This window comes from Sorex fumeus, unplaced genomic scaffold (genome assembly GCF_029834395.1).
Source record: "Sorex fumeus unplaced genomic scaffold, SorFum_2.1 ptg000054l, whole genome shotgun sequence".
In the NCBI taxonomy this organism is placed as follows: domain Eukaryota; kingdom Metazoa; phylum Chordata; class Mammalia; order Eulipotyphla; family Soricidae; genus Sorex; species Sorex fumeus.
Genome location: NW_026606111.1, coordinates 26,272,012 through 26,341,463, shown reverse-complemented (window position 1 = coordinate 26,341,463; position 69,452 = coordinate 26,272,012). Strand labels below are relative to the sequence as shown.

At 45.5% G+C, this 69,452-nt stretch overlaps 1 protein-coding gene across 1 annotated transcript; it reads right to left on the bottom strand.

Annotated features, from left to right (window-relative positions):
- Positions 1-13,172: 13,172 nt before the first annotated feature.
- Positions 13,173-35,869, bottom strand: NR2E1 (nuclear receptor subfamily 2 group E member 1). Its single transcript, XM_056125114.1, has 9 exons — positions 35,069-35,869; positions 30,237-30,382; positions 26,526-26,613; positions 24,821-25,056; positions 23,005-23,151; positions 20,664-20,760; positions 20,127-20,276; positions 19,729-19,834; positions 13,173-14,362 (listed from the first exon to the last, which is right to left on the bottom strand). Exons 1-9 carry the CDS (start codon positions 35,091-35,093, stop codon positions 14,200-14,202), a joined length of 1,158 nt encoding a protein of 385 aa, XP_055981089.1. The 5' UTR covers positions 35,094-35,869; the 3' UTR covers positions 13,173-14,199.
- Positions 35,870-69,452: the final 33,583 nt, after the last annotated feature.

Genomic DNA, 69,452 nt, shown 5'->3' with positions numbered 1-69,452 from the left:
GGGAAAAGATGTGATCCACTGTATCTCGGGGCTGGAGAGAGGCAGTGGACAGGACCCTGCACACACGGACCCAGTTCTGATCCCTGCTACCCCGCCTGCTCCCGTCCCATTGTGTGGTCTCCCTCCCCTGCAGAGTCAGGAATAACCCAGGTGTGACCCCAAACCCAAAGTAAATCAACAGAAGGACTATTTCTGACATCTATTAATTACCAAACTACAGGAAAACTAAGCCAATAAAATGAGCAGATATATTACATTTTTTCAAATGTTGTAGCCATGTAACATAAGTAAGTAACATAGGTAAGTTAGTGCACTTATTATTTACTTATCTGCTTTGGGGATGTAAAATATTGTGAGTCACTGAGTTGTTTAGTTGTGAGAGAATTGGCCACTGCAAAATAAATCTGACAGCTTTGAAAGGTAAAAGTGCCTTGGGGCTGGAGCGATAGCACAGAGGGTAGTTCGTTTGCCTTGCACGCGGCCGACCCGGGGTTCAATTCCCAGCATCCCATATGGTCCCCTGAGCACCGCCAGAGGTAATTCCTGAGTGCAGAGCCAGGAGTAACCCCTGTGCATCGCCAGGTGTGACCCAAAAAGAAAAAAAGAAAAGAAAAAGAAAAAAAGAAAGGTAAAAGTGCCTCAAAAGACTGTTTCTTGAAGTGTGACTAAAGTACTAAAATATAATACTTCAAAATAGTATTATTAGGGGGCTGGAGAGATAACACAGTAGCTATGGTACTTGCCTTGCACATGGCTGACCTCGGTTTGATCCCCAGCACCCCACGTGGTCACCCAAGTTCTGCCAGAAGTGATTCGTAAGCACAGCTGGGGATGCCCCCCAAACAAAATTCAAAAAGTGGTTATTTATTTATTTATTTATTTATTTATTTATTTATTTATATTTGGGCTGGAGTGATAGCATAGCAGGTAGGGCATTTGCCTTGCATGCAGCTGACCCGGCCGACCTGGGTTCGATTCCTCTGCACCTCTTGGAGAGCCCGGCAAGCTACCGAGAATATCTCGCCCGCATGGCAGAGCCTGGGAAGCTATCTGTGACGTATTCGATATGCCAAACACAGTAACAACAAGTCTCACAGAAGATGTTACTGGGCTCGCTTGAGCAAATCGATGAACAACGGGAAGACAGTGCTAGAGACAGTGTTACAGTGCTACATTTATTTTCATTTATTTATTTGCTTTTTGGGTCACACCTGGCAATGCACAGGGGATACTCCTGGCTCTGCACTCAGGAATTACTCCTGGCGTAATTACTCCCAGGGACCATATGGGATGCTGAGAATCGAACCCAGGTCGGCCGCATGCAAGGTAAACGGCCTACCTGCTGTGCTATCACTCCAGCCCCAAAAGTGGTTTTTTAAAGCCACTTATAGTGTTGTTACAGTGTTTTATTTTATTTTAATTTTTTTTTATTATTATTATTATTACTTTTTTGGGTCACACCTGGCGATGCACAGGGGTTACTCCTGGCTTTGCACTCAGGAATTATTCCTGGTGGTGCTTGGGAATATAGAATGCTGGGAATCAAACCCGGGTCAGCCGCATGCAAGGCGAACTCCTTACCCACTGTACTATCGCTTTAGCCCTCAGTGTTTCATTTTATATTTTATAAAATACTGCTTGAGGTCAAAGAGATAGTATAGGCATTAAGAAGTCCCTGGAAGAGACCCCCCACCACCACCACCAACACACACACACACACACACACACACACACACAAAATCACCCTTTTACCTCTGTGTCTCTGTACACAGGATACCATGCTGAACCCCACTGTGCTAGACTGAACTTGACCCCCCATGTCTTCCTGCTGGGCCGGGCGGTGGGCGGAGGGAATTCGCTGTCACTGTCACTGTCCTCCCATTGTTCATTGATTTTCTTGAGCGGGCCCAGTAACGTCTCCATTTTGAGACTTGTTGTTACTGTGTTTGCCATATCAAATACGTCACGGGTAGCTTGCCAGGCTCTGCCGTGCGGGCGAGATACTCTCGGTAGCTGGCCAGGCTCTCTGAGAGGGGAGGAGGAATTGAACTCGGGTTGGCCATGTTGGCTGCGTGCAAGGCAAACTCCCTACCCGCTGTGCTCAGCGGAGAGAATTCAGCCCCAGACCACTCGGGTTATAGCTCCCCACAAGCAGGAAAAAACCTCTGGGATGGGAGAAACGAGGTACGGCTCAACTGCAGCTTGTGGAGCTCTGAGACATCAGAAAACCAAGAGGCCCTGGAAGGAGCTTGTGACGCTCTTAGGCTGAAAAACACATCATCTGCATCCACAACCCTCTCGAGCCAACTCAGGGTGCTGGTGTGTAAAAACTTCCTTGATCTGGCTGTTGGAAAGGGCTTAAAGGGTTGGAGCACATGCTTTGCCTGCAGAAGGCCTGCTTTGGATTCCTGAGCACACAGGGAGGGGCCCCATATCAAAAACCAAAAAAAAAAAAATTCACTGATCTGGATCTGGAAAATTGTTTTGTTTTATTTGGGGGCCACACCTCGCAATACTTAGAGCTTACTACTTACTCATTCCTGGTGGACTCAGAGGACAGTATGTGGTTACAGGGATTAAACCCAGATCCACTACATGCTAGGCAAGTGCCCTACAGGCTGTACTATCTCAAAGGACTGAAGGGCAGACCTGAAGGCACAGTGCCCTAGGCTGATCGCCAGCACTGCATGGCCTCCAAATAAATAATTCTCTGATTTTCCCTGGCCTGTGTTCTGCAGAGACCTTCCCACCACAGGGAGCAAGGGGTGGGCAAGGGGCAGCTGGAAGTGCTTCCTCCCATCCACCTTCCAGACAGAAGGTGGGGACTCACTCAGCTCTGGGGAACGCCAGCCACAAAGAGCTTGGTGAGTCAATCCCGGGGTGCCTGGCCTCTTCTGCACCGAAACCCACCCCTCCTCCAGCCTCCCCACCGCCCCTGGATGCTCTGCTCCGAATCACAGGCTGCTGCCAATTACAAAAGGACTCTTAACTCTGTTTCGCAGCCCCTTGATTGATAGCACTGGTGAGTGAAATTATAAGCCTTAATGATCACGTTAATTTCTGGGGAAAGGGAGGCGGTCAGAAGAGCTCTCAATCATAAGCGCCACAATCAGCTGGGTGAGTTCAATGACAGGCCAGGGCAGCAAAGAAGGGAAAGAATTAACTTTTTTAAAGGTCACCAGCGAGTAGGGACAGAGCAGCCAGTGCTGAAGGCGGAGGGGCACAGCACCCCCCGAGCCTGAGCTCATGCGTCCTCCATGGCTCTGGCCCTCTTGATTTGGAGGTGTTGGGGATCGAACTTCAGATCTCACACATACAAAATGTGTGCACGTTCTCTGGGCTTAAGCCCATTGCTTCCTCTCTTTTGATGTTTTAAATTTATTTTGTATTTTCTGTTTGGGGACCATAAACAAAGACTACTCTCAGCTCTCTGCTTAGGAGTTAGTTGCTTCCAACCATGCCAGGGGACCAGATGGTGCCTGGGGTGAAACCCAGGCATCCACATGAAAAGCATATGCTCAGACTATTGAGCAATCCAATCCTGGTGCTCTTCATTATTTTGGGGAGGTGATCATTCCTGGCTATGCTCAAGGGTCATAACTGACTCTTGGGGATAGGCCCTTGTGCTTGGGGACAACATCTGGTGATACTTAGGGGACTGTACATGGTGCAGGATCCAGACCAGGATCACAGCCACCCCAGCAGTATACAAAGCAAGTACCCTACCTACTGTCATATCACTCCGGCCCAGCTCCCTGTACTTTTTTTTTTTCTTTTTGGGTCACACCCAGCGATGCTCAGGGGTTACTCCTGGCTCTTCACTCAGGAATTACTCCTGGCGGTGCTCAGGGGACCATATAGGTTTCTGGGAATTGAACCCAGGTCGGCTGCATGCAAGGCAAGTACCCTACCCACTGTGCTATGGCTCCAGCCCCAGCTTCCTGTTCTTAACTGTACCCTAGAACCCTCCCACTGGTAGCAGCTAAGCTCCCCAGTGTATGTCCAACAGGCTGAGAGAAGTTTGTGCAAGGAGTGGGGGAGCAAACAGCCAAGATGGAGTCAAATTTGTTAAGACACTTATTCTGATCAGTCCTGGCCACCAAGGAGAATTTCTTCTGGGAGTTCCCTGGCTTCACACAGAGACAATGATGATGAGGGAAATGAGGTTCCCCCAAGCTCAGTGCTCTTTTGCATAAATAGAAACAGTGCACAGAGGTGATCTGCCTGACCTGAGGTCACATGGCCCTTAACTAGAACTGCAGCCTCTTCTCTGGCCAGTGCAACCTCCCCGGGTCATGACTGGCCCAGCGCACAGAAGATGGACAGGAACTCTGAGTGCCAGGGCCTCTGCTGCCTCTGGGTCCTGTTTCATAACAGACACATACTAGCTACACCAGCACCACTGACATAATACGGTTGCCTGACTTCCACGAGGATCAAACCTGTAACCTCCTCAATGCACGACCCATCTAAGTGATCTCCCAGGAGGACATTCCCACACTGGGGCACTTCAGGAGATGCCCAGGCTCTGTGACAACACTTTGGTTTCTTCATCAGGGAGGCAGTCCACAGTACATGGCTGCTGAGCAAGCCCCATTCAGTGGCAGGGTAAGCTCTGGTGACTCTATACCACTGAGAATCTGGTCAGCAATATACGGAGAACCACTGCCACATTCCACAGTGAGAAAATATCTAACAATTGAGCCAGTGATGTGGCTTTGTGGTCAAATGTGTATTTTGCGATCATGGGTTCAATCCCTGGTGACACAAATAAAAAAAATCTGGCAACATGAAAACCACACACACATGCACGCGCGCGCGCGCACACACACACACACACACACGCACACAAGTATTTGAGAGCAGGGCTGGCACAACAGTACAGCAGTTAGGAAATTTGCTTTGCACGCAGCCCAGCAAAAGTTCAATCCCCAGCATACCCTCTGATTCCCTAAACCCTACCAGGAGTGATTCCTGAGTGCAGAGGCAGGAATAAATCCGGAGTATCACTGGGTGTGACCCAAAACCGAAATAAAACTAAAATTTGTGGGATCAAATCTGTAGCCAGGGGATAAGAGGCTTAACGTCCATGTACTTGGCTGCAGTTTGATTCCCAGAAGCACCTCTGGTTTCCCAAGCACTGAAGGGATCACTCTGGAGCACAGAGGAGTGAGTAATCCTGCTCCAACACAGCTGAATGTGGCCCAAACCCACTTTCCCCAAAAGCAACAATATTGGGCCACAGGTAATACAAGGGTGAAGGTACTTGCCTCGCATGCTGCTAAAACCAGGATTTGTGTTTACTTGTTTTTGGTTTCAGAGTCATCTCCAGTAGTACTCAGGGTTAGGGATTGGTCCTGGATTGGTCATGTGTAAAACAAGCTCTATCTCTTCAGTTCCTGTGGATCCCACTTTGATTCCTGATATGTTCCCCTGAGCATTGCCAGGAGTGATTCCTGAGCACAGAGCCAGGAGTAAGCCCTGAAGCAGCAAGATGTGATCCAAATGCTCCCACACAAAAATAAATAAAGCAAAAGAAACAACATTGATCAGGGCTAGAGACTTAATACAGTGGGTAAGTCACTTATTTGCCTTGCATATAGCTGACCCAGGTTCAATCCCCAATATTCCATATGGTCCCCTGAGCCTGCCAGGAGTGATATGAGCATGGAGGCAGGACTCAGCCCTAAGTACCATCATATGTGACCAAAAATAAAAAATAAAATAAAACAACATTTTCAGAAAAACCTCTGGAGTTAGTTTTTCAGCTAAAAATTATTCAATTTCCTTAAATGGTTATAAAAATATTATTATAAAGTGAGTGGCTTGGGATTCTTAGAAATTTATTGGGGAGGAGGGGTGTCCACACCCAGTAGTGCTTAGGGCTTAGTTGTATTCAGAGCTCAGAGATCACTCAAAACTGATCTTGGTGGACCACATGGAGTGCCAGAGATCAAACCCTAATCGGCTGTGTGCAGTGTAAGCACCCTATCTACTTCCCCGTCCTACAGCATCTTTGGAACAGAAAGCATCTGTCCTATTTCTTCAACATTTTCATTTATCCACTTTCAAACTTCCTGGCGACATGGTACATTGCAAAAAGTAACCTTGTCTGAAAAAACCTGGGAGCTTGTCTCTAGAGATGGGGGACACCCACTTGTCCTGTAGACATGGTCATTGAGGCATTTTTATGATAGGAACAAGCATTCTCTGTATTTTCCAAAGAGCTTCTGAAGCTCATCAAACTTGTGTCTGATTAAGCACTTTTAAATTCTAAGCAAGGAAACGGGCCCTCTCAGGTCCTCTTGGCAAGAAAGCAAATTGATACAACCCTTTTTGAGAATCATTTAGCTCTATGTATCAAATTAAAATTGCATATAATATTTGACCAAGAAATGCCATTTCTTAGAATTTCTGCTAAAAAAATATACCCTGTAATTCTTCAGAAGATTATATAGAATGGTTCTTTATAGTTTTTTTTTTCCTAGACAAAAACTGCAAGTAACCCAAGTCTATTCATAAGGAATGAATTGGATAAACTGTAGTCCATCTATAAAACAAAATACTATACAGATGTTAAAAAGAAGAAAGGAAAGCCAGACGATCCACTAGGAGAGAGAGCCACACACTCTGGGGAAAAAAAAAAGGTGCTTGTAGAAAATTGGTACTTCCTTATTATTATTATTATTTGTTTGTTTTGTTTTGAGGGCACACCTACTGATGATTGAGGGTTACTCCTGACTCTGCACTCAGGAATCACTCCTGGTGGTGCTTGGGTGTCATATGAGATGCCAGAGATTGAGCTCTAGTTGGCTGTATGCAAGGCAAAGGCACTACTCACTATACTGTAGCTCTGGCCCTGAAGGTTTCCATTTTTTAAAAACAATAAGATGCCAACCACAGTGCAAATTCCTGGATACAGGTTTTTTGTTTAATTATTATTATAATGGGCTGGAGCGATAGCACAGCGGGTAGGGCATTTGCCTTGCACACGGTCAACCTGGGTTCAATTCCTCCGCCCCTCTCAAAGAGCCCGGCAAGCTACTGAGAGTATCTTGCCTGCACAGCAAAGCCTGGCAAGCTACCTGTGATGTTATTGATATGCCAAAAACAGTAACAACAAGTCTCACAATTTATTGTGAGATATTACTGGTGCCCTCTTGAGCAAATCGATGAACAATGGGAGGACAGTGCTACAGTGCTATTATAATGTAGGAGTACTGGATTCAGTTTTTGGCTTGCTAATTTGGATGTAAAAACCTCGAACTATAAATGAAATGATTCGGAGTCCAGTCAGCTGCTGAACCCACTCCCCTTTTTCCCCCCTGTAGTGTCGAAGAATAGCTGAAAGTTATTCAAACACAAGGCCGGGAGCAATTGTACAGTGAGTAAGGCACTTGCCTCATGCATAGCCTACCTGGGTTCGATCCAAGAGTAAGCCCTGAACACTGCTGGTGTGAGCCCCCAAATTAAAAAAAATAACAATTAAAAAAAACATAAAGCTTTGGTGTAGCATTACTATATATATGTAATATATCATTACACCCACTATCATTACACCTTCCCACCACCATTATTTAGATTTTCCCACCACCCCCAAAGCCTGCCCCCAAAGCAGGATCTAAATAATTTATTTTGTATTAATCCCTTGTATGAGAGATTACTAACATGTTGTTAAAGGTTAAGCCTTGTGAACATATACATATATGTGTGTGTGTGTGTGTGTGTGTGTGTGTATTATTGAGATTGGTTACCTTCTGCTTTACACCCCATCAAATGTGGTATACTACTCTTGGTATAACAGTGTGATGAGAGTATGAGATATTGAGCATGCTCCAGGAATTCTAAAATTTTGAATGGGGTGATACAGCTGGTATTTAATTTTTTAACTGGATGGTGACTTTGGGGTTCAGAGGCATCTTTGCAGCTTGTTGATTTCTTCCAAGATTTATCTGTGAGTCTCTGAAACATGGCCATTAATGAGCTTGTATGGCTCCAGAGGCATTTTGTGGATGTGACGGCTGTTTCCTGGAAAAACAGTGAGATGGGGGAGGTCGCCCATTCCCGAATCTGTGGGAGCCTGGAGATTTCAGACATAGAGGAAATTCTTAGATTAGAACTTTGGCCTCTGAATATAAGTTCTTCGGATAAAACTATAAAGTTTTTTTGTTGCATTTTTGGGGGCCATACCCTATGGTGCTCAGGGTTTACTCCTGACTCTGTGCTCAGGAGTCACTCCTGGTTCAGCTTGTGGGACCATATGAGGTGCTGGAACTCAAACCTGGGTGCATGCAAGGCAAATGCACTACCTGCAGTACTATGTCTCTAGCCACTGGAAGCTCTTAAGACTTTCTCATGAAAACCATAATCTTAATATTTTTGTGGTGCCTGGTATCAAATGTAGGCCTCATGTGACGTGTGTTTTGCATGTGTACTACCGTGTCACATCCCAGACCTTCTTAAGAAAATCTTAAACTATTTTTCACATTAGACTGATATTTTGAATTCTTTTGAATTCTGGAAGTTTCAAATCAAAGATTTTTTTCTTTCACTTTTCTTTGGTTTATAATGCTATAATGCTACAGATCTTCTGGGACCTGGCTTTATACCTCTGTGTGTGATTTGGACTTACCACACATTTTATGCAGGAGGCTCAGTTTGATCCCTGGAACTGCATGGTCCTGTGTCTTCCCACTCTCTCCCCCAGCCCCCAACACAGCCAGGAGTGAACCCTGAGCACAGAGCTGGAGTAACCTGGACACTGCTGGGTGTGATCCAAAACAAAGACCAACCAATCAAACAAATCCTTTATTAACCTGGAGCACGTTCGGTATGTGGGCTGGGTTCATCTATGCCATCACACTTCCCAAGTACCACAAGTAATGACTGTGGAAGTTAGAGCAAGAAGTAGCCCCAAAGTAGATAAATGAGAAATTTAAATCCTTGTTAAAATCAGGATTTTAAAAATTTTAAGTAAAAAAATTGTGAAAGTAAATTTTATACTTTGCTATTAATATCCCCACGGCAGAGCCTGGCAAGCTATCCGTGGCATACTCAATGTGCCAAAAAACAGTAACAATGACGATTCTCATTCCCCTGACCCTGAAAGAGCCCCCAATATGCCATCGGGCTATACTAGCACACAACAAGGACAAATGGAGACGTTACTGGCACCCGCTCGAGCAAATTGATGAACAATGGGATGACAGTGATACAGTGAATTTGAAGACAAATGAAAGACTTCTAATTATCATAGTGGCCGGTCTGGCCGAGCCGGGTTCGATTCCTCCACCCCTCTCGGAGAACCTGGCAAGCTACCAAGAGTATCTTGCCCGTACAGCAAAGCCTGGCAAGCTACCCATGACGTATTCAATATGCCAAGCACAGTAACAACAAGTCTCACAATGGAGATGTTACTAGGCCCACTCGAGCAAATCAATGAACAACAGGAGGACAGTGACAGTGACAGTGATTCTTTTGAAGACCCTTTCTAGATTTGGGCTGGAGCGATAGCACAACGGGTAGGGCGTTTGCCTTGCACGCAGCCAACATGGCCGACCCGAGTTCGATTCCTCCGCCCCTCTCGGAGAGCCCGGCAAGCTACCGAGAGTATTTGATATGCCAGACACAGTAACAACAAAGTCTCCAATGGAGACGTTACTGGGTCCGCTCGAGCAAATCGATGATCAACGGGAGGGCCTTTACTTTACTTTACCTTTCTAGATTTACAAAACAGTTTGTCAAAGAAGAAGCAACTAGAGACTTGGCTTTGACAGTAATAATCACATCACAGAATTCATCTTCTTGTTTGTACAATCAATTGTATATATTAAGATTATATACCTTAAATTTGTATATTCAAAGATGACTGTGATACCTTCCTCACAATGTTATCCTTTAAACACATACAAGTAATGAGCTTGTTAAAATACCCAGACTGCATTTCAGAGAGACTCTCCCCAAATCATAGAAGATACAACTACTGGCCTTTTAACTCTAAGCTTTTAAAAATATTGAGCATCAGGGGCTGGAGCAATAACACAGCGGGGAGGGCATTTGCCTTGCACGCGGCTGACCTGGCTTCGACTCCCAGCATCTCATATGGTCCCCTGAGCACCGCCAGGAGTGATTCCAGAGTGCAAAGCCAGGAGTAATCCCTGAGCATCGCCGGGTGTGACCCAAAAAGAAAAAAAATGTTGAGCATCAGGTCTGATTTATAATAGCAGAGATGTCATTCCAGCAAGATTCAGTGGCATGGGACTGAAGAGATAGAACAGAAAGTAGTGTGTTTTCCTTGCACAGGGTCAATCCAGATTTCATCCCTAGCATACCTTTTTCATCTCCAGAGCCCCAAGGAGTGATCCCTGAGCACAGACCCAGGAGTAAGCCCTGAACGCCACCAGGTATGGCCCCAAAATAAAAACAAAAGAAAAAAGAACCAGTAGCATATCACAGGAAACTTTTTTTATCTTTACTGAGACTATTTCATTTTATTATACTAAAGGTTTTATTGTATTATCTAATCAATTCTCACAACTATATCCCAAACTGAGAATATTTTAAATAGTTTAGATGATTATAATTGATTTTATTTTGTTTGGATTTGGAGACCATACCTAGTATACTTCTGGTTTTGTGCTCAGGGGTCTCTCCTAGCAGTGCTTGAGGGACCATATACAGTACCAGGGAGTAAACTGGGATTAGCCACATGCAAGGCAAGTGCCTTAACCCCTGTTCTATCTATCTGTGTCCAATATAACTGATTTTTTTTTACAGGTCAGCAGACATCCTCCCCTTCACCTTCCTCCATGAGAGGATTATGCTTCTCTAGTCCCTGGAGGTTGGGTTGAGCTTGTGTCTGATTTTTGCCAGCAGAAAGAGTGTATATGACAGTAGGGAGCTTTAAATGTGTTGCTCCATGTCTTGCTTTTATCACTGTCATATAAAGGTATTGGTTGGTGGAAGTGGCTACTCCAGAATAAGGAGTTTATAGAGCACCCTGTTTTTGTTTGGGTATTTTTGTTTGTTTGTTGTTTTTGTGGCACACCCAGCCATGCCCAGGGTTTACTTCTGGCTCTACACTGATGCTAGAGATGGTACATAGATTGATCAACCACAAGCAAGGCTACCTGCTGGACTATCACTCTGATCCCAGTAGAGCAAACTTTGAATGCAAACTGCAGCCTGGCAGTCATGTGAGCAGAAAAGACCTTCAGGGCTATTTACTATTCAGTTTTACAGAAGCAAAATTTTGCTAGTAACAAAGAACCTACCTGGAAATTGTTCTTTACATTGTCATTGTTCTTATATTAGTTTCTGATTCTTTTTTTTTTTTCTTTTTGGGTCATACCCAGTGATGCACAGGGGTTACCCCTGTCTCATGCACTCAGGAATTACTCCTGGCAGTGCTCAAGGGACCATATGTGATACTGGGAATCAAACCTGGGTTGGCCATGTGCAAGACAAAAGCCCTACCCGCTGTGCTATCACTCCAGCCCGTTTCTGATTCTTACATCAAATAAAATAAAAATTTCCAGAAATATCTAAAAGTCCTCTTGGCATCTTCACCAATAACACTACTCCCAAAGGTATCTACCACTGTCGTGCATCGTGGGTCTCTCAAACTCATTATGTATTTTATGTACTTATTTATTTATCTTGGGGTATTTGGACCACACCCACCAATCTCAGAGGCTATTTCTAGCTCTGTGCTCAGTAAAGCATATGCGGTTCTGGAAACCAAAGCGGGACTGGATTCATGCAAGACAAGTACCTTAACCCCAATACTTTCTCTCTGGTCCTTCATGTTAATTTTGAACATTTGCTGTATGTTTAGAGATTCACAGACACTAACTTGTATTGTTCTTTGTATTGTAAGGCTTTATATAAAAAACAAACTGTGTTTTGTTTTAAAACCTGAAGAATCATTTCCCATCTGCCACCACCACCATTTTGGGTCAGATTTATCCATAATCTGGCTCCAGTTTCTGCACTGTCATTACTGTGACACTGTGCAGACACCACAATGCATCCATTCTCTGTTGGTGGACATGGCAGTGATGAAATCCTAGCAGTATTGCAAAGAGCATTCTTGTTGCCTGTAACTTAAGACTAACCTTGCTGCAGAATCAATGGGTTTGGAGGGTATGAATGAATAAACTTCCACAATTTCAACACATGCAAACAGTAAGGTCAGTTCTGCCAAATTGTGCCTCTGTGCTAGACTATTTCACTCATTTATTTATATGTAATTTTCAGTAGTGCCCAGAAACAACTATAGTAATTCAAGTGCTTCCTGTGTGGGATGAACCAGGGTACACGTAGTGCACTCTGAGCCATCTCTCCAGCCACTGTGCCCGACTCTGGCTGGAGCTACTGCCCGGAGGAGCTCACTGTATTGTAGACTTGGGCATCTCTGATTTCCCCTGCTGTTTTCTAGTTATGGGTACCCAGAGATTTACTGGGAACATCAGAATGCACTTTCTGCTGCTCCTTCCATCTCTTACTCCCTATATGTAGTTTTTCCCACTTTATCTCTATGATCATTAAATCAAGTTCTCGGTCAGGACTGAAATGTTGGCAAGAGTTAGGAATATAGGAGTGAGTGAATGACTGTTCAGTTAATCGGCCTCTTTCTTCCTCACACAGCAATTTTTCTAACAGATGCAATTACATTGGAGAGCTGCAGAGAACAAAATCTTATGTTTTATTTCTTTATTCATCAGTTAACAAATGGAACTCACTGTACAATGGAAATTGCCTTTGTAGTTCAATTTTCCAGGCTACAGTGCTCTGAGCTTCAGGTTTTAAAGCAGCTGCTGCTACCACCTTGAATCTAGTGGGTGGGAATCAGCCAGGGAGGGAGATGAAGATATCAGGCAGAATTCATGTAAATTCAATATATTTTTATTCTTTGTAAATACAATGAGTACAACCTTTTAACTTCACAAATCAGTTAATTCACTTTGTACAAGAAAAGTTTTACTCATCCTATGATAGTTCAAGTGCTGAATATTTTTTCTCAGTGCTAGTACCTAATAAATCAAAACATGAAAAGTACAGCAGCTATTTTTAAATGCTTGTTTCTACATTTCCATAAGTATAGATTCATACCAAAGGAGCAGCTTATAGTATAGGATGGTGTGTGTATGTGTGTGTGCGTGTGTGTGTGCATGTGCGAATGTCCACACGCATTCATTCAAGGCTTTACTAGAAACCAGTTTTCTGAAAGGCATTGAAGAGTCTCAATGTTAGCAGTGGACCAAGAAACCTTTTAGCATCCATTCCCATGGAGTTCCTTCTGCTGTGAATGTGTTCACTCTCTGGTGAGACTCGCTGAAACATGCGTTTGGACCCCCCCATTGCCTTTGGTTTCAGCACTGTGCTAATGGGACAGCGATCTGCCTCACTCATTCATCTCCATTTTATTTGGTTTTGCTGTTTTGATTCATCCCCCCTCATTTTTGTTCTTTTTAGTAAAGCTCTTCTGTTTTTTGAGATGTTATCCAACCTGAAGTCTTGGTGATAATCTCATTTTCGTCCACCAATTCCTTTGATAAGGTTGCCTGGCCTATGGTATTCAACAAAAAGAAAGAGAAAAAGAAGGAGAAAGGAAAGGAAAATGATAGAGAAAAAGCAAACCTCACGGCGTCAGCTACCTTTCACTTAGAAAATCGGTTCTGAAGGCCACTTCATGATGCATCACAATAAAAGGGAAACTTTTGATAAAACTCTTGATTAAAAACCTAACATCATTTTAAAAAGAAACTCTGACATAGGATAGTTTTCAAGGCTGCTGCCTGATGTTATACATAGAGCTATATTTATTTACCCAACCTTATAGGCTAAAAAAAGAAAAGAAAAGAACAAAAGAAAATACTACTTGTGTTCCAGCTTCAGTAGTCAGCCTGATCTTCTAGGTAGGTGGTGGGAAGGCCGTTGGCATCCCCCAAGCTGGTTCCCTCCCAGGCCTTGAGTAGCAGTGAGTTGTCTCTGCAGAGAACCTGGGGTGCCCCTTTGCTTTGGGGGCTTCCCTCCCTTTGTAGAGGCTGCAGGTCAAAACTACTGGAAGTGTTTTGTGTCAATTGACATTTTTTTTTTCCTGAAGGCTACACATTCCCAGGTTAGTTGAGGTTTGCTCTCCATTGGGTAGAAGTTCATCTGATCTGTTCCGTCCTGGACAGTGGGGTCTTGGAGAGCTTAGATGTCACTGGATTTGTACATATCTGAAAGCAGTCTTGTGATTGGCACATTGCCAATGGTTTTTTTGAAAAACACTTCTTCTATGGTTGATGGGCTAATAGATCGTAAAGCTGGCAAAAGCAACAGGAGTTTTCCAAAGCGACAGGGTTGAGTGGGATATCTGGAATATGAGAAGCCATGAAAGCAAGGTCAGTCTGCTCTGAATAGGAATATCTCTACCTCAAACACACACTATTTCCAGTATAATTTCCTGATTGGGCCTCCTTAATAATACCGTATTCCTGTAACCAACTTGCAGGCTGCCACTATTGTCTTTGCTTCACAAGTAGGATAATCCAGGCATAGAGAACATAAATGATCACTTGGTAACTGTCTCTCCATACCAAAGAAGTAGCATTTTGAAAAAAATGGGGGTGGGGCATATTGGAGATGTTCAAATGCTACTCCCAGTTTTGTCCTCAGAAGAGCAAGAATGAAACTGGGGTTGGCCGCATGCAAGGGTGCATTATCTCTTTGGTCCCGGTGGGGCGGGGAATTTAGGAAGCATTTTACTAAATTTAGGCCAAATAATACATCTAAGGTTTCTAGTGTAGCAAGCAAACATGGAATTTACCATTAAGCTAGTGAACACACTCATGTTTTTTGATTCTCAAGGCTCTTTCACAAGACCATTTCCCTCACATGAAATGGATTTCTTTTTTAAGTAATTCTCCAAATTACTATTCAGGCTTATTCTTAGTCACTCTCAGGAATAATTTCATCCTTATTGCACTGCATATTAAAGACGTAATTCTGTTGGGTGGCAGTGCCCCCCAACTTTCATGTCAATGAAATTGGCATATAATTAAAGACCTGAGAAATTGCTTAACAATTTCTTCCCTTGATGTCCAACAGACATCTGTGCTCAAATGTGCAAAATTCACATTCAGCTACTTTCAGATGCCTTAAAGTCACCTTCTCCATGTATCTAAAGCTTTTATTGTCACTAGCTTGAACTCAGGTGTGAAGATACTCAAACACAGTGAGCTTCCCCTGGTAACTCATCCTGAAACAGTGAACTCTGGAAACCTATCTCTGCACCTAAGCAAGGCTCAACTCATGGCTGCAAGATGCTAAACATGGACAGATGTTAACTCCCTTCTGTGCATTTCGGTAGCCACATGCCATTAAGCTGCTTGATCACTTGATTTACACCTTCTGCAGAGTCAGGTAAGTAGCTTTCACACTTGTCCCTTAACTTTGGCACATGAGAATCTCCCTCTCTGGGGCTAGGGAGATAGTACATCATTTAGGGCATTTGCCTTGCATGCAGCCAACCTAGGTTTGATGCCCAGCACCCCATAAGTTCTTTCAAGCAGTACCAGCAGTGACCTCTGAACACAGAGTCAAGAGTAAACCCTGAAAACTTCTGGGTATAGTTCAAAATTAAAAAACAAACAAACAAGTGAGTCCTTTCTCTTTAGTCTGATACTAGGGTGATCAACTATTCATGCCAGGCTTCCAGCAGACCAGCTGGGTGGGTTCACAACCCAACTTCATATCCACATATGGACATATAGCCACATATGATTTTTTTAAAATTTTTGGTTTTGAGGCCACACTCAGCAATGCCCAGGGGTTATTCTTGGCTCTGCATTCAGGGATCACTCCTGGTGGGCTCAGGGCACCATACAGGTGACAGAGATCAGCAGCACACAAAGCAAATGCCCTATCTTCTGTACAATCTCTCCAGGCCCTGACCACAGTCCAGACACTTACTGATGAACCATGGAAATAGGGGAGCTGATCTACATTCTAGAACTAACTACCACCACTTGTTCTTCATGTGTATCTCCATCATTTCCTGAGAAACAACCCTAAGGCTCATCTCTCTCTCTTACTTTGGCCTCTTCAGTGATTCTACTTCCCTTCTCAGGATCAGAGGAGAAAAACCTCACAGCAGTGGGAGCCTGTAGCCACCAGGGCAGGTTGTGCCCTGTCTGCAGCGCCCCACTCAAGAAAGTACAGAGCTGAGGAACTATTCTCAGAAGGAACAGATCTGGGGAGACTCTGTTGACAATTAATTCTTGATTTCATATGAATTCATAATCCATTCCCTTACTCACCCATTTACTTAGAAAATGACTGGTTGGTCTGTCCATAAGAATTAATTATCTCTGTGTAGTATTTGTGTTACTCAGAAACAGTTTACAAGGTGGTTATGTATATTTGTGTGTGTAACAGACAGAGAGAGAAAGAGAGAGAGACATACACATGGGGGTGCAGAAAGATGGAGAGAGAGAGACTACCAGTGGAAAAATGATCTTTTAAATCTATGCCCCTGCAAACATTCACATAAATAACTGGGAGTTTTCTCTTGAGGTTTAAGCATAGTGTCATAGTATCATGTATTTGATCTTCAGGCATAACACACCCACATAGCTTGTGTGACATGCCAATTCCTTGCCTTCTCCTCATGTCCTCGTAAATAGCTTACAGAGCTCTAACAATCAGCTCTGCTTGCAATGTGAACAATTAATGTACAATTAGCTCAGTTTGCAATGTTAACTTCTCATTTCAATTTCAGATTTTATTTTTCCTGACAGGAAAGTACTAGAGGAGAATGTTCACTGATTTGAAGGAGCTGGGAAATAAGGCATATCAGTTTTGTCACATGTGTGACTCTAGATAGTAACATTAAATAAGAGCTGTAGCTGATATCATGAAATAAGAATTCCAAGTCAAAGCAGATGAGTTTCTTCCATGAATTAGTTCATTTTAATGGTGACAGAGAAGTATTATTATTGCTGTTTCTCTAAAACAGACTTTAATTTGGGGCTTAATTCTCAGAGGTCCCCGATAAGTGGTTCCAGGCATTTCTGATTCTCCTTCCCCACCTCTCTGGCACCTGGAGCAGCTCCTCCACCAGCACTTCAACTGGTTCACATTGCACCCTCTCTCCCTGTTGAAATCTGACCTTCAAAAAAAACAGCTCATGGGGCTGGAGTGATAGCACAGCGGGGAGGGTGTTTGCCTTGACCCGGGTTTGATTCCCAGCATCCCATATGGTCCCCTGAGCACCAACAGGAGTGATTCCTGAGCGCAGAGCCAGGAATACCCCTGAGCATCACCGGGTGTGACCCAAAAAGGAAAAAAAAACGTGAATATAATAATTCATTATAATATTAAATTTAATAAAGGCTTTATAAAATTATTTTTAAAAAAACAACTCATGGTTTTCAATCAGAGAGATAGTGAAGGGGTAAGGCACTTACTTTGCATATGTTTGACCCTAGTTTGATCCCAGATACCACTTCATATCACCTGAGAACCATCAGAAATGATCTCTGAGCACAGAGGCAGGAGTTAGCCCTGAGCACTGCCAGGTGTGGTCCAAAATAAAACAATCAAAAAGCAAAGCAAAACAACCACAATAAAAAAATTTAAAAACCTCCTCAGAATTTGTCCCCTCCATCATTTAGCCTTTCCAGGTCTTTCCTTTGCTTCTTTCTTTCCATAGTAAGGTCACAGTAATATCTGGTGTCCTACAATACTCATAAGAACCCTGAGTAGAAGATATTCAAGCAAAGGCTTGACTGAATCAATCACCTGAAATCAACTTTTCAGTTTGACATTCTTTATATCTTAATGCCTCTATGTGTTCAAAGTTAATTATGATGAACAACTTAGTCTTTGTTGGGGTGGAAGGGTTGAGGGAAGGCTAGCAAAAGTGCCCCAATTATATGCTGCTCCTTTTTGGACCACATCCATTAGTACTGTGGAGTAAGAGGCTTTCTTGTGAAGTGAAGTCATTTCTTGCAGTACTAGAGATTGAATTAACACCTTGCATGGAAAATATGCATTTCAGCCTTTTGAGCTATCTACCCAGTCCTGTATTGCTCCATTTTATAAATTTTTTGTTCTGTTTTGGGGCCACACCTGGCAGGGCTAAGGGTTTAGTCCTCCTGCTGTGCTCAGGAATCACTCCTGGTGAGCTCAGAGTATTTGTGGGATATCGGGTAGGCCACATCGAAGGCAAGTGCCCTACCTGCTGTACCATGACTCCGACTATTCATTTTATAATTTTTAACAAATATTAAATACCTGCCATATACATTTTGAAACTTACCAATGAATATATTTTAAGCCACGGCATTTTAATTTAAAAAACTGTATATACATGCACTATCAGTCAATGTCATTTTGTTTTGCTATGCCGTAGACAGGAAACAGTTTTATTAATTAGTAGTCAAGGAATATAATAAAAAACAAGAAGATTCTAGCAAAAATGGTATCAGCCCAAATGAAAACCGTTAACTTGGCATTTATCTGATCCCTTAGGTAAAGAGGTATTAACATATTTGGTTTCATTATTTCTAGCACATCTGTGAGTGAGGTTGAGATGATAGATAGAAGCTTCTAGGAGTTCTCCTTTTGGATCAATCTAGAGAATAAATAAGAATAGCAGGGGACCATAGAGATAGTATAGTAGTTAAGGCACTTGTCTTACATGTGGCTGATCCTATTTACCCTACCATAGCAGATAGTCCCCTGAGTACAGAAAGAGATAGCCCCTGTGTACAGGGCCCAGAGCAGCCCCCAAGCACCCAAACCCCTTCCACCAAAACAAGCAAAAACAGCAGCTCTATTATAACCTCATATCTACTAGTCTTTTTATTTGGGGGGTGGGGAGGAAGAGGGAGGGCACACCCAGTGATGCTCAGGGATTACTCCTGGGCTCTGTGTTTAGGAATTACTGTTGGTGGTGCTCAGGGAACCATATATGATGCTGGGGATCGAACCCGGGTTGGCTCTGTGCAAGGCAAATGCCCTACCCCTACTATCACCCTTGCTCCTACAGCCTTAGGAAGATACCAGGGATCTAATAACTTACTTTTTCATCTGGAAATGGAGTCAGAAAGTCTATGTGAGTGGGTTTGACCAGTGGATGAGCCAAGAAGAACATTGCTGGACCTCCAGAGGCCACACATTTCTACTAAGAGACAAGAACATCTGCCAGTGAGCCCTGTCAGCCCATGTAATTAGGTGATACTGGGACTCAAAGAAATGCAACAGACATCTATAGGCAAAGTCGAACAGCAACTATGATAAGGTGAAAGATGGCCTCTCCAAAAGTCCTTTGGTCCTTCCATTTGCTGTTTGCATTCAAAGGAAGGCACTTGCTTTTATTGACAGGATGACTTGGGTGCCCTCTACCATGTCAGTCATAACACATTAGCCTTCATTTTTGACCTTTCCCTACCTGGTCCATTTCCATATGTGTGCAGCTATTTAGATGGGTTGACTCATTCAGCCAGGACTGCAGTAATGTGCCATACAATGCTTTCTTTCACTCTGACAATATAATTTGATTTGTCCTTCTCACCCAACACTGAGAGGTAGGTGAGGACACCGATTCTCACTAAATTAACTGGCTGGCAACAGGATAATTAGTCCCAATGTTTGAACTGGCTTATTACCGCTGGCTCCTGAAAGCACAATGGCAGCAATTTGCTTAAGTACATGTTCAAGGCAAACAAGAGTCACCTGGTGTGGATGTAGCTGTTGAGCGTTAGCTGCGCCTCGTCTTGAAGAGCAGCGATGGCGGCAGCATTCCGGAAACTTCTCAGCTCAGAGCCACTGTGTGTAGGAACTAGAAATGAAGATCAGACACCCATGATCAGGCAGCACAGGAAATACGACTGGGCAGAGTGCCTCTCTCTGGAAGGGGATGGAAGCAGGAGAGCAGGCCGGGTCCCACAACCAGGGAAAATGAGCCCAACCGAGAGAATCAGCTCCCTTCAAAACCCTCGGGGTTACATCTCCTTATTTTGCGTGGGACAATCTGGACAATGAGGTGGCTGTATTAACACTGAGGTGGCTGTATTAACAAGGAGGACCACCTGTGTGCAAGGGGTAAAGGACAGGGATCTGGGTCTGCTCACCAGCTTTGAAAGTGACAATGCATTTTAGACAAGCAAATTCAGTGGCATCTAACCGGAGCTGTCTAAACCGGGCCACCACCTCCTGTAAAGCCTGTATTTCAGAAATGATCTTGTTCAGCTTCTGGGAATCTGTGTTGTCACCGTTCATGCCTAGAATAAAAATATGGAATAAATGCTTTAATATAAAAGCATTTTCATGATTTAATATTGATTTTTGACAAAATCCTGCATATCAATATCTATTCAATTGTCACGCTCAGATATCTGATCCCATGTAAACTGGCTATATTGTATGAAAGTTAATATAAAATCTTCTCTTGGATGATAACAAACACAGTAATTTGCATTTAAATAACAATGCAAGCAGTCATGAATACAACAAAACAACATTATTTGCATTTAAATATAGATTTATAAATGACAGGTATACTCTATTGTTCAGCAGGAATTTGTTATTCTTTACATGTTGTTCTTTTTTCAGTAATGTATTTTTATGGTAATTTCTACAACAAAGTCATTAAATTGTGCAATTCTTACCAGATACAGCCAGTAGAGTGTTAGCATCAACCGGAATGGCCCATTGTGCTATTCCTAGAACAAACAGTTCTCTCCAAGCATCTTCCAAAAGCATCAGCTGTCATACAATAGATGTATAATATAATATAGTGTGTAATTTATAAATTTATAAACAATTTCAATATGTAAATTTCCATTATTTTAAAAAGAGTTTCAAATGCCCGTCTTGGTCATTTTCCCTTTGAATATTCTCTCTCCTTTATTTTCCCATATTTTTCTTTTTGTTAAAGGTGCTTATAGATAAATACGTGCTTTGGGGGCTAGCCATTCTAATTCCACAAACTTCATTTCCCCTGAAAAAGGATTCATTCTTTTGGTCTTAGCATTTGTTTCTGACCACCTAGAACCTTTGCCCAAGACTCAAGCTCTATGAAATACCAGCAGGAGCTCAGCAGGTGGGTTTTCCTTATAGAAAATACTCATATTATCAAGGTTAGAATTCCAGACTAAGCCTGGTGATCTGGGCCCCATCTTCCTGGAGAGCTGAGTGGGCTGGGGAAAGAGAGAGAGACAGAGAGAGAGAGAGAGAGAGAGAGAGAGAGAGAGAGAGAGAGAGAGAGAGAACTAATTCCCAAGAGGCATTCAGGGAAATCAGGGTGTAATTATGTTAATCAGGTTTTGCTGAGTTTACCTCATCTCACTGCCTGATTTTTCTGAGACTCATAAGTGGACAGCATCAAGGTGCTTGTCATTTTTATTCTAATAAAAATGTGCTACTGAATATTTAAAATGAAAATGTGGCTCCTTTTCCAAATTAATATACTGGATACCACTTCACCACAGTTTACTTGTTAAAGGCTTCCACCAAAAGCTAAGTGGCAGGCAGTAAGAAAATTTTGTTTGAATTAAAGAGTCTTTACAAATACTTGTTCTGAGGAAAAAATAGCCAACACACACACACACATACACACACACACACACACACACACACACGGTGGTTGACGATAACTAGTAAATCTGATCAAAGAGAAAAGTCTAAAAAATTTTCTGAAAAAATCCTTTAAAAAAAAAACAGTGAATTGTGGATTTTTGTGAAAGAATTTCATTTTGGGACCTAAATTGAATTATGAAGGTTTGTGACCAAAAGCACAGGTAAACAAAGGTTTTGTTTTCCAACACTTTGTTTTTAGTTTTAATTAATTAAATATAGAAAACAAAAATTTTAAGTGCAGGATAAATGATAGCTAGGTCTGGTCATGTCTACAAGCCCACAAAAAAAATATTCCAGACTAAATTAAATGTTTTCAGCATATTGCCAGTTCTCTCTGTAGGAAACATACTTCATATTAAGGGGCACTATTATGCTTTAATTAGGTATAAAATGAATTAAAGAAACAAACCCTTTGCTTTCAGAGCTACTTATTAGTCTTTTGGGAAATTTGTCATTAGTTTTTATAATACATCAGTGTGAGCCAATGGCTCTGAATATTTCATTTTCCTTCTTTCCCTTAAAGTCAGAAAAATTCTTGATGGAGGTCATTACTGATGTTCCTGGTAACAAGACTTCTTGGTTAGGTGCGGTGCAATTTTTATCAGCATATCTTAACTCCCTCTGAATACAATTTACAGTCACAGAATTATGCACTATACCTATCTGTTTATAAAATTCCCAAAAGCACTCAAAGAAAGGAAGGTAGCAAGCTTGCAGAGCTATACTGTGTACCCCTTAATTCTATATGCAGAAAATCAAATGGCTAACCTTGAGTATCACAATGAAAAACAACAATGAAGCTGCAAATATAAGATAATACTCTCATCTCCTATCTTTCTCAGCTTCCAGGATCTTAAGAAAATATTACTGGGCTGGAGAGATCACTCAATGGACCAAGTACATGCTTTGCATGCAGGAGGCCCAGGATTCATCCAGGCACCACCAGGAGTGACCCCCTGCTTCCCCAACCCAGCAGAGGACGTGGAGGAGTCCCATGAACACCACTGAGTAAGGACCCCAAAACCAAAAAAGAAAATATTGTTTTATTAGCAATTTTAAAATAAGTATTGTTAAATTTTGTGATTAAATTTGATGTCTCAGTTACATTTTTTTAAAAAGGGGGGGAAACATTCTTATATGTTAATTCTTCATATGCCATATCCAGCTTCCTGAAAATAACACAATTACATTTCTTAGTAAGGACTCCATGCAAGATATTTTGAACCCATAGGAAGAAGCTTCGAAAATAATTTTCTCATTGTTGTCTAGAATGGTATTTGGTCTCCAAGGGCCCCTGGTACATAAAGCTATGGTCTTTCTTTCCCAGCACCCTGCTCCCACCCCCCGAACTCACTGCCCTCCTGTTCATACCTGGTCCTGCAAGGACAGCGTGGAGAAAGCAGGCACACTCTTAGCCCACTTGATGCTCATAAACAGGAGCCTGGCAGCAGACTCACACACAGACTCTGTGGCCACCTCATAGAGATACATTGGGGTCCCATTCACTTCGTGGGGGTACTAGGCAGGAAAGAAGAGAGAGAGAGAGAGAGACCAGGGAGTGAGGAAACCACACCCCTGCAAGAAGAGCAAACTTACATTTTTTCATTAGGCAGGGTGCGAGGCTGAATGTGGTTGCTGTGGAATCATGCAACCGCCATAGGCTGATGAAAGACAAATATCACTATCTACAGAGTTTGGGAAATAGTCGTTGTTGGGAGAGGCCCATATCCTCTTTTGGGGGGGGACTTTTCCTTTCAGGGGGACATCTGGCTTTTCTCTCCCCTGCAGTAAGTGTTCCCTGGGCTGCACCCACTGGCAGGCCTATCTCCAAATGTAGACAAGAGCTGCTTACATTTGTGTAAATAAAAATAGATGTGAAAAAAGTATAAATTAATAGGCATCCCAAACACAAATATGCATATGAGTATTTTTAGAAAGGATTAGTATATTATGGAAATATTTCAATTAGACATCTTAATCATTCACAGAGCACTCCCATTCATAACTGACAACATATTCATAACACTACTTTCCCAAGCTTATTATACACATCAAGGGTAAGAAAGCAATATTAAATATTGTGCGTGTGCGTGTGCCCAGGTGTTTGGCTTCCCTGCAGCGTGGGTCTGCAGCTGGCCCTCCTCTGGGGGAGATCCTGCGCCCTTCTGGGTCTCGAGTGGGGGCTCCGGGTAGGGACAGGCAGAAGCCTAGAGGAGAGAGTTCCGAGGGAATTGGCCTTTGAGACCGTTCAAGCTTTGGCCCTGTTCCTACTGGCTCAATCCTCAACATCCTGGGATTCAGGAGTGAGTGAAGGGAGAGTGGAACATGAGGGCAGCTTCTTCAAACTGTTGCTAACATGCTGAGCCTAACCTTTCTTGCATTAGGGACCCACAGTTTGCTCAAGAGAAAAGATGCCTGGGATGGGCAACTAAGGGGCTCTTCTGCCTGTCTATAAAAAACAAATGTCTGGGCTGGAGATAGGTAAGGCATTTGCCTTGTATGCTACTGATTCTGACTCTATTCCTGCACAGCTGAGAGTGAGTCCAGAGCACAGGGCCAGGAAAAAGTCCTGAGTACCGTCAGATGTTACCCAAAACCCAAAACTAAAACATAAGCAAACATGAGATATAGTACAGCGGGGAGTGTGTTTGCCTTGCATATGAACTACCCAAGTTTGATCCCTGGCATCCTATATGTTCATCAAAGCCCCACCAGGACTCATTTCTGAGTGCAGAGCCAGGAGTATCCCCTGAGCATAGCAAGGTGTGGCCCCCAAATAAAACAAAACAAAAAATAGAATAAAATAAAATTAAAAAACAAACAAACATCTGCTCCTCTGGCCTCCTAGAACGAACGTGTAGGCTGGCTCTCTCTCAGACTGGGTTCCAAACTAGGAGCATTTCTCCAAGTTGCGGGTTCCCAGCACCCAGCTCAAGGTCGCTGGGAGAGATTCCGGGTTGAACCCTCAAGTCCACCCGCCTACCTAGGTCAGAGAGTGACAAGCTCACACTCAACTGTCAACGCTCCTGGCTCAAAGGAGCAAGATGCCTCTGCAGAGCCACGCAGGCAGGACCCCACTCCCGGCCTTGCCACCTGCTGTCCGACACAGCTTTCAGGTGCAAAGGCCGCGACCTCCTCTCTATCCTCTCGGCACGCGTCTCCTTGGGGCCCCTGCAAGGCGCCTGACCTTGGGCGTGGGCTGAGCGAGGCTCACGAGGGTCTGGCGCTCGGGCGTGGCGGACACAGCGGCCAGCTCCAGGCCGTGCGGCTCCAGCTGCGTGACGGCTGTGAAGAAGGCGGGCGCGGGCAGCGCGGCCGAGGGGAAGTGCGCGGCCGCCCCGTTCTCCTCCTTGTGTCCTCGGAAGTAGAGGGCCACCTGCTTGCGGATGGTGGACGTCCGCGGCCCGCGCTCGTGCTGCACGGCTGCAGAGACAGGACGCACGTCGGGGGTGGGGGTGGGGGCGGGGGATGGGATCGTCGCAGCCTCCGCCACCCTCGGCCACCAGCCACCGGCCACACCACGCATACCTGCACCGGCCAAGGCACCCCGGGGAGGACAGAGAGGGAGGTGGAGAGAGGGGGCACGGATCCTGCATTTGGAAGCTGAGGCCAAGAGGTGGAACCCACGGGTGAGGAAGAAGTCAACCCGCAGGCCAGAGTAGCGGGGCTCGGGGCTCCTTCCCAGCCAGGTAGCTCTTGGGGAGTCCAGACTCCTGGCGGGAGGAAGTGTCCTAGCCCGCGCCCCGCGCGCCCGCCCGCACCGCGGCTCTGTACACTCGCGCCCTGTCGCCCGTCGCCTGTCGCCCTCACGACGGCTTCCTCCCCTTCCAGCTGCCGCCCCAGCCCTGGATGGGTATTTGGACTCTGAGATCCCCTGCAGAAAAGGACCCGAGCAGGGATGGGGGGTCCGGAGATGAGGTTGGGAACCTGCTGGGGGTTAGCATTCAGGGAAGCCCATCCCCAAGTGTGCAGGAGGAAGGCAGGGGAGATATGACAATTACCACCAACAGTTTCAACAAACAAATTAATTCAGGGCAATCTTCCGCTCCTGGAGCTTGACAACTTGTCAATACACACGTTCAACAGGTCTCCGGCTCCCTGCCGAAGCGGCTCCCTTCCTACTCTCCCCCCACACTTGCGCGCCTTCGCCACCTGCCATTGGGCCCCGAGGCGGGCCAGCCTAAGCCCCCATCTGCGGCCAGTCCTGAAGCTCCCTGCACCCCCCGGCTCCACTTGGACTGCTCGCTCAGCATTTCCTAGTTGTCCACGGGCCCCGAGCACCCCTTGGCTCACTCCTCCTCGCCAGCAATTTTCTGCAGAACCGAGGGAAGGGCCTGCAAAGGCCCAGAGTGCTGCATCGGTCGGACGAACCAGTTCTTGGAATATGCATCGGGTCAGCCCGCCCTCCTCCAGCATCCCATTATCTTCTGCCCTCGAAAAGATACCGCAGAGTGCAGAGTTCGAGATCCTGTGTGCAGAGTGCGAGATCTCGAAGAGTGCGAGATCCTGCAGGCAACTTGCCATGGTAGGAAGCTGATCACCATGCGGTGAAGGAAAATTAGGAGAGGGGCAGACAGGATCTTGTGCGCAGGCTCCCCAAAGTGCGGGGCGCGCTGGGGGGGGGGGGGGCGGGGGTTCCCGAGAATGCTGCTTTTCCCGGGCGGATTGTGGGGGGCAGCACGTTTCCTGGGTGGGCCTTGCTGGGAAGGTCTGAGGGGCCGGTGCAGAGAGGAAAGGAAGGCTACGACTGACTGCCCGAGGACAATTCCCAGCATCTGCGAAGAAGCGCCGGGCGTAGATGATTGACATGCATCAGCAGCGTGCATTTTTCTGTATATATAATTTACTTACTACTCAATCAACATTAGAGAATAAAAGGGGGTCCTTATTACCATCTTTGTTCATGTTGACTTCCAAACACTTCTTCAGCCGACACGCCCTGCACTGGTTTCGGTGCGTCTTGTCCACGGGGCAGCCTCCCTGGAACAGAGTGCATATGGTCAGACACCCAGAGGCTTCCAGACATGGGGGACTGGGGTCTCGACGGGCGGGGTCGCTGGGCCCGGGGAACTGGCGAGGAGCCGGGTGCAGAGCGCCCAAGCCCTCCCTGGGAGCAGCTAGCCCTGATTCACTAACCAGGACCTTAGCCAATAGCACAGTCAAGGCAAAGGCAGGCTGGAGATCCCGGGGCGACCCTCCAAGATGGCCAGGCTGAAACATGGAAGAGGACAAGAAGGAAAAGTCCTTTCCTCAGAGGAAGTCGGTCTGGAGGCCCTAGGCAAAGTTCAGAGGGGACAGTTCCCCTCAGGATGCCCGCCTACAGCTACCAGGGTTGAAAGGACTGTCTTTTCAGGACCTAAGACAGCGACCTATCACATTCAAGGAAGCAGGGGTGCGCGGTTGGGAGCCAGCAGGTCCTCCCAGATCCCCGCCAGGCCCCCTTGCTGCCAACTCTTCTGAGTTCAGGTCTCAAGTTTAACTTCTTGGGTCATTGATCTGCCTGTTACATTGCCCTACACTGGCCTTGAAACTTGCAGTCTGCTCTAAAGTTGTCTCCAAGACTAGCCTCAGCCCAGAGTCCTAGAAACCACAGCCAGTCCCAGAGGTGAGGCAGAAACCAGGGAGGCAGGCCGGACACCTGAAGGGTGAGGGTGGGAAGGGAAGAGGCCCAGGTCTGAGCAAAATGTAGAAATAGTCACCAAACCAAATATGGCCAGGAAGAAAATTCAGTTGCTTGTCTGACAAAAATGGTAATAGGTTCTGAGACTAATTAAGCAAAGGGGTAATTTTTGTCTTAAAAATATTTATTTGAAGGGGCTGGAGTGATAGTACAGTGGGTAGGGCGTTTGCCTTGCACACATCTGACCCAGGTTTGATTCCCAGCACCCCAAATGATTCCCTGAGCACCGCCAGGAGTAATTCCTGAGTGCAGAGCCAAGAGTAACTCCTGAACATTGCTGGGTGTGACCCATAAAGCAAAAAAAAAAAAAAAAGAGAGAGAGGAAATTTAGGGGACCAGAGAAATAGTACAGGAATGAGGTGCTTGCCTTACATGTGGCCATCCCTAGTTCAATCCCAGGCATCATATATGGATCCCCAAGCCTGACTAGGTAGGAGGGATCCCTGAGTACATGAGTACAGAGTGAGTAGTAAGTCCTAAGCACCCTCAAATAAAAAGGGGGAGGGAAGCTTACAGTGAAGGTTTTTATGGAATTTTTTTCTGTAATAATAGGTGTTACTGAAGGAACATATACATCGATACAGAGAGTCACATCTATGTAGGTGTATTACACACAGACAGACACAAGGAGTTTGCTACTTCCTGTGTATGTATGAATTGCTATTTAGTGTTACACTGCAGTGGAACTGAAATTAACTAAAATTAATATATTTCATTTTGTGTTGTAATCTATCTATCTAAATATTCTGATGTTGGAATGATTATGTTTTCTAAAATGTTCCTTAGGAAAGAAATCATACACTGGAAAGATAGTTTTAGGCTACTATGCCTTCTGGTTTAAAATTATGTTGATTTATTTAAGACAAAAATAGGACAGAAGGTTATAACAATTTATAACTGTCCTCATTAGCATTCATAATAAACTATGATATTGTTTACCTAATATTAGATAAAAGAGAGAAAGGAAATAATCTTTGCACCCAAGTAAATTCTTCAGGACATTAAAATAGAAGTTTGACACCAGGGACAGAATCCAGGGACTCAGGCATATGGGACAGAAGCTCGACCACTAAGCCACATACACTTCAGGGCATTTTTTTTTGGGTTAACATAATAGTTTAACATAAAGAAATTTAAAGAATTCATTGTTGATGCAGCGTTCAGTCTTCTCAGAATTTATTCTTCTAGTGTTCTGACAAACAGGTAAAATGGAAAATTTCACTAGTTCTTTAGAGTGTCTTCAAATCAGATCATATGCATATAAATTTCCAGAGCCTGAGAAAAAGATGAGTGCTTCAGATAGTCCATTTATTCTCTCTTCAAGGAGAGGACCACCAAGACTGATGAGTCTATTATCACTCCTTTACAAGTACTTGGACTGACATCAGTGTGTTTGAATTGATAGCTAACCCCTTTGAAAATATCAAGAATAGCCTTTGAGATGTTGATTCTCCAATGTTGTACATTGCACCAATGTCAAAGATAACTGGAAGAGAAACCTGCTCCAAACTGGTGGCCCACAGTAATCCAACAGTCCTGTGCAGTTAAAAGGTATGAACATGATTGTCCAGATGGTGCAGCATAAACATGACAGTTAACAGGGCTGTAGAGTTCAAAATAATGCATCCAAATGCAAATCTCTTCTGTTTGCTGTTAACCCAAATCTACCAGAAACTGATATGAGGGACTGAGAGATAGAACAGCGAATAAGGCTCTTGTCTCACATGCAGGGTTACCTGGATTCAATCCCCAGTAATCTATGGGGTCTACTATGATCGCTAAACACAGAGCCAGGAATTAGCGCTGAGCTAATTCCAGGTATGGCACAAAACCAAGAAGAAAAGGAAGGAAGGAAGAAAAACAAGGAAGGAAGAAAAGAAGGAGAGAAATTTGCATGAATTGACAAGGCTTCAAAAAACAGAAGCTAGAATAATTCACTAACATTATGTGTACGAACACATGCATACTATGTAATAATAGAACATACTAACATAATTAAGCATTTTGCTTACAGACAATGACTTCTGACTCATGCACATGTTGGGGATTTGGGGAGGAGTCCAGGTAGAGATGTGTGCTGAGGGTTTGCATACCTGGCTAAGGAGAGGGCAAAGTATAGGGGCTGGAAGGCTGATTTTCTAGCTAGAAATAAAACTGTTACTGGTAGGAAAGTGAGTCTGAGGAGCTATGATGACTCTTTCTGGAAGCCTTGGCTCACAATCACCCATGCCAAACCCAACCTCCCAGCACATCTTCTAAGCAGAGAGAGAGGAGGAAGTGTGTAGAAGTTTCCCTCAAAGACTCATATTTCTTGGGTACCTTCTCTTTCTCCCCACACTGCCCTTTTCTGATGAGGCCAAGTAAAGTCTTGTGGGTGGGGAAGTCCCATTTCCAAAGAAACCCCACATTTTTTTCTCCAGAGTTGATAGGACTCAGTCCCTCTCCACACTCTTCCTTTTCCAAGAGGTCCAAAGCCTTTTGCTTCTGCCATTCATGTAATGGTGGGGTCCCTATGCGTGGGTGCTGCTAGGAACAAGATGGGCAGGCAGGGAGCAAAAAAATATATATTCCTTTGCTACATATGATTTAGATCAGAAGTTCCTCCAGGTCCCCCTGGGCCGGCTCTATGCCACTGGTAGAGTGTGGGTCTTGCACAGGGTCAAAATCTCAGATGATTAAGAAGGGGGGGGAGGGGTGGATGTAGGGACTTTGAGATCACACATTTCCTCCTGCAAACTCCTCCACCTTCCCTTCCCCTGGTCAGTCTTTCCCAAGCTGATGGCCTCACAGTTGAGGCCGAAAGAAGGAGAGAAAATAAAGGGAGCCTAACTCCTCAGCTAGCAAAGTCAGAGGACACTGGGCATAAACAAAGCAGGGGGAGGTCAGGGAGAGGAGCCCGGCAGCTTGACCCAGACCACAGTACCTGGTTTCCCGATTTGCAGACATAGGTCCTATTCCTTCGGATGCTCCGTTTGAAAAACCCCGAGCAGCCGTCACACGCGTAGACCCCGTAGTGTTTCCCGGAGCTGCGGTCGCCACACACTTTACAGGGGATATCTAAAATTCGGCCTAAAATCGCAGGAGAGACCGGTGGGGTGGGGGGTGCGGGGAAGGGACCAGGAGAAAAGGAAGGCGGAGAGGAGGGAGGAGAGGGGAGAGGGAGAGAGAGAGAGAGAGATGCTAAGCAATCTGACCTCTGAAGGGATTAGCACCGGAGCTGCGGTAAAAGCAAATAATGAAGTGATTTTATAGCCAAACTTTTTTTCCTTGAGCAAGTGTCAGTTTCCTACAATGAGCATTATTCATGCACCGCTACATGTATTTGGGTCTGCTCTAATCGCTGAGACCCATTTCGGAATAAAAGATTACAGCAGACTGGGGCGGCAGCAGGCCCCGCCGCCGCTGCCTTTCTGCTCCGCGCAAAGTTGAGCCGCCTCCCTCCCCCGCTCTCGCTCGGAACAGAGAAAGTTGTTAGCGAGCGCGCGAGGAGACAAACTTGAAATGCAAAAAGGAAAAGAAAAACAAACACGGCTGGAACCAGGAATGGCAGCTGGAAGGCAATCGAGTTTTCTCCGCGCTGCCCGGCGGTTGTTATTATTAGGATTATTATTGTAATGCTAATAGTAGGATTATTAATGATAATAAGGGGAGTGCTAATTGCCCAACTTTCGCTTTACCTATTTAAGAAGATTTTTGGTGGATTGCCTTTGAGAAATGATTTCTTTTAGGAAAAAAAATTTTTTTCTCCCCAAAGTAACTAGTACAGAGTTAGGGGTGCGAAAAAGCAGGTTGGCACGGGTGGGTCTCTGTGTACCCCTCCAACACTCTCCAAGTTTTTCTTCTCTACAGGTCTGCTCCAGTCACCACTGTGTGTGTCTCTCTCCCATCCTGTTTTTCTATCGCTGTGGGAGGCAGCTTTTTCAAATGCTCTCACTGGTCCCTAGCTGGGTCCCTACCCCCATAGGCCTTTACTATCACCAGGTTTAAGAGAACTTTTCCCCAGCCGAATGGGATGTGGCTGCTGCACCCGGAGACATACTGGGGGGTTCCGGGCAATATCCCAAAATTCAGAGCGTTGGGAGGTGTTTTCCTCTAAGATTCAAGAGTCCTAGAAACTGTAGCAGTCCCTCTGGACTTCGAAATCCTCCCCCCCCCCTCCGCAAACAGAGTAAATCACTGAGTCTTCGCATAATTAAGACTTTAATGATGAGGAGGAGAGTTAATAATATGAACTAATAACAATTAACTTCTGAACATTTCCATTTCCCGCCTCGACCCGACCGAAGGCCTCCCAGCTGGGCTCCCCGCGACCTCCGCCTTGAGGGAAACTCGACAGCTGCTTCCCCAAAACGCTCGCGTTGGGGACCGCCACACGGCTGGGGTGTGGAGAGGAGAGGCTGGGCAAGACACGTCTAAAGCAACGGGGTAGGGGGAGGCGTTGGCGCGGTGCGGGAGGCCCCCACCCCACCCCCGGGCGTCAAGGGTGGAAACTTGAGGGTGGATCTCAAGGGGTCAGGGTGGACTCGCGCCCCCAGCCGCGGCCTTGAGTGGTGGTGCAGGGAGACCGCGGGAGGAAAGGTTGGGGAGGGGACACGGGAACGACCAGGCCCGACGGCCTGGGTAATTACAAGCCCGCCACAGCACCTGCCTATAGAGCCACCAGTGACCCGTCAAAAAGAGTAGCATGGGAATTCGGACGACGACAAAGGCCGGCGGGGGAGGCGCGCAGAGCGGCCACCAGGCCCGGGCACCTCCCTCCCGAGGCAGGATGGGAGGAGAAGTGGTGCTGAGGAGAAGAAGGAGCTGGGGAGAGCCCGGAGAGGCCACCGCGGGTCTGGTCCCTTGCCCCCTGGAAAGGACAGTAGCAGGGTTCGGTGCTCCGCGGCTCCGCGCTACTTCTTGCAGCAGCGCGCTGAGTTTCCACAGTGCGCATCTTCTCGCCTCTGCAGAACGCACGCCCTGCGGTGGCTGCACTGGGTTTCCCGTCTGGGGTCTAGCCGTCCTGTCGCTCAGCTTGTCCTGCTCTTCCACCCTCAACTTCCCTTGACACGCTGGGTGACGCCAAGGCGAGTGCCTGGAAGGCGCGGAGGTGGTGTTCACTCCGACCCGTAGACAGGCCAGACACGCACGTCTCCGATTGGGGTGGACCAGTGAGGGGTGGGGGTGGGGAGGATAACCCTCCTTGGGCTCCTGGAGGCGGGGCTCTGACACGTGCCCCCCCCCCAGGCCCGACTGCAGTGCGCCCCTCCTTCCGTTGCAAATTCCGAGCAGCTGCTGCCCCCCACCCCAACTCCCGCGGTGCGAGCCACGGGAAAATTCCGGGGCAGAGAGGGCCTGCGTCTCAGGCTGCCACCCCAGACACGTTAAGGTGACTTGGGGTCACGGTGCGATCTGGTGGGCCCGGTTGCAAAGCTCTGCGGTGGGCTGCCGAGCAAACTCTGACTGGAGGAGAGCGGAGCTTCCTGGGGCGGGAAAACCGCCCTTAACTTCCCTCCCCAGGGGCTCCCCTGGGGCTTTTTGTGTGTCATAATTGCCTAAAGATATATGGCAGCTTCAATTACTGTAATTACCATCAGAGGCTGTTGAAAGAAGTTAGTTGGGGCTGCAGGGGTGACTGGCCGGGGTCTGGTTACCACCCAAGCGGGACTGCCGAGTGACACGGCCCTGCTCTCCCGCCGAGCCAAGCCGAGTCCGCCGGGCGTCAGCAGACGGCGCGACCCTGCTGGGTGCTGACCTCGCCCGCCGCCGGGGGACTGGACTCCGGTAGATTCGGCCAGACTGCCGCCACCCGTCTGCAGAGTTCTAACCCAGCGGTGTGGCCCCGGGAGGGGGGTCTGCTGGCTGGTGGCAGGGGCCTCCCACCTGCACCAGGGCTCTTAGGCTTCTGAGGCCCAGTTCAGGCTCTAGGGAAATCGGAGGCTCCAAAGTCTTCCCTCCAACCCCAAATGACTCATTGTGCCCTTTCCCCTGAAAGTTAGAGGGTCCAGAGAGTTTTAACCCCACAGAACACGGGGGTGCAGCCTCCAGCTCTCAGCCTGGCCCTTTCCTCCTTTCCAAGGCTCTCGCTTTGGGTGCTTCCCGACTTCACTCCTCCCACTGCAGACAACAGCCGCGTCTCCTTCCTGGCTTCCAGGGAAGGAAGGAGGGCCTGTCACAGGACAACCGAGTCTGGAGTGGGGGTGAGAGTTGGGGGGGGTGCTCTGAGGCCCGCAGGCTTTGCTGTTTTGCATCAGAAACCTGAAAGCAACAGGAAAGGTGTTCTCTGCCGCCTGGTCTCCTTCGAAGGAGCTTCATAGGAAAGATCCTGGCCGCTAAAAGCAAGGGGGAGACCCATCAGCTGCCAGGAGCCGCATCTGCAGGGCCGCGTAGGCCCAGGCTAATTGGTGACTCCAGTCCACAGCCATGGACTCTGCATTCCAGCCAGGTTAAGGTTCCTGCTCTCCTCCCTCTGCTCTGCTTCTACACAGCTCTCCTTTTCTTTTCGTGCAAGTGTATTTTTTATCTCTGTAATTTTTAAAAGCAGCTGCGCCCACACCACAACATACGGACCAAATGAAAACCTTGAGGTGAATAAGGGAACACATCCCTCTTAAGCACGACTTCATTATAAGTCTTAAGAAGTATCTTGGACTCCCCAACTTTTCAAACACTAGGGCACAATATAGGCAAGTGAGGTGCGTGTTAGGGGATGAGATTGGGGGTTTGGGGGAAAGCACTGATCCACCAAAATGCCACCATGGAAAAACTACAAGGGCCCATGGGAGAAGTCCAGGATATTGAGAGAAGGCAGGGTCCACCCCCTGCCTTGAACCCTGAGAATTGGCAGCCTCTGGCCACCGGAGGGCAGGAACTGAAATTCCCCCAGGGAGATGCCAGCTATGCAGGTCACCAGGCCCCGGTGCCAACTCGGGCCTGCAATAGAGCCGGGTTCCGCAGGCTCTTGTGCATGCTGGATTCGGGACCCAGCACTGCACTCCCTAGCTGCGGGTGGTTACAAGTTAGCCATGAACCTGATTTACCAGGGAAAGCCAAGAACTAAGGAAGTTTGAGGGAGAGAAGTGCTGCAAAGAAGCCAGGCCTCACACTTCTGCCTCTGCCTAGTTCTCACTTGCGGGGTTGGTGTGGGTTGGGGGGAAAAGACTGAGATGAGGAATTCGCTCCTTTTTGTTAAAGCGGGTCCCCATACTTTAAATTCCCCAGTTATGACCTACGCGGATTAAGGAAAATGTGACTTTTAAATGGTTTCTGCTCTCCTAGTTTGCAGGATTATTTGAGAGAGCTAGAAACGGGGTGCAAAGCATTCCATTCAAAATCCGCTTTGCGCAGAGTTGCTTTTGCGCGCCCGAGCTGGGAGTTTGGAGCAGCGGTTCCCTATGGCTGCAGTGCGAGCTGCGGCCTAGTTCCCGCCCCTGGCGCTTCCCCCCTGGCTCCCCCCCAAAACTCCTCGCACCTGGAGGCTAAGTAGAGGCCCCTCGCAGCCTCGGTGGGTTGCAGGAGTCGCGACCTGCCCCGGAACCAGGGAGAAAGGGGAGGAAATCAAGCAATGCTGGGTGCACCAAATTGTTCTTCCCTCCCTACGAAACGCCCGGACTCCACAGTGGAGCAGGAGCTGGGCGAAAACACACGCCGCTTGAGTTCCTCTTGCGGGTTCGCCGACGCAGCGCTCGCGGCAGGACCACCAGGGCCTCCCCGCACGCCCGCTCGCCCGCCCCAGTTTGCGCGCCTGAGCCCCGCGGCGGCCCGAAAGGTACCCACTTGTTGATCCGGCGGGCTTGCTCATGCTGGCTGTCCCGGGGCGGAGCGGCTGGTGGGCACCGCCGGACTCCCGGCCGGCAGCGCCTGCCTCCCCGCCGGGCGCCGCGGCTCTCCAGCCGCCCTCCAGCCTGCGGAGGTTCTGGGGCAGGACAGGTGGGTACCGGTTGCGCGCTACGCCGCTCCCCGGACACTCAGAATTCGTTCCACTGTGGCAGTGTAGGCATCCTTAAGTTTCTTCCCGGCTCTTGCAAAACCGCAGCTGCTGGGAATGTCGCTTGATACCGGACACACGCGTGGACAGACAAATGGAGAGACAGACAGGCGGCTGGAGGACGAAGGGAAGGGAGAGCAAGGAAGGGGGTATGGAAGGACAGAGATGGAGGCACGGAGAAAAAAAAAAAGGTCTTCCTAGAGAACAAAAAGGGCAAAACCCCTCTCTTTTCCCATTCCTGGTCTCCGCCTTCAGCGTCAGGAAATGCGGAGTGTGGACAGCGCTCCGCAGACCGCCGGTCCTGCAGCAAGGGAAGGCGAACGCGCGCTCAGGCTCCGGCCGGCAGGCTGGGCGCTGGCCGACCCGGGCGCGGGCTAGGAAACTAGATCGCTGGGAAGGCTTCCGAGGGAACCGGCGGCCAGGTCCGGGATTCCGGGCACAGCCGCACACACGGCGGCAAGGGGTCCCAGAAGTTCATTACCCCGTGACTTTGTGCCTGTCGCTGCGGGCTGGGTCCCCTGTAATATCTCCAGAAGCTCTCTGACAGGCAGCCGCGGGGAGGGGAATAGGGCGTCCCTGGCCCACTTAGCTTTTCCCCCAACTCCTGGCGGGGTCTGACGTCAGCCATGTGCGGGGAGGGGATGGGAAGAGGGAGGGGGTTAAATGCTAATGATATTAATGAACCTCCAAGCGGCTCCCAAGGAAAATGCAGGCGCTCTCTCAGCTGACGAGTCCCAGAGCGTGAGCCTGGGAGTGTGGCTCTGTGCACGCATGATGGTGAGGACCGTATAGCTCTTGTAATAAAAATGAAATCTGATATTTCGGGACCAGGTGGAAGTGGGTGAAAGAAATAGAGCTTTCTCAACAAGCGCTGGCCTCCTTCTCTGCCGAGTGCCAGACAGATATGTGGAGAAAACTGGGCGGCGGTGTGTGTGTGTGTGTGTGTGTGTGTGTGTGTGTGTGTGTGTGTGTGTGCGCGCGCGCGCGCGCGCGCGCGCACGCGGCTCTGCCCGCTACGGTCAAGTGAATGGGTTCTTTCTAGGTCCCGTGCCCCTTCTGATGGGTAAAACTTGGATCTGGCCCGAGGTGAGTAATGATTCATTTTGCAACTATCTGCGGAAAGTTAGAGCTGAGTGTGCTTTGTGCAGACTCTCGCTCGACCTGTGGGGCGGGGGACCGGGGTGGGTGATAGGCCAGAAGCTGCAAGCTCCCTGTACCCGTGGCTTTGGTGCGGTTGGTTTACTCGGGAGGACGCTTGCAAAGCCCCGCTTCTCAAGGCAAAAACCCGTGGGGGAGTGGGGCGAAGCTTCTGATGTTTCCAAGATCGGCATTAGAAAGGCTGCAGAGTGGATATTTTTCTTTTCTTCCTTCCGCAGCAGCTTGTCCCCAGTGGCTTCTCTCCCTCTCCTAGACCAAGGCATCCGCCACCGTCCTATGTCCCCTCTCCCAGCCCCGCGCTTTTCCTCTCTCCCCACGTTTGCTGGGCTCTCTCCAACCACGGTCTGTGCGCCAGGCCGAGAGCGCGCACGCCCAGGAACCGGCGGCCCAGGCTCTTGGAGATTAATTCTTATTGAAGCTCTCCTAGCAGCTTGAACTTGTCGAACAAGTGCTCGGTCAGAGCTTGGGTCCGGACAGAGGTCAGGGGTCAGCCCTTTGGCTCCCCTAGCCTCGGCTACCTGTTGGGTGGCCTGTTGGGGTGAGGGTAGGGGAAGCTGATGCCCGCGTCCACAACGTCGCCCTCCCAGCCCTGTCCCCACACTTTCTGCAGACCTGGGGTCGACCTGGACTTTTGCTCGGAGTGTGTGCCAGTGTGCGCGGCACCCCGCTCCCTGCCCCGCGGGCCTAGGCGCGGGCTGCGTACTCCAGCACGTGACCGCAGGAACTTTCCACCCGCAACCGCAACCCGGGCTGGGCTGCAGCCCACCACCGCTAGGCGCCCCGCCCCACCTGCATCCTTGCCGCAGCCTCACCCAGAGCGAGTAGGTGTGTGTGTAGTGGGCCGGGGCCAACTCTTTCCAAGGGGTCAACTCTTTCCTCGGTCCTCTGGATTGAGGTGAGATTAGCGAAGGGTGGGACCTAAACCATGATCAACCTGAGATTTTGTTTTGTTTTGTTTTGAGACAGGACACGAAATCAACACTGTTGAGAGGCAAGTTGGATCAAAGAAGTGGAATCTGCGAACGAGCTCGGGAGGTAGTGACTACTCGAACTCTGCGAACTCTGCGTCCCAAAAGGGAAGTGGTTTTCCTATGGGCATCTAAGAGACAGTCACTAGCTTGCAGGATAGTATTTGGAAGCAGGAGTCGTGGCTCCCACCGCTGGCATAGCAGAGACTCTGAGGGGGAGCTGGGTCAAGGACAAAGAACTTAAAGTACCCAGTTTCTGAGCGGAAACTGAAGTTCAGTGTTCAGGACTAGATCCTGACCTGTTCTCCCCCGCCCCCCTTCCAGGGGACAGGAATGGGGGGTGGAGGTTAGGAATCTGGTGAGAAGAACTGGAAGCCCTTTTGTCTTCGGGATTCTGGGGCTTGAAGTTCTAAGTAGTAAGGCTCCTGAGGACTCCCGGTGGTCTATTCCTCCCAGTCCCAGGTACTTTCACTTCTTTTTAATCATGCATAGGCATCAAAACTTTCTGGAAAATACTGCTGCAGCTTTCCAAAGTGTTTGAAAAGTAAGGAAAACCCTCTCTCCAGTTGCAAGTCTAGAGAGGTGTCAATAAGTCAAGTCACTAGAAACACACACACACTTACACACGCACCCTTAGAGCAAAGACACAGCAGTAAGCACATACTCAGCAGTTCCTCCTGAGCACACAGCTGTAATTATCTTGTGTAAATCACAGTGCTGTTCTGAAATCACTCCCATGACTTTCTGTCATGATTGGTGGCAACAGTAATGACCAAGTCTGGGGAAATTTTTGGCTAAGATGAAGGGACTAAAGCTGACTCAGGAACAAGTCCAGGAGAAGGCTATATGGGCATTTTCTCCCCGCCACCCTCTTACCTGCAAGCTTCTGCTTTTGACAGCCCTGCAGGGTGTGGGGACATGAAACCTAAGGTTAAGAATCTTATGGAGGAGGGGGCAGAGGTGGGGGGTGGGGTAGTGGGATGTTATCCCTTTCTGTCTCCTGGAAGCCTGGGAAAGAAAGCCTCTGCAAGCCAGAACTATTACTTTTCATCTTCCTATCCCAGGGCTCCAGCATGCTGCATATGTGTTGAGTGAATGAAGAAAGATTTGCAGATTTCCCAAGAAGCCACTGGAGGTACAGCAAGACTGACCACTGAGAGCCAGAAGGTGTAGATTTGGGTTCTATTCTAACTACCTGGATAATGCTAGGCATGCAACACTACTTCTCTTGGCCCCAGTCCTTGCAGACAGGTAGTCTCTCCATCAGTCTAACTTTCAAAGCATTCTCATGCATCCATGAAAGGAAATGATTGGTAAGGGGTAAAGGCCACCTATATCAGAAATATCTTTTTGTTTTAGTTTGGTTTGGTTTTGAGTCATACTTGGCAGTACTTAGGAGCTCCTGGCTTGGTGTTCCTGGCAATTCTTAGAGACACTATGCAGTGCCAGGAAGAATCATACATGAAAGGCAAGTGCTTTACCACTGAGCCATATCTCTGCCCCCATTGAAATACTTTTTTTTTTTTGTTTTTGTATCACACTCAGCAGTGTTCAGGGCTTACTCCTGGTTCTGAACTCAAGGATCTCTACTGGAGGCTTGGGGGACTATAAGGGGTGCCGGGGATTGAACCCCAGTAGGTTGCGTGCAAGGCAAATGCCCTACCCACTGAACTATCTCTCTGGGCCCTTAAAATAATCCCTGGCTGTGTTCGGGGCTTACTCCAGTCTTTATGGTTATGGATCACTTAGGGGACTACACGCGGTACTAAGATTCTAACTAACATTAGCTGCATGCAAGGCAAGCACATTACCCCTGTACTATCTCTCAAGTCCACCAAAAATAACTTTGGACAGAAATAACATTTGTATTAAGTACAAGGTGAGTTTATATAGCCTTAGCTTGGGAAAAGAGTGAACCACACCTTGAAAATTCTGCTCCTTCTATCAGGTCCTGCAGCTTCTCTTTATTCTCTTGTGAATATGGACATTTCAGCCAAACCAAAATCAAAATTCAGGCATGAAGGGGCTGGAGCAATAGCACAGCAGGTAGGGTGTTTGCCTTGCACGCAGCTGACCAGGGTTTGATTCCCAGCATCCCATATGATCCCCCGAGCACCGAGCACCGCCAGGAGTAATTCCTGAGTGCATGAGCCAGGAATAATCCCTGTGCATCACCGGGTGTGACCCAAAAAGAAAAAAAAAATTCAGGCGTGGAGTCTTTTTATCACAGGTTGTTTACATTTTGGCCCAAGATAAGAAATAAGACCACAAGATATTCTGGGGGATCCAGTAGTCTTTCTTTTCCTTCCTTCCTTCCTTCCTTCCTTCCTTCCTTCCTTCCTTCCTTCCTTCCTTCCTTCTTTCTTTGTCCTTCTTTCTTATCATACCCAACGATGTTTAGGGGTTACTCCTGGCTCTGCACTGAGGAATTACTCCTGGAGGTGCTCAGGGGACCATATGGGATGCCGGGAATTGAACTCGGGTCAGCCAATGCAAGGAAAAAGCCCTACTTGCTTGTACTATAGCTCCGGTTCCAATCTTTCTGTCTATTCACTAATTTATCCCTTTCATCAAGTATGACTTCCACCTATCTACTAGGAGTGTGGGAGATTATTGATGTAACTCTCTTTTCAAGGTTCAGGGGAAAACAGACACATAGAAGGTGACAAGGACTTTGCATTTAAGTAGAATACAGGGAAATCTGAGGAAATGTGCAGTGGATTCAAGTGGGCTATGCCCTGGAAAGCTCATCTTGGTTACAGGACTCTGCTTCTGAAAACCATCTTGCAATACAGCTCACTCTTCTGCTCAGGTGAAGTAGAATCTTGCTCACTAGAGTGTATGTGAAAGATACCTTCAGAACACTGCTCAAGCACCAGATATCAGATTCTCTGTCTAATTTTCCATATACTAGTTTCCTTAAAAGTGGCATCACTTTCTCCATTAACTGTATCCCCTTTTCTTCTAAAAAAAAAAAAAAAAGCAAAAGAGAAAGGAAACACCCAATAGTAAGCAGAGCTGATGTGGGTGTGGTAGGTGTGGAACAGAGAGCAGTGACCAGCCCCCACACCCCCTCTACTTCTGGTGACTCAGTCCTTTAAAAAGACTTCACCTTTCTGACAAGCTAATTTAAGAAATAACCAGACTTGGAAACATCAGTGGAGCTCGGGTTTAGGTTTGATAGTCCGGCTCCAAAAGGCATCCCAACACAAGCTTTGTTTGAGTTTTTGTTAGGAGAAAGACAGATGAATGACTGAATGATTTTCATCTGTATTTAAGTCCTAACCCAACTATGGTGGCTTGTTGCTTCTCCAGTGGGTGGAGAGAGAGTGTGTGCATGTAGGTGGATTCCAGAGCTGAGTCTTACATGAAGTACAAGCATAGTCAGGATTTGCTCACAAATGAAGGACTGGGATCTGTCAGCCTTGCTCTGAAGTCCACTGTGGGCCTCTCTACAAGTTATTTGTTCCTTTCTGATTGGGAACATGTAGGCGCTCTAGATCCTGGATGCTAGAGCTGTAGAGTTTTGGGATGGCCTTTCTTAGGTATGTGTTGGCTAAGGTTTGTCTTTTATTCCCGACTAGGTGGGAAGACATACATGGCTTATGGCAAATTCAGTGACACAACTGTTTGCACAAGAGGAAATTTTGTTTTTTCTTGAGATAAAAAAACTGAATTTCTTTCACATTTTTTATTTTTGTTTTCTTTTTTTGGGGGGGGTTGTCACACCCAGCGATGCACAGAAGTCACTCCTGGTGGTGTTCAGGATGCTGGGATTCAAACCCGGGTCGCCCACGTGCAAGGAAAACGCCTTACCCACTGTGCTATTGTTCCAGCCCCCTCACATTCATTTTTTTTTTCACATTCATCCTCCTTTAGGGCCACATCAACAGAAGAAACAGGCAGAGTATTAGAAATATTTAGAGTCTCTCTGCATTTTTTTTAATTTGTTACCCCAAGAATAACCAAATAGAAACTTCCTTCTCCCATCACTTTATTTCCTCTGTAAAACTATTTTGTTTACGTCCTTCCTTGTTCTAGAAGGAATTTATCATGACTCACATATCAACAGGCTTTCATTTAGATCTAGGCTCCCTGCCTATAAGAGATACAGCATTCCAGTATTTAAAATAAACAAAGAAAGATGTTACCCAAGGACCAAAAGAGCAACGAAAAGATATTTCTTCTGGCCCCTGGAAGATAAGTCATAAGAGACCAGGCTCTTCCTATTTCCCAAAGGCTCTCTGAAATGAAGATCGAAGGGGACATAGGACTCAGTTCTCCAAAGAGGCAAGGAGCTTCTTGAAGGCAGAAGTGGATCTGATTCATTTGCTCTGAGTGATGCTTTAAAAGTGTGGAATGCATAGTGTGGCCTGCCTGATGGTCCTCACAAGCAACACGGTTTGGGGTGGAAGAGTAGGGAAAAGGGACAGGTTTTTAGTTCTCCAAACCTTGGGAAACAAGGACAAAACCAAATGTTCTTAAATCAAAGAATAACTAGAAATCAAGGAAGCAGACTGCTTGGGGGCCAGGGCTGTAGTACAGCAGATAGGGCACTTGCATGTAACCAACCCTTGAGACCACGTAATGGTCCCCCTTACCTTGCCAAGAATGATGCCTGAGCACAGAGCCAGGAGGAAGCCCTGAGCACCACACACGCCGCCAGAGTGTGGCCCAAAAACAAACAAAAAAGCAGACTGCATTCAAAAGGAGATTGTTCCCCACTCCCCTTTTCAGTGTCTTAATTTCCCTATGAATCATGCAGTTTGATTTGGCTTCCAAGTAGCTTAGAATCACAGAGCACAGGGATTCACACTCTTCAAGAGATAGAAGTGACCCAGGCACCCATATCTCTAGATAGAGCTCAAGTCTGACACTCTGAAATTCTCATTGCTCTGCATTGAATTACCTCCCACTTCCCAGAAGGCTCCTAGAGGCTCCAATTAAGGTAATTCACTCACTTAACTAGTGAAGTAATCAGAATTAAGCAAAGCGGTTTGTACACTGTGAACCAGTAGTTCAGTGTTTCTAGAACTTCAGATTCCTTTGCTTTACAGCCTTTTCTCTAAATCCCCTCTCCACCAGTACTCAATTTTTGCTTTATGAGTAGGGACAGAAAACCTGTGAGGTCTGTTTCTGTTTTGAAGAGATGATTTGACTTAAAAGAGAAGCTACTTAGAGATGCTAATTGTATATGCTGCGGAAAAGTCAACGATTAAATGATCACTGGATTTGGTCAATTGACAATCTGGACCTTCTTTATTAAAAAACAACAACAACAACAACAACAACAAAAACCCCACCTCTGTTCTCTCTTCTAGGTTTAAAAACCTGCTTTATCCAGATTACTGCTTCACAACTAGCAGGAACAATTATTATGTAAAATGGGATAACCAGAGTATAATTGTGGCTAATATATTTGAGAACAAGCTATGATTTAAAAAAAAATCACAAATAAGTGTATCAGGACCACATATTCTATCTCTAATAATGCAGCGAAAAGCATCATACATTCTAGTATGCTTTGTTTCCAAATGATCTAGTTCACACAGTACTCTGTTGTCCTATTCTACTAAGTAATTTCAGAATTCACATCACTTACAAAGATGCCTAGTGGCTATTTAGGGAAGTCTGATTAAAAAAAAAAAACCCTTCAAAACAAAACAAACCTCCCCCTCTCTTCTCCCTCCTCCAAACCCCACAAACCCCACGTGCTTTGTGCAAGAGGGAGTCAACCAGTGGGATTCACAGGAGGTCCCCAAGTCAAATGCTGCAGCTGCGATTTTAAAAGGGGTTGGATAAACTACAGCCGTTAATAACATCTGTATCTATGCAAGCTAAGATGATGATAGGGGTAATCAGATCTCATGCTTCAGGGCATAAGATGATTGCCTGCTGGGAGGAGGAGGATTTGGCTTTCAGGTATAGCAGTTCACAGCTCAGGAGGTAGGTTGCAGACATTTTGCCTAGTCTCTAAAATTTCAGGTATAACTGACATGACTTTGAAAGAAATTAAATAGAGATTTAAAATCTAACATTCCTATCATAAAAGAACATTGAATAATGAGAGAGATGAAATAACCACATATACATCCAACATATGTGTAACATCTTACAGATACAACAATAGAGGTGTTTAAGCAGCCTTTTTCTTTTGAAGACTGAGGTTCTTTGATATGTTTTGACAGTCTATTCGAGCAAAGTGAATACTTCATAAACATTAAATAACAATAATGAAAACAGTGGAAGCGATTCAACTTTAGTCTGCATTTATTGTTAACTGAAATAAAGTATAATCGCCCCAATATTCATAATTGCCTAATTTCTCTCCTTAAATATATGTATTCTCAGTTGCATTAGCTAAAAACCAATTTATATTGCATGTTTGAAATCCATAGGGTGGCATTCATTTTAATATTTTGATAACTAAAGTAATTTAAGAAACTTAATATTTGCTTAGAAGTGAGATAAATTATTATAAAATTAACCTTGCCCTCTTTTTGAATTTTTAAAAATATTTTCAACCTCCTAGAGGGGTACACTTTAATATGGTTGCTATATGGTTAATCAATTTTTAAAACGCATGCAAGCTTAAGTAGAGTTAAAGAGCTCCATTAGGATACATAAACCCATGCTGAAAGGCATATAGTATCCACATTTTAGAGACATATAATCTTTCAAAGTTGAATCTAGTACAGTGGTTAGGGTCCTTTTGGCATGAAGGACATTTTTTACAACTGGCTTCAACATTATTACTAAATCATTTACTTCTGCTCCATTTTGAGGACAGTTCTGAATGCTTGAACTTAAATACAATTTTAGAAGCAGTCCTTAAACAGGTTTAAAGGGTGAACTCCAGCAGCTGTTTGGCTGCCGCTAGCCATGGGAAATTACTCAGAAGCCCAACACATCATAGTTAATAACCATTATTCTGTTGTCTGGGTTGTTTGTTTAAATACTATTGACACTGTGTATGTATTGTCATCTTCTCTAAATTGTAGCTCTTAACCACTGAAATCTTGTTAAAGACCACCTAGGGTTTCCTCTGTATGATGCTGAAGTGTGTATTCACCTGATGGATAAACAAAAAACAGATTTTCTTTTTTTTCCGCTTTTCTTTTTTTCCTTCAATTTTTCTCTCCTGCAACTAGCAGAAAATTTTCTGGACTAAAGAAAGAGATTACTTGAGTACACTAGAAATAGACACGGTGGAATCCCTAGCTTGGTATTTCTCCTCTAGAGATAGAAAATGAACAAACCCATCAACTGATTAATACAATTCAGTTCTGCTTAAAATTCACAGATCTGTTTGGTATGAGGCTGTATTTTAAAAGACGCATACTTGCCATTAAGTGTGAAGAAATCAGTAACTATTCTTTTCATCAGCAACATATTGGGCTTTTTCTTCCCATTTAAATTTTGCTTATTAAGTGAGGTCATTTGGGAAAAGAATTGCTCGGGTGGGTGGGGGCAAGAAAAGAAAAGAAAAGCTTACAGCCCAGCCCGACTCCCAAGTTGAGAGAGCCCCTGATCACTGGCCATTGAGTACAAAGCGTTGCTATCTTGACTTATGAGGGGACAATAGGTGGCCTTACAGAGGCCCCACCTGGCATTCGGCACGGTTGACATCTTTGTTAAGGAGGAGCTGGAGGGCAGGCAAGCGACAGCACGTGCACAATCCGGAACTTGTTGCCACGACCCACCTTCAGGCGAGCTGCACGCCGGTCCCCAGGCCTCGCCAGATATTTGCTTACAAGTTAGGGGTCTGGGGAGGAGGGAGGTAGGGGGTTAGGAGGTGGGGGAAGGAGATTCGATGCGTGCAAGGTCCGGAATGGAAGGATGCTGCAGCGTTCCTTGCCTTCCAGAAACATTCAGATTGCAAAATCACGGAGCCTAACTTAAAAAGTACGCCAGGAAGGGCCTGAGAGGGGTCCCCGCGCACTGAATCCCGAGTGGTCCAACTTACGGCTGGCCAAAGTCGGGCCGCCCCATTTTATAGGCGGGTAAACGGAGGTCAGGTCCGCAGAGCTTCGGGCTCGGCAGGTGGCGGCGGCGAGATCTGGGGACCCCCCGCGTGCGGGATGCTGGGGGGGGGGGGGCGAGGAGGGCGGCGCGGCCGCGGACGGTGGGACATCCTGTACCACCCCATCCCACCCCCCCCCCTCCGCACCCCCCAACCTTCAGGCCGGTGGCTTTTTGCTTCCTTCCCGAAGGTCGCTTCTGACAAATCTATCTATTTGGGGCAAATTGTCAGTGAGAAACTTCCGCTCGAACTGCCCGGGACAAAACCGGCTGTTTGAAAAGGGTAAATCCCGCGGCCCGGCGCGGCCGAACAATGGGGCGCTGGTGATGCTGCGGCGGGGGCGGCCGGGCGGGCGGCACAAAGGGCGGATTAATTGGGGCCGCGGCTGAGCGGTTCGCGCTAGCTCCACTCAGCCCGCGCCGCGGGGCGCCCCATTGACTGGGCCCGGAGCCCCACTTTTCACAAACTCCAAACAAAAGTCAATTTCTTTTTTATAAGGCGGGGGAGGGGGCCGCGGCCAAGACGGAGCTGGCTCGGCCGCCTCCCTCCCTCCCTCCCTCCCGCTGCTGGGGTCCGGGGGGGGGGGAGGGGAGGGACCCGGGCGGAGGAGGAGCCGCAGGGAGAGAGACAGGGGCGTGGGGGAACCGGGGAGGAGTGGGGAGTGGGGAAGGGGTGCGGGTGTGGCCGGCTCCGCTCCACCACCCCTCTCCCCGACTCCCAGTCGGGGGTGGCGGGTTACAGCCCTTCCCAGGCGTGGGGCGCGGGGAGATGCCGTTGGCGGGGGGCCGGGGGTTGTGGAGGAGCAGGGAGAGAGGGGAGCGTTGGGGAAAGTTGGCGGGGGTCGCGCACCAGGTTGGGAAGGGTGCAGGCTTGTGCAACAGAAGGCACAGTTGCAGACTGTGGTCTTCAGCTATTTACACAGCAACTACTACCTTCTTCATGAGCGGGGGAACCCCAGCGAGTTTTGCTTGCCCTTTAAGGCTACCCAGAAGTTGGGGGGCTGCCTCCCCAGTCCTTCAGCAGATAGGAGGGGATGGAGAGACGGGTCCCCCCCTCCCCCCATTCGGTTTTCCAACAAGTGGTGACCCGCAGTATCAGGAAGAAGCTATCTGATTACTCTGCAGGCGCCTAGTAGCTAGGAGAGGGACTGATGCTGATTATTTTTAATGTAGGATTAAGGCGGTCTCTGCTCCGGGAAACGCGCACGCAGGCACCAGGAGTTCTTTCCCTCCTCTCAGACTCCTCAGGAGCAGGCGGGAGGGCTCTTTAGCCGAGGGAGAGCACAGCAGCAGGACTTTCTTTTCACACTGGAACTTGGCCCATTCCCCCTGTCTGCAGGCCCCCGTTGCTAGCTGGTTAGCGGTGGTGGCTTCCCTGACACCGATACGCCCCGGTCCTTGGGGTTAGTGCAAAGACCACATTCTTCCCTTAAGGACTGGTTCCTCAAGTGGAGGGACGGCGGGGTGGCCCACGTGCTGGTGGAAGGGAGGCCATTTGTTGAGCCAAGGGCTTGAGCTAGGAACCGCCCAGGCTTTTAATTTTGATGGGGAAAGCTCCAGCTCTGAAGCCTTGCAGGCACTTATGTGTTCTAAAGCAGACGGATTCAAGTCTTTCCAAGCTGAGCTTTAGGATGGCAGCCCTCCCAGAGCATCAAAACAGGGTAGTGACACCAAATGGACAGGCGGGGTGAGCCAGAAGCTGAATGAGGCTCAGAAAAAAGGGTTAAGAGAACTTCAAGGACTGGCTTGAAATGTGTCAGGGCACAAAGAGACCTAGATATTGACACCTGGGAACCAATAGGCTGCAGATGACATATCTGCTGGCAGATTTCACCCTTGGGCTCCTTTTCAACCCCAGAGCTGAGCTGTAGATTGAAAATGATATTCTCCGGGCTAGACTGCAAACCTTTCCAGATTTCTGTTGAATCAGAGGCTGTGAAAATCAAGGGCAAATATTTATCTAAAGATGTCACAACTTTGAATTTCAATAATAACTTATCTGCTAATCTCAGATGGAAATCTAGAACAGCTGTTACTCTATTGTGTATTTTTAATTTCCTCGAAGATAAATTTGGGAATCAACATTTTTTTCTTCCCTCAGTTCAGTGTGCTTCCTTTCTGTTTATTGAGGATGCCTCTGCAAGTTCAAGTTGAGTAGGTGGCAGTATGTTTTGCTTATTATGAAAGTCTTAAAAAAGACTTAAAAAGCGACCAAAAATATAATAACTGTCCTCTACTGCCAACTGTGATGTGGCTGAGTGTGAACAGCTGAGTGAAGAGGTAAAGATGTAACTTGTATTATTACCAAAAAAGAAAGCACAATTATGAGTCAGTGATGAAACTTCCAAGGTGAAGGGATCATTTGATAGACAGAATTGATGACAAGATTTGTTATCTATTAATAGAACGCTGATATTCAGTTCCTAAGAACACACAGGGCAACTGCTTATGCTTTTTTGTTAGTGGGGATGAAACCCAAAGCCTCACACATGCAGAACAACTGCTTTACTGTTGAGCTACAAGCCGGCCCTTCTTGTCATCTCAATTTTTTAGATTAAGGTCTTCAAAGAGAACAACACTAGGTGATTTTTTTTTTCTTTTTGGGTCACACCCAGCGATGCTCAGGGGTTACTCCTGACTCTGCACTCAGGAATTACTCCTGGTGGTGCTCTAGGAACCATATGGGATGGCCCAGGTTGGCCATATGCAAGGCAAAAGCACTAGCAGCTGTACTATTGCTCCAGTCCCACACTAGGTGATTTTGATAAGGTCCATCCAGAAAGGGGTGGCATCCTGCCTTTTCATCACTTCACTATTGTTTAGCTTTTAAGACATATCTTATTGGATATTTTTGTTTGTCTCTGTTTTGGGTTTTTAGGCCATATCTGGTGGTGCTCTGGACTTAGCCCTGGCTGTGTGCTAAAGGATCACTCCTGGTGGTGCTTTTGGAGATCTCATGCTGCGCCAGGAATTAATCAGGGTTGAGATGTGTGCAAGACACCTGACCCCTTGTGCCATTTCTCAAGCGCCAAGGTTTACATTGCTATTCTTTCTTTCTTTCTTTTTTGAAACGGAATTGTTTTGCTTTTTGTTGTTGTTTTATGATTTCTGTTTTGGGACACACCCAGCTATGGTCTAGGTTTACTTCTGGCTCTGCACTCAGAGATCACTCCTGGCAGAGCTTGGGGTGTTGAGGATGAAACCTGGGTCATCCATATGCAAAGCTAGTACCCTACCAGCTATACTATCACTTCAGCTCCTTGCTTTGCTTTTTAATAAAGAATTATTTTGAAATATTTCATTGTGGACATCACTAGAGAAAAAGGCTTCTGCAATCAACTATTCCCTCTTAGTCTTCTCATCTGGGCAAAAAGTACTCAAAAAGAATGATGATGATCTTGAGTCTTGAGACTAAGGACTTGGCATTGCCAGGAAAGTACAGAAGTCGAATTTCTAATAATGGCAGAACAGGGGCCAAATATAGCACCAGAGTGATAAGTAAAAACCCAAAAGAAGGAACCTCCCAGTTCAGGGATGTTCTAGATTTAAATCAATAAGGGAACAGGAATAACCCCTGCGCACTGCTAGGTGTGGCCTTAAAACAAACAAAAAAAAGTAATCCTCATATCCTTACAACAATGTTTTAAAAATAAGTTCTCAGGGGTCAGAAAGATATTACAGTGAGCAAGGTATACTGTTTCCTTTTGCATTGTTGACCCAGGATTGATCCCTAGCACCACATATGGTCTCCTGAGCATTGACAGGAGTGATCCCTGAGCACTGCTGGGTATTGCTCCCAAATTAAAAAAAATTAAAATAGGTTCTTAGGATTATCTGTAAGAAGAATGCATCCCATCTCCACATACTCCCCTCTCATACACATTGCAGCACAGATAGTCATCACCCTGGAATGTTTTACTCATTTGCTTGATTTTCAGTTTACCACCTGGTTGTAGAGGAATTACAGCCTATAAGGAACTTGCTTTGCATGCAGTCAAGTCAAGTTCTATCCCTGGCAACACGTATGGTCCCCTGAACATGGAGCCAGGAGTAAATCCTGAGAATTGCTGATGTGGCACAACAACAACAGCAATTCTATTTATTTATTATTAAGGTATGTCTAAATACTAAATGATAAAGCATGAAGACGTGCTGCATAAAAAACTTCCTATAAACAGAAGCACAAAAAACATAGTTTTCAATGATTTGTTTAATGCTGGCACTCAATTAATTGTGGCACATTAACACAATGGAATTTCTTTTATTTTTAGTGTTGTATAGTGCTCCACTATGTGAGTACATCACAGGCGATGAGTTCTTACAGCTCACAACCATGAATGGATATTTGGGTTTTCCTTGCTGGCTGCCCATTCCTTTTCCTTTCCTCTCATCCTCCCTTCTCTCCCTCTCTTCTTTCTCTTGTAATTATGAACAATACTGCTTTAAGTATCTCTTGGTTTTCTCCTAGCACACAGTTGCAAGAGTTTCTTTAGTATATAAATCCTGACTTAAAACTGGTTTTTATTTAATTTTACAAGACACTACTATAAAATTGTTTCCCTTAGTGGCTGTATTAATACAGGCAGTGCCAGAAGATTGAACCCAGGACCTCACACGTGCAAGTCATGAATTCTACCAAGGAACCACATTCTTAGCTTCTCCTAAATTTCCTTCTAAATGTTTTGGAATGTTACCTCACGGCAAAGCCTGGCAAGCTACCCGTGACATATTCAATATGCCAAACATAGTAACAAGTGTCACAATGGAGATGTTACTGGGTCTGCTCAAGAAAATAGATGAACAATGGGAGTGATAGTGATAGTGACCTTCCATATCTAAGTCTTTAATCCAACTGGATTTAAATTTTTGGGGCCTGCTCAAGAAAATAGATGAACAGTGACAGTGATAGTGACCTTCCATATCTAAGTCTTTAATCCAACTGGATTTAAATTTTTTGTATGGTGTGAGGTAGGGCTCCAATTTTATCTTTACACATTAATTAATAAGTTTTCCTGGTAGCATTGATTGAAACTTTCCTTATATACTTCTAATATCCACTCTATGATCAAATCAATTCTTGCCATTTGCTCGATTCTTTCCAGGTTTTCTATTATACTCCAGTTTTCCCTTTGTTCATTTCTCTGCCACTATCCCACTGTCTTACTTTCTGTACTTAGTATCCGCCAAATTTTGATATCCAAATTTTGGGAGCATAAGTCCTTACTTGGTTCTTTCGGCAGGGATCAGAGGGAAGGCTACACTCAACAGTGTTCAGGGGCTATTCCTGGTTCTGTGCCCCTGGCAGTGCTCTGAAGGATCATATGTGGTGCTGGAAATTTGAACTGGAGCTTGCAGGGTACAAGGCAACTGTTTTAACCAAGGCACAACCTCTCTGACCTTTACCTGGTTATTTTCTTAGGGAGAATGAGCTATTTTTAACACTTTACTTTTCTATTTCATTTTTAGTATTAACTCTTTGAAGTTCTGTGAAAAATTTTGGTGGGACTTTCTCTGAAATTGGATTTAGTCAGTGTGGGAAAACTGATGTCTGCATGATTGGGAAGCTTTCTGTGAGCAACTCAAAATTTCTGCATGTATTTGTTCTTTTAAAAATGTTGTTATTTTAATTTTCCTCTCCCCTCCCTTTGTTTTTGTTGTGATGACAGGGTGGGGGTGGTGAGCTCCGGGTTGTGGGGCTCGCAGGGGTTGTTGCCTGCTGCGGTTACCATGCTCACACAAACTGGCTGCCATCACATGCTTCTCTGTGACTCTGGGAATCCTGACAGAGCACTGCCAGGGTCATCCTTTGTCCGGAAAGAGCTCACCCCCTTAGACTTGCAAGGTAATTATGTTTCTAATGTATCAAACTAGGGCTGGAGACGTAATACAGTGGGGAAGGTGCTTGCCTTCCATGCTGCTGACCAAGGTTTGATTCCTGGCACCATCTATGGTCCTCCAAGCACCACCGGAACTGATCCCTGAGCAAGAGCCAGGTGTAAGCCCTGAGCATAGCTGGGTGTGCCCCAACATCCCTCCCCACCCACCACCATAGCAAAACAAAATAAAACACCTAAAGAATCAAACCCCTAGACCTTATTTAAATCTTTAGTTTTTTTTCAGTAAAATATAGCTTTCTCTATTAATGCGATGCACAACTTTTGCTAAATTAATGTCGACATTTATTTGACAATTTTTCTAACTATAATGGCATCAAAATAGTATTTTATTATTGTTTGTATTGCATGGAAATTTATATTGATGAACTTATTAATTCTAAAATGTTTCCTATAATTCTTTAGCGAAAATGAAACTTAGTGAGGTTGTATATAGATGACTGTTTATATGAAATTTTTTTTTATTGTTCTTTGTGCTCAGGGGCACACCTGACAACACTCAAGCTGCTATTAGTTGTGTGTGAGGCCTCGCTTGTGACAGAACTGGGCAACCTTAAGGTGGTGGATATTTAACCGGGGCTTCCTGTCTGCGATGCATGTGCTCCAACCCATTGAGCTGTCTCTCTGGTCTATATTATAGTGGTTTTGAAAAATGTTTCTTTTTAGTCCTTAAAGCTTTTTTTTTTCTATTTTTTTGTCATGATTTATGGACTAGAATTGCAAACCCAACCAATATTGAATGATAGTGGTGTGGCAGTGATTTGCATTTCTATGATATTAAAGGGGCGTTTACGATTGTGGTACACTTGAGGGTAGAATCAGCCTATTTTATCAGTGACTTAGGTAGTGACCATTTTCATTTCTAACAATATTTTATTGTCTCTTTTTTGATATTACTTCAGCCACATTAACTTTTTAATGTTAGCACAGCGGTAGGGCGTTCGCCTTACAAGCGGCCAACGTGGCCGACCCGAGTTCGATTCCTCCGCCCCTCTCGGAGAGCCCGGCAAGCTACCGAGAGTATTCGATATGCCAGACACAGTAACAACAAAGTCTCCAATGGAGACGTTACTGGGCCCGCTCGAGCAAATCGACAATCAACGGGAGGGCCTTTACCTTTTACCTTATTTGCAGTCTTTCTATGCCCCTGATGCGGGGGAGGGAGATGCTGGGGCTTGTTCCCTAAAATGTTTTTTAGGATCTCACATAGGCAAGGCTTATGCTTTATCATGGAGCCACATCTCTGGCCCTCAGTCTCTCTATGATTTTGTATTTTAAGAATATCTTGTAAACAGATATACATACACAATGGAATATTATGCATCTTCAAGGAATGACAAAATCATGCAATTTGCAGCAATATGGTTGGAACTGGAAGAAATGTTGAGTGAAGAAAACCAGAACAAAGAGAAACACAAGACGATCTCACTTATCTATGGAATATAGAATACTGGAGAGGAGATATACTGTATTAAAAGGGGGAGGTCACTCTCGACCCTGTGGTTAGGGAGAAGGAAAGAAATAAAGGGGAAGAAAAGACTGAGAAATAATAGGTGAACAGGCACCAGGACCTCAGTTATACTGGTGGTATGGGTGAGTGGTAGAGCCATATATACAAAACACAGACTCAAAAACACTAAAAACATGAGATCTACACTGAAATCACTGAAACTTTGTAGTGTACCTGTCAAGTTTGGGTGTTGGGTGGGGATTAGGAGTGGGAAGGGAATATGGGAACACTAGTGGAGGGAAGCTGATACTGGTAGTGGGATTGATGTTGAAATATATGCCTAAAATTCAACTATCAATAGTTGAGTAAATATCAACTATCCTAAATAGCAAAACTCTGTAAATCAAAATTCTTTCATTTAAAACACAGAAAAAAAAGAATATCTTGTAAATGAAACATGACTGGCTATTTTTAAAAGTCTGGGCCACAAAAACAGTCCAGAATTTAAAGTGGTTGTGTAGGGGTCAGAGAGATATAGTCCAGTGGGTAGAGTGTTGCCTTTCAGACAGCCTACCTGAGTTCTATCTGTAATTCCTGAGTGCAGAGCCAGGAGTAACCCCTGAGCATTGCCAATGACCCCCCCAATTTAAAAATTAAAAAAAGGTAAAAAAAAAAGTGCTTGCCTAGAAGATACTCAGGGAGCCACTGTGGCTACCTTCAGTGGTTCTGGCTATCAGTGGTTCTGACTATATTCAGTGGTGCTCCAGGATGCTCAGGAGACCATGTGATGCAGGTGTGGATCTCAGGATCCACCCCTGAACTATCTCTCCAATCTTGCGTATCTCCCCAGTCTTCCTTTGGTCATCACCTAGCTATTTTTATGTTTTCACTTTAGAAGTTAATCAGTATTTCCTTCTTCTAAACTTTAGAAATCCTGACATCTTAGGATATTAAAAATCTTGTGATCCTTTTCTAGTTCTGAGATCCAGTATAACTTAATCTCATCCTCTCCCTTCCCCAAGTTAGATATGGTAGTGGTCAAATGGTCAGCATTCATTTGGACTTATCCTCATCCTCACCTGTATCTTTGTTAAAGTATTCCCTTCATTTGGAAGTGCAGTCTTTGCAATTTATTTTATTTACTTATTCTTTTTTTTTGCTTTTTGGGTCACACCCGGCTCTGCACAGGGTTTACTCCTGGTTCATGCACTCAGGAATCACTCCTGGTAGTGCTCGGGGGACCATATGAAATGCTGGGAATGAACCTGGGTTGGCCACATGCAAGGCAAATGCCTTACCCGCTGTGCTATTGCTACAGCCCCTGCAATTTTCTTTAGTGATGGCAGTCTCTAAACTTTTGGTTGACTGAGCATATCTGTATTTTATACTCATTCTTGAAAGCTGTTTCATTGAGATTATAAATCTTGACTCATATTAGTCTTTTTCTGAGCACATTGATAATATGACCCCATTGTCTTGCTTTGGTGATTGTTGCTGCTGGCTGGTGTTCAGTCTATGTGTGCGTGCTTTAAGTGGTATCTATTAACTGTTTATTTCTATTGTTTATCCTCCCCCTTTGACATCTGCATTTTTACAGTAGTTTTAAATCTAGATTTATTTGTATTTATCTTTTCTGGAATACACTTTGGTTTCCTGAATCTAAGCATTGGTGTCTTAGACAATATTGAAAATTTTCAGTTGTTATCTCTTCGGACATTTATCTTCCCTATGCTACTTTTGCTCGAGCTCGAGCGGGCCCAGTAATGTCTCCATTGGAGACTTTGTTGTTACTGTGTCTGGCATATCGAATACTCTCGGTAGCTTGCCGGGCTCTCCGAGAGGGGCGGAGGAATCGAACTCGGGTCGGCCATGTTGGCCGCTTGTAAGGCTAAAGCCCTACCCGCTGTGCTATGCTACTTTATTATTTCTTTATTAATCTTAGTTAAGAGATCACTGTATCACTGTCATCTCATTGTTCATCAATTTACTCGAGCAGGTGCCAGTAACATCTCCATTCGTCCCAGCCTTGAGATTTTAGCAGCCTTTCCTTACTTGTCTTTCCTAACACTGCCATATTGGAGGTTCTTTCAGGGTCAGGGGAATGAGACCTGTTATTGTTACTATTTTTGGCATATCGAATACACCACGGGTAGCTTGCCAGGCTCTGCCATATGGCTAAGAAACACAAAACTACTAATTTTTATTTTTAATTTATTTTAATTTATTTGGGTTTTGAACCATACCTAGCAGTGCTCAGATCTTAGTCCTGACTTTGCACTCAGGCTTCACTCCAGGAGGTCTCATGGAACTGTATGGGAGATGGGGGATTGAACTAGGATTGGCTGAGTGCAAGGTAAGGCCCTCCTTGCTGCACTACTTGCTCCTGTTCCAAGATATATAAAATGATTAACATACATTTCATAATTTTTTTGTTTTCTAAAACTAAATATTTTTCAGTGCACTAGTTCTATTTTCAGGGCCAGAGCAATAGCAAAGAAGATAGGGCATTTGCCTTACATGTAGCCAACCCAAGTTCAATCCCCAGCATCCCACATGGATGCATGCCCAAGCACCACCAGGAGTGGATTCCTGAGTGCAAAGCCAGGAGTAACCCCTGAACATTGCTGGGTATAGCCCAAAAAGGCAAACCAAAAAAAAACCCAAAACAACAATATTTTTATAATTGCTATATAATTGCTCCAGCCCGAGGTCTGACTTTTTCTTTTATTTTTTTTTCCTCTTTGTGTCACACCTGGCGATGCACAGGGGTTACTCCTGGCTCTGCACTCAGGAGTTACTCCTGGCGGTGCTCAGAGGACCATATGGGATGCTGGGAATTGAACCAGGGTCGGCCATGTTTGTACAAGGCAAACGCCCTACCCGCTGTGCTATCTCTCCTGCCCCATAGTTATGTTTCTTGAGAGAGTTTTTTCTGTTCTCCTAACATCAATTTCAAGATAGGCAAAAGCCATTGCATAGCACCCATGTTTGGAGAAGGGTTTCTTTTACTAATTTATCAATTTTACACTGAAGTTATAGCCCTTCATGGTATCAGTTTCATCTCCTAATAGGTCCCCCAACTTGGACAATCCCTCAGCATTATCTCAGAATTAGTGTCTCAAAGTTAAAAAAGAAAATTAATTATGTTATTGTTATTATTATTATTATCTTGGTGTTGAGGCCACACCTAGCAGTGCTCGGGGATTACTCCTGGCTCTATGCTCCAGGGTCATTCCTGGCAGGATCTGGGGACCGTACCGGGTGCTTGGCAAGTGCCCTACTGGCTGTACCATGGCTCCAGCCATTAAAAAGGAATTTTCACCTTCACATGACATGGTTGCTTGCTCTCCTAGTCAGGTTTCTGCTTCCACTCACTTTTTGGAATCTGAAGAGTTTCCCTTCTGTTCCAACATTACCATGAAATATTGTAAAATGGGGCTGGAAGGATAGATGGTAGAGCAGAGAAGGCCTTGTAATGACTGACCTGGGTTCAATTCCTTGCATCTACTATGGCCTCGAGCACTGCCAGGAATGATCTCTGAGCACAGAGCAAGCACTAATCTCAGACCACTGCCAAACTAATACCCACCCCACGTCCTTGCCCAATGGTATTTCATCTGACAATTTAGCTTATTTTTTCCCTCTCCTTCCTTACACTACTTTTTGTCTCTGCAATGACTGGGGATTGCACACACTTGGTTGTGGCACTGGGGAGGCCAAGAAGAAAAGCTGCTGGAATTGCATTCAGCACTTGTTGATGGGAATCAAAATTCAGACCTCGGGCTGGAGCAATTATATAGCAGGTAGGCCAATTGCATTGCTCATGGCTGGCCTAGGCTCAATCCCCAGCATCCCATTTGGCCCCCTGAGCACCAATAGTAATTCCTGAGGGCAGAGCCAGGAGTAACCCCTGAACATTGTCAAATATGGCCCAAAAACAACAACAAAAAAATTCAGGCCTCAACTGGTCCATGGTAGGAAGCTTACCACAAAGTGGGTTGGAGGGAGTGCAGTAAGGATGGAGAAGGCACCACTATGACAATGATAGTGGGAAATGAACACTCTGGACAAGAGAGAGAGAAACAGACAGACAGACGGACAGAGACATAGACACAGATAGAGACAGACAGACAGAGAGATATGGAAGCAGGCTGCTGGGTGACAAGGAAAGAAAACTGAAAGCATTGATGTTGGTGGGAAATGTACTCTGGTGAAGACTGGTGCTGGAATATTGTATGACTGGAACCCAATCACACAACTTAGTAACTGAGTATCTCACGGTGATTCAATTAAAAAAAAATTCAAGCGTCACTGACCTTGAGCTTGCAAGGCAGGTGGTCTACTGCATAACTCTCCTGAGCCCTCTGCATTTTAGTTATATTGGTTGAAGTTACCACTCAGCGTCTGTATATTAATCATGGTATTTCTGTGAAGTCTGTCCAAAGAGAGATAAAGAATAAAAATAATTTTGCAGGGATGGGGGAGGTTGGGCCACCCTTGGAGGCTTAGGGGCTGTTTCTGGCTCTGTGCTCAGGAGAGACCCCTTAAGGTGCTTGGGTGACCATATGTAGTGCCAGGATCAAAATGGTGTCAGCAACATGCAAGCACCCTACCTCCTGTCCTATCTCTCTGGTTCCAGGAGCAAAAAGAAAACACTTTAAGGACTTGATCTATAAGATTTTGGACTGGTAGTGTGAACATTGCCAATCTAGTAGGCTGATAGTTTCAACACAAGCTCAGATTGGCAGGTCTGAAAATTCTTTTCTCTTAGGGAACCTCTGAAGTTCTTTTTCTCTTAAGAAAGAGATCTTTTTCTGAGATGTGGTCCACGCTGTATGGAAGGAAATATGCTTGCCTCAAAGTCTACTTACCCAGATCTAAGAGGCTCCTTTATAGTGATATCTAGGTTGGGGTTGAATCAAACCTGGCACCATAGCTTAGCCAAGGTGTCACATAAAATTAGTCATCATCCGTGTATGTATGGAGTGGGGATATGAGCGCGTACATTGCTTGCAGGTGGCCTCAAGCAACAAGCTGGAAGTAACCTCTGGTCCCTGCCAGGTAGAGACCTAATCCAACAGAAAAACCGTCAGTTTCCACAGAATCAAAGTCACCAAAAAGCTGTTGCTTCTTGTGATAAGGTGATAGCCAAGGGGCACAGTAATGCTATTGGAAAGCTCCTTTTTCAGTCTGTTTATTTTTGTTTTGAGCCACACCTGCCAGTGAACAGAGGTTACTCCTGACTCCTGGGAGGATCACTGAGGGATCACCCCTGATGGAGCTTGGGGAACCATATAGGTTGCCAGGGTTAGAACCCAGGTCAGCCAGCAAGCGCCCTATTTGCTATACTATCGTTCCTGCCTGGGCACAGTACTCTTATACTTAGAGGTTTCTATGAAAATCAGTCGAAGAGACACTGACCATCCTCTTTTCTTCCTTTTTTTGGTCATGCTCAGTAGTGACCAATGGATACTTCTGGCTGAGTACCCCTGACAGTGTTGAGGATTGGACCTAGGTCTTCTGCATGCAAAGCTTGGGTTTTTTTTTAAACTCTCCCCCTGACCCTGAGCATCCTTTTAGGAAGCTAACAAAAGATTCTATTCTCACAACCTAGGTGATTACTCTATGTTGTAGCATGCATATTCTTGCACAGACATGATAAGAAAAGGAGAATAAACCCAATTGCTTTATATTCTATACCACATGATTCAAATTATCCTGGAAAGCTGTATTATTTACTCATGCTTGAAAAAATTTGGCAAGTATCTGAAACTATATGGGAAGAGAGCTGAATTGAGGAGAGTAGTTCCTTCATGACTGGGGGGATAAAAATAAGGTTCACCCCCCCCATTAGAATCCAAGGAGTGTTTTCATGTAATTAAAAGGATTCTTCTTCTTTTCTTGATATTCATGATTTTTTAGATCCTGGAGATGATGACAGAAAAACAAAAATTCACAAATAACCTAGTTACCCATATACAGAATGTTGATACTTTCTTCACAGCAGCTAGCAATAATGGCCTTTACTCGAAAAGCTTTTCTGGGGAGGGAGGTGGGAGGCTAGTGGAGGGAGGGTGGAGGGGTGTAGTGTCTACAATCAGGAAAAAAGGAGGTAGGAGATTTCTGAAGTCTCCATGTTCTCCTCACTTGATTTTGCTCTACCTATCATGATGAATTGAGCCTTGTCTCAAAATGAAGCATCATTGCTTTTACATAGAACAGTGACAGTCCCCAGAGGAATGTCAAAATTCATACACAAACAAGAGATGGGAAGAGAATGTGAGCAGTGGTTATCTGGATGGTGGAATTGTCTATTTTTTTCTTTATGTGCTGTGTGTTTTCACAGTTTCTTACAACAGATAACCTTACACTGAGAATATAAGTTATTTTAAAATTTATTTTGTAGGGAAAGAACCTGAACTGTCTTGAGGAATTTTTGTTTTATTTGATTAATTAGTTTTTGCTTTTTGTGTCACACCTGGCAATGCACAGGGGTTACTCGTGGCTCTGCACTCAGGAATTACTCCTGGCAGTGCTCAGGGGACCATATGGGATGCTGGGAATTGAACCCAGGTTGACCCTGTGCAAGGCAAACGCCCTACACGCTGTGCTATAGCTCCAGCCCCGAGGAATTTTTGTTTTAAATCTGAATTTTCTCTATGCTTAGTATAAAAAGGTAAAGGCCCTCCCGTTGATCGTCGATTTGCTCGAGCGGGCCCAGTAACGTCTCCATTGGAGACTTTGTTGTTACTGTGTCTGGCATATCGAATACTCTCGGTAGCTTGCCCGGCTCTCCGAGAGGGGCGGAGGAATCGAACTCGGGTCGGCCATGTTGGCCGCTTGTAAGGCGAATGCCCTACCCGCTGTGCTATCGCTCCAGCCCGTATGCTTAGTATATAAGACTAAATCATTTTATACTGTAAAAAAATCAGACAAGATGTTACAATGTTAAAAAAAAGAACTACGGGGGCTGGAGAGATAGCACAGAGGGTAGGGCATTTGCCTTGCACGCGGCCGACCCGGGTTCGATTCCCAGCATCCCATATGGTCCCCTGAGCACCGCCAGGAGTAACTCCTGAGTGCAAAGCCAGGAGTAACCCCTGTGCACCGCCAGGTGTGACCCAAAAACCAAAAAAAAAAAAAAAAAAAGAACTACGTTGGGGCTGGAGTTATAGCACAGCATGTAGGGCATTTGCTTGCACAGGGTCGACCCGGGTTCAATTCCCAGCATCCCATATGGTCCCCTGAGCACCGCCAGGAGTAATTCCTGAGTACAGAGCTAGGAGTAACCCCTGTGCATTGCTAGGTGTGACCCAAAAATAAAACAAACAAACAAACAAACAAAAAACACCTTGTTTTCATGCTGACAAAAGTAAAACCACCCATCAAATGGTAACATATTAAGGCCATTTGATAAATGTGATGAATAGCTTTTATATTTTATCAGCAGAGTTTTTGGGAGCGGCTCCCCTAGCTGTGCTTCCTCTGGGGCTCTGCAGGTGACCCTTGGCTTGTGTGGGCCTCACAGTTCCTGCTTGTCTGGAGGCACTTGGGAGGGTTGTAGGTAGAACCATATGGTCCTGGAGATGGAATTCAGAGCCTGCACTCCAGCCTTTTTAGACTGTCTCCATGTGCTCTTTTTGACAGATTTTAAAATCTGTTTTGCTAAAATTAAAACTTAACTATAAATTTAAGCTGGATTTGGTTTATGAAATATAGAACTTAATAAGCTGTTGTATCTGAAACACATGCTTTGTATGTGGGAATCCTAGGTTTGATCTCCAAAACCATACGATCACTCAGGCGTGCCAGAGACAACCCCTGAGCACAGAGTTTAGAGTAAATCCCCCAGTTCCTACTACAGTACTGCTGGGTGTAGCCACCAAACAAACAAAAAGCTACAGTCTCCAACACATTGTGGATTTTAAATCCCTAGAGTAGGAGACAAGTTTTTTTTTCTCAAAGTCTGTGTATTTTTGTCTATTTGTTTTGATTTGGGGGGCACATCTTATTGTGCTCAAAGATCACTTCTAGCAGTGCTTGGGGGACCATATAGACTGACAGGAATTGAATCCTGTACTATATCTCCAGTCTCATATGATTCTTTGACCTGTACAATCATAGAGAGGCAGAAAAGATCAGTTTAGGGGCAAGGCTATTCAAGGTCATTCATTCTTGGGAGTAATCACATTAAACAGAAAGTATGGACTTTTATGAACCTAGATCATTCATAAATTTCTCTGCAAAAGGTAGAGATTGACTAAGAAACTAAGAGGAGGAAAGGGGTGGCCTAGAAGTGACATCACAACTCTGGGGGAGGGATTTGGCACTTGGTGGTGATGAAAGTGCAATAATTTTGCATATCAAAATCATAAACATGGGCCTAAGAGATAGTACAGGGGGTTAGGAGCTTGCCTTGTATATAGCCACAACAGTTTGATTACTGGCACCACATAGGGTTCCCAAAACACCACCAAAAGTGATCCCTGAGCACAGAGCCAGGACTAAGCAAGCCCTGACTATCCACTAGTATGGCAAAAAACAAACAACACAAAATTGTAACCATGTTACTTAACATACAACAAAAAAATAAAAATAAATAAATTAGTATTAGTGGTAAAACCTCGTAGGACTTGATCAGCCTTTCTGAAAAAGAAAAACAGAAAGCCAAAAGGCTGAGTAAGGGGCTGGAGTGATAGCACAGAGGGTAGGGCATTTGCCTTGCACACGGCCGACCCGGGTTCGATTCCCAGCATCCCACATGGTTCTCCAAGCACCGCGAGGAGTGATTCCTAAGTGCAAAGCCAGGAGTAACCCCTGTGCAATGGCCGGGTGTGACCCCCCCAAAAAAGCAAAAAATAAAAAACCCAAAAAACAAAAGGCTGAGTAATAGTAAAGTAGTTTGCCCTAGCATTCATTCTTTTCTGGGAGTTATGTGGATGGAACATCACAGAGAACAGTGGCCAACTGAAGTAGTAGAGGCATTAGCATGCAGAAGAAACTGCAGCGTATCTTATACACAATTAGAGAATTCTTTGCTGTATATGGATACAGGGGATGGGTCTAAGAAGGTGGTCATTTTTTCATGATAAACTGATCTTTTGTCCGACAGAGCACAACTCAGAATTGAGAGTTTAGAGTCGCATGATCAAGACTGTGAGTGTGTGTGTGTGTTTGTGTCTGTGAGTGTGATAATGATGATGATGATGAGGTACGTTATCAGTTTGATGTGATAAAAAGAGAAGAGAAGGAGCACTGAGAGGAACAAATGGAGGTATAGGACTGGAGAGACAGCTCAGTAGGCTGAGTGCATACTTTGTGTTCAATCTCTGGCAGTATTATTCCCCCCGCCCCCTCCATCCTGCCAAACATCAGTGCAAGTAGTCTCTGAGCTCTTTACCAAAATAAGCAAGAAAGGAAGTGTAAAATAAGAAGGGGGAAGAGCTGGAGAAATAGCATAGGGATTAAGATTTGCCTTTCATGCAGTCAAACCCAGTTTGATCCCAGACCTACATATGGTCCCCTGAGCACTACCCGCAGTGACCACCTCCATCCTAAACAGGAAGAGAGTAGAGAAAAAAATGACAAGAATAAAAAGGGGTAAAGGGGGAGGAAAAGGAAATATAAATTGGGGCTGGAGGGATAGTACAGTGGGTAAAGTTCTTGCCTTACATGTGGACAACCAGGATTAAATCCCTGGCATGCTCTGTGGTCCCCTGTGCAAAGCCAGGAGTAATTCTGGAGTGTAGAGCCAGCAGTAACCCCTGACCATCATTGGGTGTGACCCCAAACCTCCCCCCCAAAGTAAACTGGGGCCAGAGAAATAGTCAAGGGTAAGGCACTTGCCTTGCATGCAATCAACCCAGATTTGATTCCCAGCACTGCATAGGGTCTTCCAAAGCACCACCAGAGTGATCCCTGAGTACAGAGCCAGGAGTGACACCTGAGCATCATAGGGTGTGGACCCCCAAAAGAGAAAATATAAACTGGATAAGCATATTAAGTTGGGGTGAATGGGAAGTAATGAATCTTCTGGGCACTTTTTTGTGGTACTGTGAATCAATCTCAAGACGTACCCTTTTCTATTGAGTTACATCCTGACCTTCCCCACCAACTTTTAAAATAGAGAACCCATCCCATAATCAAGATACAGACTTTCAGTAGAGAAAACATCTACTTTCTTAGTTGTTTGAAAATTTCTTCACTTTAGGGGTATATCTTCCCTTTTGTTGGGGGGGGGCTTGTTGATAATAAGAACAAAGGGGCTGGAGACATAGACAATACAGCAGCTAGGGGGTGCTTGCTTTTGATGCTTCCAATCTGGGTTAGATCCCCCACACCCAAGCCCACCAGAGTGATCCCTGAGCTGAAAGCTGAGTAAGCCCTGAACACAGCTGAGTGTGGTCCAAAAAGAAAACAAAAACAAAAATTAAAAAAAAAATCCAAACAATAAGATCAAAAAGAGAAGGTAGGGGCTGGAGAGATAGCACAATGGGTAGGGCGTTTGCCTTGCACGCAGACGACCCGGGTTCGCTTCCCAGCATCCCATATGGTCCCCTGAACACCACCAGGAGTAACTCCTGAGAGCAGAGCCAGGAGTAACCCCTGTGCATCACCAGGTGTGACCCAAAAAGAAGAAAAAAAAAAAAGAGAGAGAAGGTACTGGAGCCAGAAGGATAATACAGCAGATAGGGTGTTTATCTTGCAAGCGGCTGAGCGAGTTTGATCCCTGGAATTCCATAGAATCCCCTGAGCCTGCCAGGAATGATCCCTAAGTGCAGAGCCAGGAGTAAGCACTGAGCAGTATTAAGCATATGCACCCCCCTACACCCCACCCCCCAAAGAGAGAGAAGGCACCACTGTTGGTAGTTTTGCCTGAACTGCTCCATTAATGCCCGGCATTAGAAGATTCTTTCTCTCCTACCTTCTGTTATCTACTCTTGTGGGGTGAGCAGAGTAATAATTAAGGGTTGATGTGAATATACTGAAATGATTCTATAAGAGATGCTCTAATCTCTTCAGCAAACAACTTACTTGCTTACCTCACCCCAACTTTCCCTTGGCCAACTGTGTTTCGCCTCACAGGAGCAAACAGGAAGACTAATTGAGGCATACTGATGGAATAAATACATGAACATCTAAACATCAAGCCCAGATGGAAGAAATTGCCTTGGAAAAAAGCAATGGAAAAATTTTGCACTTTCCTTTCTTGTTACTTTTGTCCTTTCTCATAGCATTTGGTGTCAGGCAGGACTAGTGGGAAATGTTTGCAGTATACACTATTTTGTTTGTCTGTGTGTTTTAAATGGCGGGGACTTCTGTGTTGTAGCAGATATTTTTCATATATTCATAGATAATTCTAAAATCTTATGGTTACAGCGATAGCACAGCAATAGCACAGCAGTAGGGCATTTGCCTTGCACACAACCAGCCCGACTGAGTCGGGTTCGATTCCTCCGCCCCTCTCGGAGAGCCCGGCAAGCGAGAGTATCTCACCCGCATGGCAAATCCTGGCAAGCTACCTGTGACATATTCAATATGCCAAACACAGTAACAACAGATCTCAAAATGGAGACATTACTGGGCCCGCTCAAGAAAATCGATGAACAACGGGAGGACAGTGTTTGTTTGATGGTTACTGCGGGTAGGGCACTTGTCTTGCACATAGCTGACCCAGGTTTGATCATTGGCATCCCATATGGTCCCTTGAGCACTGCTGGAGTAATTCCTGAATGCAGATTCAGGAGTAACCCCTGAGCATTGTTGGGTGTGACCCCCCAAAAATCACGGTCATGGTCAAGGTCCTCCCGTTGTTCATCGATTTGCTCGAGTGGGCCCAGTAACGTCTCCAACATGAGACTTCTTGTTACTGTGTTTGGCATATCGAATACGTCACGAGTAGCTTGCCAGGCTCTGCCGTGCTGGTGAGATACTCTCAGTAGTTTGCCGGGCTCTCTGAGAGGGGCGGAGGAATCGAACTCAGGTCGGCCATGTTGGCTGTGTGCAAGACAAACGCCCTACTGCTGTGCTATTGCTCCAGCCCACCCCAAAAATAAATACATAAAAATTAAAATAATTAAAATCTTATGGTTACTGACACTAAATTTCCAATTGTTTTTGTTTCCATATCTGACTATTGCTAATCTGTGTATCTTCAATTTAGTAATAACAGCAAAGTCATGGTCTTTTGTTTGTTTTTTGGGCCACACCCAGCAGTGCTCAGGGCTTATTCTTGGCTCTGCACTCAGAGATTACTCTTGGAAACCATATGGAGTGCGGGGGTGGGGGGGGGAATTGAGCCCTTGTTCACAAACCTTCCTATCTTCTGTACTATCTATCCAGCTTCAAATCACATAGTTTAAAAAAAAAAACACTCAAGGGTCTGAATGATAGTCAGTGGGTAGGGCATTTGCCTTGCACGTAGCCAATTTGGGTTTGATCTCCGGCATCCCCCAAGCCACACCAGGAGTAATTCCTTAGTACAGAAGCAGAAGTAACCCTGGGCATTGCTGGGTGTGACCTAAGAACAAAACAAAAAATAAATTTAAGTAAATAAATTTAAAGACACTCAAGATGTTTATTCATGTCAATTGGTTAAATACAAATATGTGTCCTGACATGTAGATACAAGATCTCAAAATACAGGAACAATAACAAAGGTGTGATGAACCCTCCTTTCTGTTATGAGTACCAGAAACTTTGCAGCTTTAGATCTCTTGTCTCCTTTAGCCCACTCATCCATCTTATAAGATAGCTATTGCTTTAGGTCCATTTTATAGATCAATAAACAGAGGCCTGTTGTACGGACTAAATTTCGAATCATTCATTTAAAAAATTGTACCAAGTTTCATTTATGCATTTATTCTAGAATGTGTTGTTCATCTGGACATGCTCCTCTAAGACAGACTCTGGGCCTTCATGAACTTATGCACTAGAGAATACAATCTTAATTCAGCGTAACTCAAATGACTGCATAAAAACTGATCAATTAGGAAAATTTTCTCTTTCTTCCTGTGATAGGGATTGAACCCATGACCTAATATGTCTGACATATACTCTACAACTAAACTATATCCCTGGCCCAAAGTAGTCTTTTAATATTTTGGATGTATGCATTTGTGAAAGTTGATTCTTAATTGGATGGTGATTCTGGGGTCTTTTGAAATTATAATTATGGTTATGGGAGTCATTTGCTTTATAAAAGTTTTATTGAGCTAAAATTGATGCACCATAAAATTTACCTTTTAAAGTCTACTATAAATCATTAGTTTTTGTTTCTTGTTTTTAATTTTGGGCAACACTCAACTGTGCTCAGGGCTTGCTCCTGGCTCCAGACTCAGAGATCACTCCTGGTGGAGCTTTGGTGACCATATGAGGTTCCAGGAATGGAGCCCAGATCAGCTGCATGCAAGGTCTTACCCACTCTACTCGCTCTCCAATCCCTCAACCAAATGATTTCCAATGCTATTTTGATAGCTTGGACTGAGGGTGAGGAGTGGATCACATTAGCTCCACGGTTTAGTTCAATGACTTACGACTGGGAGAGAGGTCATAGAGCTGAGTACAATGCTTTGCGTGTAGGAGCCCTGGATTTCATCCCCAGCATCTCACAGTTCCCTGAGTACCACTTAGGTGTGATCCCTCAAGTAAAGAGCTGAGCATTGCCCAGAGTGGTATCCAAACAAAACAGACAAACATAAAACTCATTATGTGGGAATGCTGTGAACAGAAAGGATTTGTGTAATACAAGATCTTATTTGATTTCTTTATCTTTTTTTTTTGGCACATCTCAAGTGTTAGGAAATATTTCCACAATTTTAAAGCTTAAAGCATTTGTCCCAATACACATGCTGATGAAGTCTCTGAATGTTTTATTTATATCTTAGCAGTTTGTTGAATTTTAATTTTGAACAATTAAATCACAGAGTGCATTACTCTGTTTTCATTTTAAATATATATAAAGATTTTAAAGGGACCATAAGTATGCCTTCCATTTGAGGGATCTTTTAATCTAGGCCAACTTTGAGAAGCTAAAACAAATTATTGAGTATCTGGAAAGAAACAGGATACTTTTGAGCCAATGCCCTTCAAGAGTACAGAGTGAGGAACAGAGGAGATGGAAAAATGTCAATCTTCTCATTTATTAATTTCAAATCATATTTTAATAAGCAATATAGTTTCTTAGTAGAAAAGTTATAGCTGCATATAACCAAAGTTATAGTGAACACTCCCTCCCACAGCTGTGCTTTAATCCATCAGTTTTTTTCTCCCAAGATAACTACTAGAAGAAAACTTTCATGACTAGACAAATGGTACTAGATGAAAAAGAGAATTTATATCCAACCCTCTTTCCTTATGAAGGGCACTGCATACTTTACATACTAATATGGTCCTTAATATTTTTTGTTTGTTTGAACCAAATAACTATTTTGGAGACTATTCCAAATGGTATTTAGTGAACACCTATAATTTTTTGTTGGGGAAGGGCATACCCAGCAATACTCAGGGCTTACTCCTAGCTCTGAGCTTAGGGATTACTCCTGGCAGGCTCAGAGGACCACATGGGACACAGGGGATCAAACCCAGGCCAGCTGCCTGCAAGGCAAACACCCTACTGGCTGTACCATCGCTTGGGTCCCACTCATTTATTTTTTTATGGCTGCCTAGTACTCCATTGGATGAATGTGTCATAGTTCTTTAACCTGTTCTTTGTGGCAGACTTTCATCTTCAATCTATCCTGAATGGTGCTGCCAACATAAACTTTATTCATTTAATTTTGCACATGTACAAGAGTCTCTTCAGGGAGAGAGAGTGTGCAGTTATATGGCCTTAGCCTTGCACTTGCCAACCCCAGTTTGATTCCAAATACCATATGATTCCCCCCCAGCACCGTTCGTTGTGATTCCTGAGTACAGAGCCTGGAACAGTCCCTAAGCATAGCTGGATGGGATCCCCCCAAAACCAAAAATTAAAACATTTTGGACCCCTAAAGAGCTCTCTTTGGAGAAAAGGACCTGCTCATTTGCTAGTAAGAGTCTTTGAAATCCCCAGAAACCTTCCTCTCTGGCGTCGTTTTGGAGCGTCTCCTGCCCCAGGCGACTGGAAGATGCCCGAGGCTCTGGCGAGCTGGTGCTCCCTCCTCCTGCGCTCTGGGATCGGCTGTTCCCATTTGCTCTCTAAACTCCACTTCTTTTGTGAACTCTCAAGGCTTACACCACCCCCCACCCCGAAGGTAATTTGAGAGTGCTGCTGAATTTAGATGCATTTTGCTAATTTGTTTTTATTATGCATAGAAATATTGGTATAAAAGGTGTTGCAATTATTTTCTAAGGGAGAGACCTATGCATTCTTTGTGGCCACAAAGCTTTCAAATGGAGTTATTTTTCTCCACCTCTATAATCGTCCTCCCTTTTAAGTACCCCAGCCGAAGAAGTAAGTTTACAGCTCGGCTAGGCACAATGGGCCTCTTCACTTTTTAGGTTGGGGAGACCTGGGTGACCTAGGAAAGTTAATTAGAAGGTTAACAAAGACGAAGACAGAGTCGAATCCGTCGCCTCTCCCGCAGCCAAAGATGTCATCCATTAATTAGGGAAATCGTTAAGGTGGCCTTTCGAGGAGCCATAGAAATGCTGTCGTTGGCGGTCGACAGTTTTGATCAGATTTTCCTCGTCCCCAAGAATGCTCCCCTCTATGGTACGAGATGCCGCAGCGGGAAGGGCCCGGGCGCGGGGCGGGCGGCGGGGAGGGCCGGCTCGCGGCGCGGTGCAGTTCACCGGCGCAGATTGGGACGCCTTTGATTGTCAGGCGGCCGCATGCCTGCCCCATGAGGTAATCCTCATTGAACCTGCAGCGAGCGGGAGGGAGGCGGCCAAGGCTGCGGCCGCGGCTCCCGCCTCGCAGCCGCTCGGGGCCCGGGAGCTCGGAGCATCGCCCGGGGACCCAGCGCCCCAGGGCTGCGCTGCCCGGGGGGACGCGGGCGGGGGCTGGGCTGGGGGACGCGGGCCAGCCTGTCTCGTTGCTTTGGGGAGCAAGATTTCTCCTCCTCTCTCCTCTTTACCTGAATTGATTCTCCCTAACACCAGCTCTACTAAGTAAAACTTTGTATTTCTTGGCACCCCCCTGAGAAGGACTAACGAACTCCCGGAGTTTTGCATTTTGCACAGACGTCTCCTCTTTGCCCCGCAGCTGGTAGCCTCCTCGCCCTCACCTCTGAACTTCCAGCTTTTTTTTTTTTTAACGGGGAAAGTCTGCAGGGTTTCATTTTGGTATTATATACATGGAAAGATGGTATTGGTTCTGAACAAGGAATGCCTTTGTTTTTTTCATGCGGAATTTTTGGAGGGCTTACTTTCTTCTCTCTCTCTCTCTCTCTCTCTCTCTCTCTCTCTCTCTCTCTCTCTCACTCTCACTCTCTCCCCCCTTCCCTTTCTTTCCCCCCCTCTTTTTGCATTTAAACCGTTTTGAAGCCTACTACAGGTGGTGTACATTTTCACGTTCATGAGACCTTGCTATCAGCACCGATTTTCGCCTTCCCGAACTGCAACTTTGCGTCCATTGCGAGTCTTATTTTCCAAAGGATATTGCATTTGGTTCCACGGGTTCTCAAGTTATCAGGACATTTTCTGTAACGAATTAACATCTTTTAAGAAGTTGGGAGTTGGTGCACAGTTCTCCTTCAGG

Excerpts from the sequence above, each read along its gene's own strand:
- NR2E1 (XM_056125114.1), bottom strand. The coding sequence starts at position 35,093 with ATGAGCAAGCCCGCCGGATCAACAA. Across the intron at positions 26,614-30,236 it reads TCTGCAAATCGGGAAACCAG|GGAGGCTGCCCCGTGGACAA; the intron begins GTACTGTGGTCT and ends ACTCTGTTCCAG. Across the intron at positions 23,152-24,820 it reads TCGCTCAGCCCACGCCCAAG|TACCCCCACGAAGTGAATGG; the intron begins GTCAGGCGCCTT and ends TTTCCTGCCTAG.